The sequence below is a fragment of the Astatotilapia calliptera genome, chromosome 7 (genome assembly GCF_900246225.1).
Source record: "Astatotilapia calliptera chromosome 7, fAstCal1.2, whole genome shotgun sequence".
In the NCBI taxonomy this organism is placed as follows: Eukaryota; Metazoa; Chordata; class Actinopteri; order Cichliformes; family Cichlidae; genus Astatotilapia; species Astatotilapia calliptera.
In genome coordinates this window covers 40,533,465-40,605,553 of record NC_039308.1, presented here as the reverse complement: position 1 = coordinate 40,605,553, position 72,089 = coordinate 40,533,465, and the positions used below count along the sequence as shown (strand labels likewise).

The 72,089-nt window shown below is 39.1% G+C and overlaps 1 protein-coding gene and 1 long non-coding RNA gene across 4 annotated transcripts; one reads left to right on the top strand and one right to left on the bottom strand.

Moving 5' to 3' along the window:
- Positions 1-14,243: 14,243 nt before the first annotated feature.
- LOC113026223 (protein FAM19A5-like) lies at positions 14,244-64,682 on the bottom strand. 3 transcript variants are annotated; one of them, XM_026174750.1, is made up of 4 exons: positions 64,044-64,682; positions 41,666-41,815; positions 34,566-34,693; positions 14,244-14,303 (listed from the first exon to the last, which is right to left on the bottom strand). In XM_026174750.1, the coding sequence occupies exons 1-4, from the start codon at positions 64,132-64,134 to the stop codon at positions 14,295-14,297; spliced, it is 378 nt and encodes a 125-aa protein (XP_026030535.1). In that variant the 5' UTR covers positions 64,135-64,682; the 3' UTR covers positions 14,244-14,294. The 3 variants fall into 3 exon arrangements, with proteins under 3 accessions (XP_026030535.1, XP_026030533.1, XP_026030534.1); XM_026174748.1 differs by lacking the exon at positions 64,044-64,682 and adding an exon at positions 57,422-57,601; XM_026174749.1 differs by lacking the exons at positions 14,244-14,303; positions 64,044-64,682 and adding exons at positions 14,929-15,254; positions 57,422-57,601.
- Positions 64,683-70,131: 5,449 nt separating this feature from the next.
- Positions 70,132-70,549, top strand: LOC113027408 (uncharacterized). Its single transcript, XR_003273047.1, has 2 exons — positions 70,132-70,280; positions 70,360-70,549. It is a non-coding gene; the product is annotated as an uncharacterized LOC113027408 (long non-coding RNA).
- The last annotated feature ends 1,540 nt before the right edge of the window (positions 70,550-72,089 follow it).

Sequence of the window (72,089 nt, the reverse complement as noted above, 5' to 3'; positions counted from 1 at the left end):
GGAAGATCGTGAAGGACCTCAGCCATCCCAACAACAGACTGTTCTCTCTGTTGAGGTCAGGAAAGCGATTCCGCTCCCTGAAGACCAACACAGAGAGACTGAGGAGGAGCTTCTTCCCGCAGGCGATACGGTCTCTCAATCACACCACCACACAGTACTGACCCACACATACAGTTCTTACACACACACTGGACATTCTGGACATTGTTTTCACTTATTGTGTATATGCTGCTGTTATTGTGTATATATTTATTTATATTTCTTCATACATTCTTACATAGTTCTATATTGTGTATTTTGTTGTACAGTTATTTTATTTTCAACTTTAATTTATATATTTTATCTTATTCTCCCAGTTAAATTTACCCTTCATTCTAATTTGTGTTGTACAGTTATTTCATTTTTAACCTTAATTTATATTTTATTCCTTCCTAGTTAAATTTACCCTTTTTAATTTTCATATTTATTTCCTATCTTATTCATAGCCTTTTCCTTTTTTGTTTTCTTTAGGTCACGAGCAGTTGTCCAAGCATTTCACTACATATCGTACTGTGTATGACTGTGTACGTGACAAATAAAATTTGAATTTTGATTTGATTCTGTGAGAACAAGTCCCACTAAAGGACTGGAAGTGTCTTTTCTGTACCTCATTGCACTGAGACCATTGGTCCTTGGCTCAGTTGATGCCTTTCTACGGTCCCATCATGTCCTACTTTTCTCATTTAATAGCTTGTCCTCTGGCATATCTACCACACTCTTTTGACTGTGCTTGGAGATAAAGGAAACCTTCTTGCAACCACACATACAGATGTGGCGTCCTGGTAGAGCTAGACTGCCCGTGCACTGTTTTACAGTGAACTTAGACTGTATCTGTTGTCAACTGCACCTAGATTGAAACATCATTGAAACAACTAATAATACACTTACCAAAAAAATCACACCATTTTATATAAAATTGTTCATTAATTTCACAATCGACAGGACCCAAAATCTACATCATTGGGGACAGCTACATCCGCCTTGGAGAAGCACAGGCAAGGGAGACCATTGGGACCAACCTAGGTCTGGATGCCCAGGTCCAGTGGTTTGGCTGGGGTGGGATGGTTTGGAAAAACCTGATCCCTTTTCTTCTTCAATGCCTTGGAAGAAGAGCTTTTCCAGGTGTCCTGTTGATCCACTTTGATGACCTTGGCAACATCAAGAGCATCAGACTTGTGTCAGAAGGACTTTCATGATCTCCACTGACAGTTCCCGCAGATTCAAATGATTTTCTCTGCCATCACCCAGCGATGCCAGTAAAGAAATGCCCATTAAAAGAAGATGGACAAGGCTTGACTCTTTGTCAAAAGTGTGATGGCTACCTTCATTCTGTCTGTATGTGGTTGTATTGTACAGCATCCACAGATAAAGCGTAGAAATCCTGACCTGAATCCTGAATAATATTGCCCTGTGTGTGAAAGGCCAAATCCAGTAAGGTGACGCTGGCTTTGGCCTTCCACTAAGCTTTTGGCAGTAAAATATAAATCAGGAATTTTATTTTTTATACTGTTTTTGCTTGTTCTTAAAAAATGATTTTACATGTCAAAATATTTTTTGGATTATTAATCAATCAATCAATCAAAGCTTTATTTGCCACATGCAGGTTGCCCTGCAGTGAAATAGGACCCCCCCGACTTTACACACAATTCAATTCAATTCAATTCAATTTTATTTATATAGCGCCAAATCACAACAAAAGTCGCCTCAAGGCGCTTCATACACAACACAGACATTACATGGGGATACAAGTCAGAGATCGGTAGCGTTACAGAAGAAACACTGAAATATACACTACGATGGGAAAGTACAAGAGTAAAAAAAGAGACCTCTACTCATGCTGTGCTTCCATGGTAGGACAGCATGAGAACAGGAAACAAAAAAAAAACAACAACAAAAAAACAACAACAAAACACTTGAGTAAAATGTAAAATGTACTCGTTCACTGTAAAAGATAAAAGAGCGGATAGTCCTATATTAAAATCACAGTAAATACTGGAAATACTAATCTAAAATTTTTAATTAGCTAGTAAAAGGTTTTTAACTTTTGAACAATTTCAAGAAAATACAGACATCAAAGATCTGAAGGGGAAAAGCAATGAAGACATGAATTTTTCACTGCATCTGAACAAGGTTATCGCTCAGTCGGAAATAAATCAGACGACTGAGGCGACTCTTTACTTGTCGTAGCTCTTCAATTAATAAAAAGATGAGAAAGAGAGCCATTAAAATTTCGGCATCCATCATTTCCCGCTGTCACCAAAGGGAAAAGTGGTAGGGGCGGGAACAGCTGGTGACGCAAATCTGAAGGCTAGACCTGGCCTGCGTGGTATTTGCCGTCTTCAAAGGGCCGGGTCCTTTAAAGGATGCAGCCTATGAATTGGGACACAGCTAAGATTCCTCTGCTGATGCTGAAGGATGAGGAGCATGTTTGGCCATGTGCACCGCAAGGCACAGTAATTAAACAGGTCACCTATACTGCCTGTTGACCTCATATTACGTTTGTTGTAAATTAAGGCTTTATTTGTTTTGTTTCCAGTTTCACTTTGATCTGTGACAAATTAAAGCGATTAGCACCTCTCCTTTATTAGGCTGTGGAGCAGCGAGCTTTCTTTAAATAGGTCCAATCGCTGTTGCCTCAGAAATAAATAGCCTCACTGTGCACTCACTCTGCCATAAAATATTTTACTTGAATAAAAAAATATATTTTACTGCTTTGTGTGCTAAATTACGGAGCCCCGCAGGGGACATGGGAGAAAAAAAAATTAAGACGGACTTTTGCGAGATCTCGCATGATGATCTGTTAGATATTGCCAACACCATGTCTTTCATGCGAGCATGCAGGTGAAACGTGGGTTAACTTAGGAAGTTAATAAACCACACCTAACCCTTAATTATTATAATTCATCATAAATCATGTAATATTGAGTTTACATTTCCCAGTTGTGGTACAATACAATGAAAGGTCAGATTAAGAAAACACAAGGGGTACTGTAGCAACTGTCTTCTGTCCTAGATCAGATCATCTAGCAGGAAGTAGTATGATGAAGATGTATTATGATATGATAAACGACCCATATAGAACCAGTGAATGAAAAGTCCATTGTGTGAGCTGATCAGTTTGTAGAAATATGATGATTATTAATCTAATGATTTTGGATCTGATTCTGAAGTGTATGGGTGTGGAAACAAATAAGCAAAGTAAGGATGTAGGCAAGAAAAAGGTGTGCTAGTGTGTGCAATTAATTTATCTGTTATAAATACTAATACCTCTGTTTGGGCTTAATTATCTTTTCCCCAAAATGTCTGTGTAAGGCTCTGTTTCTGAGAAACTGTGATTAGAATATGAAAAGCAAAGATCTGGAAAAGATGGCCGTGACACAAATAAAGCCTCTCACAACACAGGTCACATTTTAATTTCATCATGGCAGTGAGGCTGCCTGAGTTTAATAGAGCTCTTTTGAACTTGCCAGATTAAACATTCAGACTCATTTATAGAGAAAGGGAGTTAAATGAAGACATTGGGCATTAAAAGGATATGTCATGTGAAACAGAGCATGTGGGAGGCAGGGAGTGGACCCAAAATGCAGCTGACAGATGAATAATTTAAAATCACAGCTTTATTGCTCGCAAAACGGTGACAAAAAGAAGCAAGATGGAAACACATAAACTAAGCAAGTCCGAGACAGGCAAACTGACAGATGGACAGAGGCTACATGCACCACGAAGGAGGATGAGAACAGAGGGAGACACAGACAATATACAGTGGTGTAAAAAAGTGGTTGCCCCATTCCTGATATCCTATAATGTTTCTGATCATCAAACAAATGTAAATATTAGACAAAGATAAGACAAGTAAACAATGCAGTTTCTAAATGAGGGTGTTTATTATTAACGGGGAAAAAATCCAAACCTACACTGCCCTGTGTAAAAAAGTGATTGCACCTCCTGTTATAACATAAATTAACTGTGGTGTATCACATCTTTGGAAAGCTGAGTTCAATTTCTGCAGCCACACCCAGACCTGATTACTGCCACACCTGTTCTCAATCAAGAAATCACTTAAGTAGGACCCACCTCACAAAGTGGAAGAGACCAAAACATCCTCAAATGGCTCCTCAGTTTCATTGGATCGTGGCATGATGTCTGGCCATAATGCCGCAATCCAAGGAAATTCGGGAACAAATGAGAAATAAAGTAATTGAGATCTCTCAGTCTGGAAAGGACTATAAAGATATTTCTAAAGCTCTGGGACTCCAGCAAACCAAGAGTGCAGTGATGAGGTCACAAAAGGCCCCAGAAGAAGATCAGAAGAACTGCAGGCCTTAGTCGCTCAGTTAAGGTCAGTGTTCACGACTCCACCATAAGAAAGAGACCATTAAACATCTTGATGAGCCTCAAGACTTTTGGGAAAATACTCTGTGGACTGATGAGACAAAAGTTTAACATTTTTGAAGGTGTGTGTCCCACAAATGGGAAATATATTTACACTGCCATACACATAGTAAGGGAAAAAAATATTTGAACCCCAGCTGATTTAGTAAATTTGCACACTAACAAAGAAATGATCAGTCTGTAATTTCATATAATTTCAGTGGTAGGTTTATTTGAACAGTGAGAGACAGAACAATAACAAAAAAAATCCAGAAAAATGCATTTCAAAAAAGTTATAAATTGATTTTCATTTTCATGAAGGAAATAAGTATTTGATCCCTTTGCAAAGTGTGCTTTAGTACTTGGTGGAAAAACCTTGTTGTCTTGGTGTGTCTTGTAGTTGGTCGCATTGGGGGATATACCCACCCACAACTCATTTTCAATGGCCTGCTGAGGGAAGAAGGTTCTCAGCCAAGATTTTCCCATCTTCCCTTTGATGCAGTACAGCTGTCCTGTTCCCTTGGCAGAAACCCCCCCCCCAAAGAATAATGCCTCCACCTCCATGTTTGACGGTGGGGACGGTGTTCTTGGAGCCATAGTTCACATTCCTCCTCCTCCAAGCACAGCAAGTTGAGTTAATGCCAGATAGCTCGATTTTGGTCTCACCTCACCACAACATTTTCACCCAGTCCTCCTCTGAATCGTTGCGATGTTCAGTGGCAAACCTCAAACGGGCCTGTACATGTGCTTTCTTGAGTGTATGACCTTCGGTCCTTCACAGCTTAGTGTGTTACCAACTGTTTTCTCGGTGACTATGTTTCCAGCTGCTTTGGGATCATTGACAAGTTCCTCTGGAGTAGTTTTGGGCTGGTTCTACAAACATTGGTCTCATTATCATTAAAACTCCACGAGGTGAGCTCTTGCATGGAACACCAGACCGAAGGAGACTGGCAGTTATTTTATGGTTCTTCCATTTGCGAATAACTGCACCAACTGTTGCCACTTTCTCACCCAGCTGCTTGGCGATGCTCTTGTAGCCCATTTCAGCCTTGTGTAGGCCCACAGTCTTGTCCCTGACATCCTTGGAAAGCTCTTTGGTCTTGGCCATGGTGCAGAGTTAGGAATCTGGATGGACCGATTGCTTCTATGGACATCTGTCTTTTATACGTGTGTGTGTACATAATACATATTAAAATTTTTAAGCAGTGCACCTTAATACCAATTATATTTTCTTTGCTTTTTTGCTTTTCAAATTTGCGTTACACTGGGATGGAAATCTGTTACCAGCTATTACAAGTTAATATTAAATGACACATAATTCAATTAATAACAAATGGCAAAATATTTTTCTCCCTCATTTTTTGTTGACTGATTATTATAAGAAAACTTGCAATAAGGATTCACTATTGACATTGTTCTGAAGTCTGCACACCTGCGAAAGTCCTCAGAAAATAAATTGAGGTTGTTTGCAGACTCAGACTTGCTAGAAATGTGCCTGTGAAGGTCACAAGTCTGCAAGGGCAGCAAAGTCTAGGCAGCAGTATTCAGCTCTTGTATGAGATAAAACCCAAGATTTACTGGCTTAATGTTTACAGTTTTCTCCAGCTGCTGCTCCACATAAATACCATCCAGTGATAACTTCCCACCAGCCCTCCCTTTACTTTATTTCACCAAACAGTTAATAAAGAGAATCATCTTTCTGATTATTTTCTGTTCTGTGTATAAAAGTGGGTTATTACTGCTGAGGAGTTGAAGTAGGGCAGAATATAGAGTTAATAAATAAAGGATAATCTAAGAGCAGTGAGGCCTCGGAGAGCTCACCCTACATTCTGCTCAGTATTTTTAGTTCATCTGAACTCTGAAAGTTGCATTCACTCCATGTATTCAGCAGTAAGGCTGCTTTTTGACAGAAACACAGCTAAGCTTGTTTCTGTCAAAAAACAAGCTTAGCTGTGTTTTGCCTGTCAGTCTGAGGGATGAAGGAGGGATCTGTGGATACAAATCTGTATACAAACTAATACGTTACTGGCTTTGTGAAGGTATTTCAAGGTTTTTCTTTGAATATTGGTGGCTTTTACACTCATTTTTAGCCCTTGTACCTGATGATTTTAATAGGAATAAAAAAAAAACCAACCCAAAAACCTTTCAGCTGAAAACTTAGTGTACAGTGTTTCCTTGAAATGAGGAAACTAGAAGTCAGAAGTGGCAGGCAAAATCATGTCCTTGAGAAAAATCCTTAGAGACGATTGTAGCCCTTATATCGTGGTTATTGTCATGTCATAACAGAAGTAGTTTGGTACAGACAAGTACTGTTGGATTTTTAATCAATCTGGAAAACACCTGATTGGGAACCGCTTCATTTTTCAGCATGACACGGACCCAAACACACTGAAAATGCAGTAGAACAATATCTGGAGAGAAAAACTTACTTCCATTGATCCATTTTCCTCTTCCCAACTCTGAGATATATTCCCTTCAGCTTCACTCTGCAGCAAAGTTCAGGTTGTTTCTTCCACTTCTACTATTTCTACAGTAACCGTAACAGTAACTGTAATTGTTGTAATTGATGTAATTGGAGTCCACATATGTGGACATCACATTTTGGGTTGTCTAGACCAAGATATGGGTGAACAGCTACCCTGAGGTACCCCTGAGCAAGGTACCGTCCCTACACACTGCTCCCTGGGCGCCCAATAGCTGCCCACTGCTTCACTGAGTGAATGGGTTAAATGGGAGAGAGGAATTTCCCCATGGGGATCAATAAAGTACACTTTCTTTCTTTTCTAAAATACTAAATTTTTTTGCTCTTCAAGGGCCTGATATCCACTTACGAGGACATTATACTGTCAGTGTTCTATCAAAATTTAAAACGAATGTCCCTTATATGTGGATCTCATTTTTCTCAGAAGTAATTTTCACATCTGAAGACAGTATGTTTGAATGCAAAGTAGAAGGCCAGTTGCAATTATAGGTTTAAAATGGTGATAATGACTCCCATTTTCAGACAGACACTCGTGGAAATATTGTGATAGTGTAACATAAAAGTGCCATGACACAGAGTAAACGAATGAATAAAGACCTGGAAAGAAGCTCCTGTCTCACCTCCAAGCACCTGGTAAGTCCCAGTAGAAATTTGATTTGAATATCAGATTTAGTATTGCATTTGATTCATGCAGCATTATACACCCACTACAATTCTAGTTGCTGATTGTGAACATTAGTGCTAGTAATGTGCAGCTCTTCATACAGAAGGAGAGAGGAGGGAGACAGAGAGACACATGAGAGATTATATCCCATTTCCAGCATGAAGAGAAAACAACATAAACCAGAGAACTGAATAACAGCTGACCTCATTCATATACATACAATCATTTAACAAGCCTTAATTAATGGACATAAGTGGATGTTTATCAGCTGTTTTATATGTTTGAAAATGGAAACAGTAATAACATAATAGCAAACTTATTGGTTGTTGTTATTCTGTATATTAAATAAATAACTACTTACATACATAGATAAAAATGCAAGAGCTTATGCTGGAAACAATTAGAAACAATACCATCATCCTGAGAATTCAAGTAAACCCTGTTAAAGGATAAATTCTATTTCAGCCAGGAGTTTCCTTTTTTTTTTTTTTAACTCTTTGGAGAAATGAGTTGGACAGTATATACTGAAAAACAGAAGCTCATCTCTGAAAAGAAAAACACATTTTTATTTTATTTTGACCCAAAGAAAACAGAGGATAGTCATAAGCTTCCCACATTCATCTTTGCACACTGGTTTGTTGTCCCACATAGGTATTATTGTCAGGGTGCTGGGTCACTGACCCAGCATTTTTGTTTATTTTGCAATCATGATTCTTTTGCTGAGTATTCGCCCTCTGTGCGTGTTAGTCGTGTTGCTGTGATTTGTCTCCTGTGCACGCCTTGTTCCCATGTCTGTTTCTTCCCTGACCCCAGTGTCAAGCCTGTCTGTCTCAGTCTCAGTGTGTTTCCTGTTTTATTTTGACGGTCTCCTGTCCTGTGTTCAATGTGTTCAGTTTTGCTTACCTCGTCTCATTATCTTCGTTCACCTCAGCTATGTTCCCATGCTGAGATGAACAGCCTTTCCCTATTCACCCTTGTGTGTGTTTGTGCCATGTATCTTTTTTACCTTGTTGGATTGTCTGTCCATCTTCCTACCATCTTTCAGGTTTTCCATGCCTCTTGTTTGGTGTTGTATGCCTTATGTGCCATGTTCTTAGTGTTTAGCTTTCTGTTCAGTTTAGTGTCTTAACCTCCTTTTTCCCGTGTGTGTGTGTGTGTGTGTGTGTGTGTGTGTGTGTGTGTGTGTGTGTGTGTGTGTTTGTCCTGCCTTTAATAAACTGCTTGCCTTTAGTTAAGCTCTGCCCTGCCTTGGGTGTCTGCTTTTGGATCCTCTCTGCAAATACTGTCTGAAGCCACAGCCCGTGACAATTATCCCTATTACCATGTAAATTTTGATAACACTGAAAGGCAAAGACAGAATTCCCTTGTTCTTTCATCTGCAATTAAAGTTTAAAATGAGAAACCTGAAGCTAACATTATTCCCACCTCATGTCAAGACCAATGTTCCCTCTAATTTTTTATTTGTCTGAGCGAACACACAAACTCCCTGAGCGATCCCGTGGACCACTGTGAGCAACATTAGACGTGTGCACTGTGGTCACGCCAGCATCGAATCCATCCAAGTTACATGGTTTATTAAAATAATCAAATTACAGCATTTACATTTCTGTTAGACTACTTTTAATTAACTGCTTTAGCCCACTTACAATGAAAATTAAAAAAAAAATCTTGTTCATGTGGCAGGATGAACATTATTCCTTGGTTCAACCCACTTTCAGCCTGGCACATTAGTATAAATAGTGGCCATTTGAGCATTCCTGGATCGCTTACCTGTGATCTCCTTTTTGGTAACCTGACTTCCCTTTGGTGTTGTAGAGATCATTCTGAAGCCTCCATCGTGGCTGGTAGGTGTTCACTCATTGTAGTGTGTACATTACCTTACTTGGTGGTAAACAGATATTGTTTTTAGGTCATAGCTGTAGAAGCCTCCTATGAGCCACTCTGCTCATGTTTCATGACGCGGTTTACTCGGTACGTAATTCAATTTTGTTACAATCTCTGCCTTTTATTCTTTTATAGTAATAACTTATTATGCTTTGCAGGAAGTGTGGGCCTTAGTTTTACGCAATGCCACGCTAACTGAAGTGCTGCTGCTTTGCTTTGCTTTTACCGTCTGTTCCCGTTGCGAAGAGTATTTACTTTATTCTCACCTCGTGCTGCCACATTCATGACCTGTGTAGTATGTTAACATTATTAGAAGTAAAAATAACTTGAACTCCAATTTTGAAAACACAACTTTTTTACTTTTTTTTTTAAATAGAGTTCTGACTTGTATTATGAGTCTGTGGTCTGGGAGAGAGTCCTGTAACCCTGTCTGCCAAATAAAGTATATAATGACCAATGTTGGGCAATTAATTATATAGTTCTTCAAAAAAGTTACTGAGTTTTGGAAACAAAGTTTTTTGCAGCTGTTTACCTAAAAATGCAGCCAAGGTGTTTTTTTTGTTTTTTTAAATAAACATTTCGAACTATTTACAGAACAATCAGCTGTTCTGCATCAAATTTGATGCCACACAAATTCTTTGTGCCACTCCAAAAAATTTCTGTCCACTATGAGATAAAGGAGAACAACATGATACCTGCAGGCCTGCAGTGTTGGGGAGTAACGGAATACATGTACCGCCGTTACGTATTTAGAATACAAAATATGAGTAACTGTATTCCGTTACAGTTACTGTTTAAAAAGGTGGTATTCAGAATACAGTTACTTTGTTGAAATAAATGGATTACACTGCGGTACTTTCCTGTTTCATTTTGTCGCGGGTCAGGACTGTTTGGGTTTTGTTTGACAGCTACGTTCTTTTGTTCCAGGCGGCAGCGTTACGGTTGCCATGGTTACAGGGCGACGCTCTCTCTCTCTGCGACTGTGTGTTTCCTGGGTGAGAGAGCGCCTTTTCGTTGTTGTTGTTGTTGTTGTTGTGCTAAGCTAACAGGCAGAATGCTACAAGCATAGCTCTAAAGAATGTAGCATCATGGGCAGTGTAGTCCGTGTTGCAGGGAGAATGGACTGCCATACACGTTATGTGTCTGTGAGCGCGAGGAGGGAGAGAGAAAAAGGGGAGTGGAAAGGTACGAGTTGTAATCGAGGAAAAACGGGAGCTGGAAGCATGTAAATATAATAATAACCACTTCAGCCAAGAGTGCCTGACGAGCCCAGTTGTAAGTAAGCTATTAAGACTCGACTGTACACCGTGTTCGTGTTTTCATCCGAAAACAATAAGTTCCGTTGGAGCAGTCTTTCAACGCCTCTCTCTGTCTCTCGCAAGAAAAGTTGACCCACACAACAAAGTAAAGCTATTTTTCGGCTACGAGCCGACAGGGACCCCGCCGTATTAGTCAGAGGTCCCTTTACTACAGTTCGGAGTCGCGGACCTTCAGTAACAGTAATAAATCACACAGCAATAGTACATTCACGTTGTTGTAAAAAGCATGATAATATATTAAGTAATCCAAAGTATTCAGAATACGTTACTGTCATTCAGTAACGTAACGGAATACGTTACAGAATACATTTTGGGGCATGTATTCTGTATTCTGTAATGGAATACATTTTAAAAGTAACCTTCCCAACACTGCAGGCCTGACAGCAGGAGATGTATCACTCCTGTAACACCTGTAACATTCAGCAGTCGCCTCATTGTTCTGACACACACAACAAAACTATTGACTACACTACACGCTAACTACACAAGATTTGCGCTAAACGTTGCAAATCTCTCACAACTCAAAACACCGCTGTCACTCCTAAAACTTCCCGTTTCTTAACAACTAAATGCCATGTTTTGATTGGTCGACATGGTGCATTTTTCGACCAATGGGAAAGGGTGGGGTGTTTTGGTTTCGTCTTTGCTCACAGGTGGAGAGCGCTTTCGAGCGTTTTCCTTATAAAACGCCGTTTTTACCGTTTCTCCCCGCAATAAATATAAAGAACGATAGTATTCAGGAAGAAAACCAAACATTGCATTTTTTTTTTAATCATAACTCTGGTTTTACGTGGCCTATCAACACAATTTAAAAGCTGGTATAAAGTCCACACACTCCGTCAATTGTTCCGTCTGTCCTGCTCACATCTCCAATGGTTGTACACATTGTCATTAACGTGGCTTCACTCCACATCAGCCACACCGCTTTGCTAGCTAAAACACTAGCACATATTTACTTTAATTTCAATTCAGGTTAGAATTCTTTTTGTGTGCGTAACACAGACTTTCTCTGCGCAGAGATCGTGCAAACAGTGCGCAATTGCACACGTGCGCAGCTTAGAGGGAACATTGGTCAAGACCCTAAAAATAGTGAATATTGAGATAGTTGCGGATTTGTTCCCTGCACTTGTTATTTTCCATATAAAAGTATTTAATTTGTCACCAGAAGAAAACATTTGGGAAGATAGGCAATTAAACTGCATTTTCTATTTAGTGAAAAAATGGTTCCATAAGGACAGAACAAGGGAACAACAACTTAATTTCCCATTGCTGAATAAGAGTGAGATAAGGCGATGACCTACAGAAACATGGAATTGTTAGAGTTGGTATACATTTAGCTGTTGAAGGGGGAAAATAAATCAATGTCACTTTTTTGTTTATTTTTTGTTTTTGCTTTTTTCTTTTTTTTACTTAGTGTATAGTTGTATAATAACTGATTTTAATTCCTATAAATTAGCTTGCCCAGGTTTGAAACATCTCTTTCACATAACACTTCATATTTGTCTTCTGCTATCTGTAAAGAGCTGGTGTCAACCAGTTTTTGTTTACTACTGTAGATTTATTGGCTTAATGCACAACTTGATTTTTAATGACAGTACGTGGAAAAATGTAGGTAATATTTCATAACTGATGTAAACAAATGATCAGTTATTACTTTAAGTATTACTTATGATATGTAAGTATTTGAAAGGTAACCCATCAGAAAGTGGTCAAAATGAAAACACCTTCTCAGTCCCAGCTTAAAAACAATATAACTGTCAGACCAAGCTTTGAATAACAACAGGTTTCAAACATGAGTCAAGCATGGCTTTCTACTAACATACAATGTATAAAACTGTTAACTTTGGAACTTGAAAATCTATTGTGTTCTTATGTGTTCTGCTCTCAAACAGAAATAGTGTGTGGTATGAAATTCCTTGCTTAACTGAAATCGTCATTGCAAATTGCATGTTGGCCAAATATAGAAAAATGTAGAAGAATATACAATGTAGTCTGGTGGAATGGCCAGGAATCCTCTATAAATCTGTAGTTTGATGGGGTTTTTTAATGAGGGATAGTGACCTGTAACCATCGGGAGCTACTACACTGCATTGTTTTATCTGAAGAGACAATATTATGTTCCTGAAATATCTGATGTTACTTATCCATCCCATCCATTCACTTCCGCTTATCCTTTTTCAGGGTCGCGGGGGGCGCTGGAGCCTATCCCAGCTGTCATAGGGCGAGAGGCGGGGTACACTCTGGACAGGTCGCCAGTCTGTCGCAAGGCTAACACACAGGGACAAACAACCATTCGCACTCACATTCATTTGCACATTCAATTAACCTATCCCCACAAGCTGCATGTCTTTGGACGGTGGGAGGAAGCCGGAGTACCCGGAGGGAACCCACGCAAACACGGGGAGAACATGCAAACTCCACACAGAAAGACCCCGGCCTGATGTTGGAATTGAACTCAGGACCTTCTTGCTGTGCGGCAACAGTGCTAACCACCGTGCCACCGTGCTGCCTAATTTAATTTATGTCCTAATTTAATTTATGTCTAAATTAATTTATGTCTAAATTAAATTAGGCTAATCACCTAATTTATGTCTAAATTAAATTAGGTGAGTTCACATTGCTGAAGTTCCATGCATTTATCAGCATCACTGCCTCAGTTGTTACCTGCACAATAAAACTGAAATCTTTGACAATTGTAATGTCTGATATAACATAAAAGTGAACCCAAAGAGGTTCAAAATCAAGTACTATAAAAACTGTCTGAGGTTCACTTAGTTCCATTGTTTTAAGTATGCGCATCAGTTTGAACAGTTACTGTATATTTTTCTACTTGTTACCACACTCAAAGTGTTCCTGCCTGGTCGATGGAAATTTCTATCTGTAAAACAACATTTCAAATGTCTACATAAAGTGCAAGTCTTGATGTTTCTATCATAAAAATGTCAGATATGATTTTTTATCCTCTCTACCAGACTGATGTCCAGCACATAGCCAGAGTGTCTCAACAGAAACAACAGCTTCATCTCTCTTCATCCAGAAACACATTTTTTTTTTAAATAACTCTTTATAACTTTTTTTTAAAACTTTTCTTAGTTAAGCCATGTAGTAGATAATTATACAATATTTTCATTTCTATGCAAAGATATAGTAGGTATAGTGGCATTCTGAATGTCTCATCCCCTCCAAAAACATGTCTTCGTGGGCTCTGTTCATCTTTGGTATGTAAAAATGAAACAGAGTTTTGTGCCACAAAAAAGATATCCATCCAATGCACTAAAATTGCTTTTCAAATCTCTTGGAAAATGAACACAGTCACTGTTTTTCCCCAAAAGAAGTTTAAGCTTCAGTTTCCAGAGTTCACCGATGCATCAAACAGGAAGTGCTGGTGCTTTGACCTGCGACTCTGAAGGCTGCGGTGTTCTGTGATTGGTCTTCAGCAACTGAAGCTGGAGAGGATGGTCCGCTAGCTGATGATGGGTAATGGATGATGGGAACCTGTCTTTCTGGTGAGTTGTAGTTGTTGTAGTTGTCAGTGTCAGGAGACCTAGAGGACAGATTTAAGCAACATTAGGAATATTTCTCTTTTAGGAGACATAAAGAGGGGCCATTGATCAAGAAAGAAATTCCAAGTCTCCAAGTCAACAGACATTCAGAAGTTCTCTGAAGAGATGAGAGAACCTGATTAAAGGATCTCAACAGCAATTCTTGCCACCACAGGGAGAGGACTTGTTAGTAAAACGATATGGCAGCTTGTCAAATTGCTTTTTAAAAAACTACGAGGAACTATGAGCATGAGGAAGACATTATCTGATCTGATGAGCCCAAGACTGAACTGTGAGGGTGGAATTCCAAGATTCCAAGATTCCAATATTATGTTATTACATTACGTTATTTCTGTAATCTATAATCCCAAATTTTGGCGTAGCTTTCATGGGTACCTTTTATCATAACTCTTCAATGTCTGGATTGAAAGAGCCTACTGAGAACCAGATCACAATCTTTTCCTTACCCTTACCTAATCATTACCAAGCAGTTATGGTGTTTAAACCTAACAAAACAGTCAATGAAAATAAAACCAAATACAGCATGAAATCAGCAACTGAATTCCTTATTGCCTGTATAAGAATCGCTGTAACTCCTAAACATTTAATGCAATTCAATACTTTTGTTAGATCATTTCATTGATACTTTTTGCCCTTTTAGTAGATTTTCTGACAGTAAGAAAAGCAGCATCACTAGAATTATGAACTGCTTATAATGCTGAACATTACCAGAATAAATCTCATACAGCAGGCATGCCCCCCCCAAATAAAGGAGAACATGAAACTTAGTGAAAATAGATATTTACTTTGGAAAAGAAGCCCTTTTGTAATTGCTTCTAGCTGAAGCCTCACAACGAAGTGACGATGAAGTAGCAGCGGCACTACTTCTGAACAGCTCTTCTCTGAATTATTCATGTCCATCCTGTTTGACTGCCGCTGGAATTCTAAAAGAGCTGGAGGAATCAGATTACACTGAGAATGATGTATAACTTTGAAATGACGTCAACATTCAAACTGCTCTTAAAATGCTCTGCTCACAGTTGATTACCATCAAGTGAAGGTGCATTTAGAGCATCTGTTGCCTGCACTCAGAGTAAGCATGGCAGATTTCTTGTAGGTGGAGGAGGCAACTGAGCTCAGAAAGTCGTCCTTGTGCACTCAGCAACTGGATTTTCTTGCATTAGGCCAAAATACACTGCTGACACAATACCCTTATTACAACCAACTCTTTCCATGAAATTCATCATTTCTGATGGCCAATGAGAAAAAAGCTGCAGTAAAAACTTTAAATGCTGTCTCTTTATCACTGTCTGAAACCAAACAGGGCTACTGGATTATCGCAAAAGTAATAATCAAATGTAAAGGGTGTTATAATTCACAATTCAAAATTGAATGTGGCAAAATGATCATTTTATCTCAGTCATTTTGTTTGCATAATGATGATGATAAACTTCAATATGCTTCTCATAAAAATATTAATTTCAAATTAAAGTTGCAAACAGCATTTATCAGGCCCTCGCTTCTCTGTGCACATCCACTCATGCTGCACTCTATCCATATTACAGGTCGGTTGGGTTGTAGGCGAGGAGTTTCATGTTGTCATGTGAGTGTTTTAAGCCCAACACTAGGTGTTGCTGGAGAATATCTACTAATTATATGCCATGCCACAGTATATCATCTGTGGAACCACCAATGAAAATTTGATGTACATGGGATGATTATCGCCTTCTGCTGATTTCCTGTACCACTACATGGTGCCATAAGTGTTACCTAATATTGGCACATAGACATCTCCAGACTTGGACTTCCGTCAAGCATGTCAAGTTTGGGACAGACTGGATAATGTGCACTTGAGATATAGAATTTTCTATATCTACCTTTGTAAGTTAATCCCTGTAAGTGTCTACTGCTGATAAGCTAAAAACAAGCAGCTGTATTATTTTATGTTTGAAAGAGAAAAGGGGAGAAAAACCCCATAATATTCAGTTTCTAAATTGCATTGTGTCACTTTCACATCCTAAGTAAATGGATTCCCTTCTCTCCAAGGAGAACTGGATTTTTCTCTGAGTGAGTAGACTGTGATTTACTCCTGTCATTTTCTCCCTGTGTGACTGAAAATAGATAAATCCCCCTGCAGGTTGCCACCACATGGCTGCCTTCAATACAACACTTAAGGAAACATAAAGGTATATATATATATATATATATATATATATATATATATATATATATATAAACACCCAGCACGCCCCTGCGGGCGGTTTATCCTTCAAGCTTGGGTCCTCTACCAGAGGCCTGGGAGCTTGAGGGTCCTGCGCAGTATCTTAGCTGTTCCCAGGACTGCGCTCTTCTGGACAGAGATCTCCGATGTTGTTCCCGGGATCTGCTGGAGCCACTCCCCTAGCTTGGGAGTCACCGCACCTAGTGCTCCGATTACCACGGGGACCACCGTTACCTTCACCCTCCACATCCTCTCGAGCTCTTCTCTGAGCCCTTGGTATTTCTCCAGCTTCTCGTGTTCCTTCTTCCTGATATTGCTGTCATTCGGAACCGCTACATCGATCACTACAGCCGTCTTCTTCTGTTTGTCTACCACCACTATGTCCGGTTGGTTAGCCACCACCATTTTGTCCGTCTGTATCTGGAAGTCCCACAGGATCTTAGCTCGGTCATTCTTCACCACCCTTGGGGGCATCTCCCATTTTGACCTCGGGACTTCCAGGTTATACTCGGCACAGATGTTCCTGTACACTATACCGGCCACTTGGTTATGGCGTTCCATGTATGCCTTGCCTGCTAGCATCTTGCACCCTGCTGTTATGTGCTGGATTGTCTCTGGGGCATCTTTACACAGCCTACACCTGGGGTCTTGCCTGGTGTGATAGACCCCGGCCTCTATGGATCTTGTACTCAGAGCTTGTTCTTGTGCTGCCATGATTAGTGCCTCTGTGCTGTCTTTCAGTCCAGCTTTGTCCAGCCACTGGTAGGATTTCTGGATATCAGCCACCTCCTCTATCTGCCGGTGGTACATATATATATATATATATATATATATATATATATATATATATATATATATATATATATATATATATATATATATATATATATATATATATATATATATATATATATATATATATATACACCATATATACATATACACAATTAACAGAAAAGAAATAAAATCCGCCATTCACTGAGAACACGGTGATCCAGGCAGTTGACATAATATAAGTAGAAGCTGAGATGGAGACCTTTACTACGCTTCTTAGATCCAATGAAACAAATACAGACAAATTTTAGAAAGCAGAGTTCTCAGAAATATAAAACTTTCTAAAAAAACCCTCTAAAAATAATCATTAAAACAATCTTGTACTGTTTAGTAGACTTGCAGGTTAGTTATACTTCATTCCTTATTGACTTACAGTGGTCATCTAACATACAACACTAAGTGCAATAATCTTTTCTGGCATCGTTGTATTTTTACTCAGTTGTATATAGCATTCGTATTCTATTTTTATCTTATTGTATATTTTTATTCTATTTTATTCTACTGTATATAGTATATTATTTTATTCTATTCTGTACAGCTGTGTACTGTATTTATTCTTATTGTATTCTAATTTTTGTGTCATAACTTTTGCACTGTCCACTTCCTGCTGTGACAAAACAAATTTCCCACGTGTGGGACTAATAAAGGTTATCTTATCTTATCTTATCTTATACATTACTTCAGCAAACTGTAACCACATATCCTTACATTCAAATGCTCCGACTATAATGTGAAATCTGTATATTGTTTCTTGTGTGTGCCCCTGCAATTTAAACTTGTTTTATTACAAGATGCAATAAAACAAGATTAAATCTACAAATCTTCATGTCTTAATAACATAACAGTGTCATCTGTAGCTTGCACCTGTAAGTGACAGAGATGACAGATATGAGCTTAACTGTGTTACACGCTAGTTTAAAATACATTACTGCTCTACAATGTCATATACCGGCTCCCGTCATTAGTGTCTGTGTGTTTTATCTGCCATTTCCATGATAAACACCACAGCTGAGAGTAAACTGGAAAGCAGGCAGCTTTTTTCCCAACATAATTGCTTTATGATGAATTGTGGCTGGTGATGACAAATAATGAGCTCTGTTTCTATTTATTTCACCTCTAAAGCAAACACAAATCACAACTTATCCCATTAATATTGAATAACTTATAGCATCTTAATTCACCCAACCAACATATGTTTAAATCCTGCTGAGATACAGTGGGGCAAAAAAGTATTTAGTCAGCCACCGATTGTGCAAGTTCCCCCACTTAAAATGATGACAGAGGTCAGTAATTTGCACCAGAGGTACACTTCAACTGTGAGAGACAGAATGTGAAAAAAAATTCCATGAATTCACATGGTAGGATTTGTAAAGAATTTATTCGTAAATCAGGGTGGAAAATAAGTATTTGGTCACCTCAAACAAGGAAAATCTCTGGCTCTCACAGACCTCTAACGTCTTCTGTAAGAAGCTTTTCTGTCCCCCACTCGTTACCTGTATGAATGGCACCTGTTTGAACTCATCATCTGTATAAAAGACACCTGTCCACAGCCTCAAACAGTCAGACTCCAAACTCCGCCATGGCCAAGACCAAAGAGCTTTCGAAGGACACCAGGAAAAGTATTGTAGACCTGCACCAGACTGGGAAGAGTGAATCTACAATAGGCAAGCAGCTTGGTGTGAAAAAATCAACTGTGGGAGCAATCATCAGAAAATGGAAGACATACAAGACCACTGATAATCTCCCTCGATCTGGGGCTCCACGCAAGATCTCATCCCGTGGGGTCAAAATGATCATGAGAACGGTGAGCAAAGATCCCAGAACCACACGGGGGGACCTGGTGAATGACCTGCAGAGAGCTGGGACCAAAGTAACAAAGGTCACCATCAGTAACACACTACAACGGCAGGGAATCAAATCCCGCAGTGCCAGACATGTTCCGCTGCTGAAGCCAGTGCATGTCCAGGCCCGTCTGAAGTTTGCCAGAGAGCACATGGATGATACAGCAGAGGATTGGGAGAATGTCATGTGGTCAGATGAAACCAAAGTAGAACTTTTTGGTATAAACTCAACTCGTCGTGTTTGGAGGAAGAAGAATACTGAGTTGCATCCCAAGAACACCATACCTACTGTGAAGCATGGGGGTGGAAACATCATGCCATGGGGCTGTTTTTCTGCCAAGGGGACAGGACGACTGATCCGTGTTAAGGACAGAATGAATGGGGCCATGTATCGTGAGATTTTGAGCCAAAACCTCCTTCCATCAGTGAGAACTTTGAAGATGAAACGAGGCTGGGTCCACATGACAATGATCCAAAACACACCGCCCGGGCAACAAAGGAGTGGCTCCGTAAGAAGCATTTGAAAGTCCTGGAGTGGCCTAGCCAGTCTCCAGACCTCAACCCCATAGAAGATCTGTGGCGGGAGTTGAAAGTCCGTGTTGCTCGGCGACAGCCCCAAAACATCACTACTCTCGAGAAGATCTGCATGGAGGAATGGGCCAAAATACCAGCTACTGTGTGTGCAAACCTGGTAAAGACCTATAGTAAACGTTTGATCTCTGTTATTGCCAACAAAGGTTATGTTACAAAGTATTGAGTTGTATTATTGACCAAATACTTATTTTCCACCCTGATTTACGAATAAATTCTTTACAAATCCTACCATGTGGATTCATGGATTTTTTTTTTTTCACATTCTGTCTCTCACAGTTGAAGTGTACCTCTGGTGCAAATTACTGACCTCTGTCATCATTTTAGGTGGGGGAACTTGCACAATCGGTGGCTGACTAAATACTTTTTTGCCCCACTGTACATCAGTCCAGCTACCCTATATGGACACAGGTATTGGGCTACAACTCTGAATCTTTGAATTCTGCTCTTTTTAGACCCATTGGCACATAAAATGCCACCCTTGCAACAAGTCAGTTTCCTTCCTCCTACATACTCTGAAATCACCTATTAGTGGTATTATTGCAAAGTGGAAGTCTGTTGGACCATCTCAGCCATGAAGTGACAGACCATTAAAATTTACAAAATAGGATCAAAGAGTGCTGAGACCCAAAGTGCATAAAAGTCACCCACATTCTGTTGACTCAATAGTTGCAGAGTTCAAAACCTTATCTGGCATTAACTAGAGATGGACCGATCCGATATTACATATCGGTATTAGTCCGATACTGACCTAAATTACTGGATCGGATATCAGAGAGAAATAAAAAATGTAATCCGATCCATTAAATATCAGGAAAGCACCTCACAAAACTTGCAACACGCTGTACCTCGCCTCATAACCTTAGCACTTCGGAGCAGTATGCATCACGTGATAGAGCGGCTGTGGCCTGCCAGACCTGTCAGTGGTCTGGTTAGTGTCGAGAAGGGAAATTATTTTACTGCTATTGTTAAATAATTGTCATTATTACCATTGCATTAATAATATAATCTGGAGTTTATATTGCATTCAGGGGTAGAACAGTGTGTGTCTTTCAGAAAGGCTAAAAGTCACAGGCTGACAGGAAACAGGCTTGCAGAGAGTTTGCAGAACTCTCTGCTTATGCACACAGTTATTATGTTTAGTAGAGGTTCCTGATTAAAACATTTATTTAGTAAAAGTCATATCCATAGTTTCAGTTCGATTATTACACATACGAGAGTGGTTTCTGTCTCTCTGTCTGGTGAGGGGTCAGGAGCTAGTCGCGAGGTGAAACAGGGTGCAATTGTGGTTAGCACACAGACGCAGACACACACACACTTTTAGTTAGATTCATTTATGGGGGAAAGTTTAATTATGTTTTGCTGATGTTGCAACAAGAGTTTGTCGCAGAACTGCTGCGAGCATCCGGCAGTGACAGGATGCACCTGTTATGAAGATGGAAGACGATGTTCTTTTAAACTGTGTTAAAAGGTCATTGTGGTTTTGATTTGATCGATGTATAAAATGTATCTGTGACGTATGAAGGGGCGTCAGTAAACAAACCCTGATGCTATAAAATATCTGTTCATGCTTTGATTAAGTCGAGGACTACTGGCTGTCTGCGTACAGAGTGTCTTCCCACGCGTGTATTCATTAAAATCATTGTTTGACCAAAGATCCTCTGGACCATGGGTGGTGTGTACTCTCCTTCCTCAACTTTGAATCTTAACATTTGGGGGCTTCGTCCGGTGGTTGAGGAGGGAGGATTGGAGGTGTAGATGGAGAAATTTGGTGGTCTCTGAGGTGGTCTGACGGGCAGACATGAATTCCAGTGGTCGAAGTGAGTGGGCATAAGCCGGCTTATCCAAAAGGTAAGGCACTACCTGTTGAATTATTTCCAAAGTGTGCCAAATTGGATATGATAAAATTTAAGTCTACTCACTGAAGTTACTGGTGGATGTTTGTTTTGATTTTGATGAAAAATTTCATGAGTTGAAGCAGTTAGAGTTCTGCTAAGAAGAAATGAAAGCAGTAAAGTCTGCTAAAGCAGTTAGAGTCTGCCAGGAAAAGTTTAAATACTGGGTTGAAGTCCCAAAGAAATTGAGTTAGAGTCTCAAGTAGTTTGGTAGGGTATTTGGTCATTTTGTGGGTTAAAGTCCCGGTTGGTCATTAGGTCAGACCTTGGTTGGTCATTTTGTGGGTTAGAGTCCCCATTGTCCATCAGGGTCGATCTGTCTCAGTTATACACTTGTTTCGGGTGTTGATTGTTGTTTCAAAGTATTATAAATTATTCTAGAACGGCAGTTCGAGTCTGCTAGGAAGCGCAGAGCCCGGAGGTTACGCTCCCTCCTTGTCGTGGACGCGCGACATTGACCTCTCGGCGAAGAGGGATAGTTCAGTGTGGTTTAACTGTGGGGTACAGGGCATCCTGGAATTAAACTAGGAGTTAGAGTCTCCTTACCGTTTGGAACGGTAGTCTGCGCTTTTTTGGACAGGAGAAGTTGGACTTCGGGCGTGTAACTTTAACTTAACACTTCGAGGTAAGCCTTGGCTGTGAAATGCCAAAAATAGAGCTTCAGGTAAAGTTTGGGTTGGTTGACGCTTTTAAATTGTGTTAGGGACTTTAGAGATGAGGCCAGAAACAGTTAAAGTCTTGATACTGGTTAATTGGTCGCAAAAAACTCAGGGAGTTTATCCGCTGGGCGGTTATTTTAAATTTGTCTAAATTGGTTAGGCGCTAAAGCTGACAGATCTGACAGTAGTTGTAAATATAAGATGTCTTTGTAATATAAAATAAGAGATCTCTGTGTGAAAGGAGTCTGAGGCAATGCTGGAGCTATTTTTAGACGGTGTGTGTGTGAGTGAAAATGCAAATGAGTAAGCAGTGAACTGTTTAAGCCACAGTTGGTTTTACAAACACTGCTGCAAACATTGTAGAGTGTGTGTTTAAAATGCCATTTATGTTTATTAGAGGACTATAAATAAAGTTTTGAGTTGCCGTAGTGGATGCATAGTAACTGACTGAGTTTGGATGTAGATATATAAATATATTGAGTGCACTGTATATACTTAAGACTAACACATGACTTTCAGTAGTAACTTTTCTCCAGCATTAGTTGCTGGTGTGTTTTATTTTTTCAATTTCTTGTGTGTGCGGTGAGAATTAATAGAGGTTTCAATTTTTGTTTGTTTGTTTTTTACTTGCTTTTTGATTATGACAAGCATGTCTAAAATACTCTTAGGAAAGTGGGTTTTGAGTTATATTCCTCAACTCTAGTCACACTTTAAGTGTGAATGCGGTGACTAGAAGGTTTTGAATGATGAATAAAGGTGTGAGAGGTATTTCTTTGGTGATGTAAAGTAGGATGTTTTAAAGTTTGAAAGTGTTTTTAATTTGAGAGATGCATGAGTGATGTTATAAGAGTTTGAGTTTCTTTTTCTTTCAGTTTAAAACACATAAGTACATACACTTGGTACACCTGTTTACTCTTTGACTTTATTAAAACAGACGGTGTATTTGAGTTTGAATTTCAGTAATTGTATGTTGATATGGTAATTTAGTTTTATGTTAGGTGAAGGAGATGTCCATCTCTGCGTCTTGCAGGATCGAAAGTGAAAGTTGAAGGTTGTGATGTGAATGCTGTGAGTACTTGATTTGAATGATTCTGTGTGAGGTGTACAAAATACTAAATAATAATAACACTATGAAAGTTGATAGTAGAGTGAGTGCAAGGTGATGTGTGAACAGAGGAAGTCTGAGAGAGAAGTGTGTGCGTAGGCAAAATGCAGAGTGTGTGCGTGAAACAAGGGAGTATTGTTTTACATGAAGGTTTAGTAGAACTAAAATAGAACGTGACGAACAAACAGATAAAAAGTAAAATGAAGAGAGAAAATAACTGACAATTACATTAATGAATAGAAAACACACATACACAAAGTGCCATATGTGAAATTATTCTAGGAAAGGAGTCAGAAGTGAGATAGTTTAATATAAGATGCAATGAAGGAAGCAGCTTACACTCCTTTAATTTCCAGAGCCAGTGTGTTCCCTCCCCTGCCCACTTGGGCCCCGTATCAGGCGAGTATGGAAGGCTGGATAGCCCATGACGGGTAAGATCCCAACTCGAAACCCTGGGACAACCTAAGGCAGGCACAGTCACGATTACTCTCGGCTTCAGTAAGAAGACGGGACCTGACGGGTAAGGCCGCTGGGCTGAGGCAGAGGGGGTAAGTGGCAAGTGGAGCCCTACCTTCTGGCTGAGGACAAGGAATGCTGCTATTTAAGGTAGGAAATCAGAATTTGGGTTAGTAAATTTGGGAGGAGAAAATTGACTGTTTAAAGGCAAAATTATGAAGGAGTCTGACACACTGCAAAAGCAACATATGCAAATTCACACACACAAACAGAAAATGCATTAACCTTATAAAGACAAAACAAGCTCATGGAGTTTAATGCATAGACACTGATTAAACCTGGCTAAGAACACAAACATATGCAATGAAGAACAGCTTGCTATTTTGTATGAATGATACAATGGTGTGAATGTTTAATAAAATACATTTGAGTTTGTAATTGAGGAATAGAATAAGCCATATGACAAAGGGAGTTATGAAAACAAAAAAGGGATTAAAGTAGTTTTAAAAAAGAGTGACTTAGGAGTGCTCTCGTACTGAGTGATCAACACTAGTGATCACTGTTGGAAGAAATAAAATGATTTAATGAGTTGGTGATGTTTAAACATATGTTTCTGTTGTTACAGCAACTCATTGAGAGATGACTCAGTATGCAAATTAGTTGGAGTGAGTGGTGACGTAGGAGCTTCCTGTATGTGTGTGACTGGGGAAGTGACTTTCAGGAGAGGAAGCATGGCAGACAAGAGAAGTGCAGATTTGGGTAGGAAATTTATAGTTTAGTGATATGTTGTTGTAAGGGTGTTATGTTTTATGCTGAATTGAAGTATGTTACAGAGCATAAGGGGGTGATTTTTGTGTGCAAATTGTGTGGTTTTAATGAGACTTTCGGTGTATTGAGGAGGTGAAATTATGTGGTGGCAAGACTTGTGTGTTTAAGGTTGTTGTGGTGATGGGTTGATTCTGTCAGTTAGGTTGTTGTCGTTATTTTTGTTTTAATAGAGGGAGTTTTAGGAAACATGGACATGTCTAAAATTGGGCCCATTATTTTGTAACAGTGCACTTAAAGAAAACCTGTCAGGTGATTTTGTTTTGTTTTTATGAGCTAACAATCAGCTCTATTTTTCATTTCTGTTTTAAGCAGGCCTGCAACAGTGAATAACGGCGCTGAAAATTCTCGGGAGGAGCAAATATAAGGGGGCTTTCCAGATTACAATTGGCTGAGGAGAGCTACCTGTGGGGACTATTCGGGTCGTAAGTCCCTGTAAAAAGGATTTTATGCGAGTCAATCCAGTCCAAAAGCATAAAGAAATATTTTCCTATGGAAAATAAAAAATGACTGAGCTCATTTTGCTGAGGGTGGAGTATCTGATCGTGCGGGAAGCTCCACTATCAGCAAATACATGGTGTGACTGTATGTGAGTGAATGTGTGACTGAATGTGAGTGAGGATGAATTAATGTGGACAAACAATTTGTTTTTACCAGAGAAAATTTCTGTTTTGTTTTATTAAGTGGGGTTAGGTTATGGGATTATAGTATATTGTTGGGAGAATGCCAAATGCTAAAGGGGAAATATTTTTTGATGTAACTCAGTTATCATTAATTGAAGAAACACATGACTGATAACTGTTCTGTTTTAAGTTTATTTTATGACATACATTGGATCATGAGTGGGGAAAACTGAGCATTTTAAGTTTTGTATAGTATCTTGACACATGAAATGTATCAAGATAAAGGGGGGTTTAGGGTTTAATAATTTAATTGTTTAATAATTTAGGATCATTTTAGGACCTTTTGGGTTTTTGATCAGTTGGATATGGTAAAACTGAAACTGTTATTTTTAAGTTAAGGTTAAAGGATTAAAAGTGAACTTGTCACGGTTTGCGAGGCAAGCCGTGTGGAGTTGTAGAAAAGGACCCAAAAGGCGGCAGCTCTGGTGCAGGTGAATATTTATTTACAACGGTGGGCATAAAACAGCACTGGTGGAAAAACAACCTAAACTGGGTAAGCTGATAACACAAACCAGAAACGAGGATGCAGGGAGGTCCGGGGAAATACACACAGAGAACACAGGGAGATTACACACAGGTGGGGAACACAGGTGACACTGATAAACATAACGAGACAGGGCAGGAGTGAACACAACATTACGCATACTGACGAGAGACTGTCAAAGTAAAACAGGAAGTACACAGAGGTTCAGACAGGAGGAGAGAAAGTACGGGGAGAACACAGACATAACAGGCTGGGGGAAACATGGAATAAATACAAAGAGAGACGAGAGCTCATAAATACACAGAGGGGCACAAGGGGGTAAGAGTCACAAAGGGAAAAAACACTTAGGGAACACCACAACAGGACACCTCAGAAAACCTGGCCTAAATAAGGAGCGAAAATACAAGGAACAAAGAAGACTGGGCCAACATGGCCCAGGACCATGACAGAACTGAATCCTGTTTAGAAGATACAATGCCGGTTTTTCAAAGCTGTGAATAAATCTTAGAGGGAAAATTAGTGAGGGTTGAAGGGGTAGAACAGCTTTGATTTTTTTGATCTTTAGAAGAAGTGGTTATAATGTAGGCGTACACATACAGATATTACATAAGGTTTATCTTTAGGATAAAGGGGGAGCTTCTACGTAGAAATGATTTTTATACATATTGCATTTTGTGCTTTTAAAGGAGTTGTGGCTCAAATTTGTCTCTGGAGGGTCACGAGCCTTTGGCTAGCGCTATGATTAGCCAATCTACTGTGAGGATAATATGAGTTCATGAAGGATTGCACGCCCTTACAGACACAGAGTTAAGAAACACACATGACAGTATTGATTCCAGGCAAAAGGCCTTAAATTCATTTAGCTTTTAACTGAACTTAAAGAAGGACCAAAGAGGAAGGAAAGCATATATTTTGGTTAAGTCTGATAAACTAGAATTAGAAGGTATTGTTACATTAAAAGGAGCAAAATGAAATAAAAAGGCTATACCAAAACAGGTTATAACATAGGAAATGTGAGGTTAAAATGAAGTTAGTGTTAACACACAGGAGTTGTTTCAAGGCAGCATTTAGCTATGATGAAATGTATACAGGAGTAATTGCTTATATGCTTAAACTTAATTGATTAAAGTGGTTGTTTTCTTTTGGAGTAGAGGAACTTGCAGCAGCGACAATTTGTGCACAGGATGTTGATGATCAGATAAGGGAAAATAGAGCGAGCAACCGGACGTGAAAGCAGGGCTTAAAGAGTTTTAAGGTGATGAGTAACGTTGAAGAATATACATAAATACAAGTCAATAAGTTAAGAAGATAATTAGGATCAGGCTTTTGATTAAAGAGTCCCAGATAGGATAAGTTAGGGAGGTGCAGGAAAAGGTGTTTTGTTTCCTTTGCAGAAGATCTCGGCGACCACAGGAGGGGCGAGGATCCTGGAGATCTCGAGGTCCGAGACCACCAGAGAGGACACAATGTAAAGTGACCTCTGGTGTTCCAGAGGTCAAGAGAGGGAGTGTCGAGAAGGGAAATTATTTTACTGCTATTGTTAAATAATTGTCATTATTACCATTGCATTAATAATATAATCTGGAGTTTATATTGCATTCAGGGGTAGAACAGTGTGTGTCTTTCAGAAAGGCTAAAAGTCACAGGCTGACAGGAAACAGGCTTGCAGAGAGTTTGCAGAACTCTCTGCTTATGCACACAGTTATTATGTTTAGTAGAGGTTCCTGATTAAAACATTTATTTAGTAAAAGTCATATCCATAGTTTCAGTTCGATTATTACACATACGAGAGTGGTTTCTGTCTCTCTGTCTGGTGAGGGGTCAGGAGCTAGTCGCGAGGTGAAACAGGGTGCAATTGTGGTTAGCACACAGACGCAGACACACACACACTTTTAGTTAGATTCATTTATGGGGGAAAGTTTAATTATGTTTTGCTGATGTTGCAACAAGAGTTTGTCGCAGAACTGCTGCGAGCATCCGGCAGTGACAGGATGCACCTGTTATGAAGATGGAAGACGATGTTCTTTTAAACTGTGTTAAAAGGTCATTGTGGTTTTGATTTGATCGATGTATAAAATGTATCTGTGACGTATGAAGGGGCGTCAGTAAACAAACCCTGATGCTATAAAATATCTGTTCATGCTTTGATTAAGTCGAGGACTACTGGCTGTCTGCGTACAGAGTGTCTTCCCACGCGTGTATTCATTAAAATCATTGTTTGACCAAAGATCCTCTGGACCATGGGTGGTGTGTACTCTCCTTCCTCAACTTTGAATCTTAACAATAGCATTTGGAGCTTCGCTAGCAACCCGGCATTTCATCTCCGACAAAGTTATCCCCGAGAGAAGTAAAGCAAGTGTGTAAGTCCATCTCTGAATGTTTGTACAGCATTCCCACGTTAAGCTTAACAACCGATTTATGGAGCTACTGCCTCTTCTCTCTTTCTCCCTCTCCAATCATGAAACTGCTTAATGATCAGCTGATCGGCTTTTCTGTCGCGAGTCCATCTCTCTTGTTTGTTTTTGGCCCACTTTGCACCAGAAAGAGGAAACCAGCGGCTGAACAACAGCAGCACGTTTAAGCTTGATAAGCTGTTGTTAGAATATATTTAATATTACTTTCTACACCAGGATCCTTTTCTACTAGGGGTGCAACGATACTCGTATGGATATTGAACCGTTCGATACAGTGCTTTCGGTTCGGTACGCATATGTATCGAACAATACAAAATTTGTAATTTATTTTATCAACTTTCCTTCTGACGATGCTGTCTGTGTTGAGCGCTCAGTGAATCTGCGTTCGACTACTCTGCCTAGGCTGCACTGTCAAGCGCAGATCCACTGAGCGCTCAACACAGACAGCATCGTCAGAAGGAAGAGCGCAGGGCAAGCTAGCGAGACAGAAGTTAAGCTCTCCTTGCAACATGGAAAATTGAACCTCCCCCACCCTCATTCAGATCTGGCGTTTGGAATTATTTTGGTTTTCATGTGACGTATGACCCTGAAGGTAGGCGCGTCATTGACTAAAGTAAAACAGTATGTTGTCATGGTCGCTGTGTGGCAGGCAGGATGAGGACCCAAAATGCAAACTCACGGACTCAGGGGATAAACTCAAAATGCAGCTTTATTGCTGACAAAAGATAATAGGAAAAACTAATCTGGGAAAAACTAACATAAAGCTCACCAGGAAACACAGGGGGAATCACACACAGCATGAGGGAGAACGCGACACAGAACTGAGGAAGACGCAGACATAAATACACAGAGGGTTAACGATGGAAGTGGGAGCACACGGGGAACACAGGTGACACTGATAATCATAACAAGACACGGCAGGAGTGAACGCAACACTAACGGGAGACGGGCAAAGTAAAACAGGAAGTACAGAGGTTCAGACAGGAGGAGAGAGAGCACGGGGAAAACACCGGGCTGGGGAAAACAGAATAAAACACAAAGAGAGACGAGGGCTCATAAATACACAGAGGGGCACACAGGGGGTAAGAGTCACGAAGGGAAAACACTTAGGGAACAACACAACAGGGCAACTCAGGAAACATGGCCTAAATAAGGAACGAAATACAAAAATACATGAAAACTAAGAATACTGGGCCCACATGGCCCAGGACCATGGCATATGTTGGATGTGCCACGCACTAGTGTGTTAGCGCAGTTAGCTCGTTAATGTGTTGGCCGTTTAGCCCCACGCACTGAGATTTGCCGTGTTGTGGCGTTAACGTCATTTCAACGAGATTAACGCTGACAGCGCTAGTGGGAACACAACGAATATGACTGCACATTTACACCGACATCATCCTAGTGCAAAGACAAGTGGAAGAAGACAAAAACAACAAGCATGCATGCTACAAACTTTACCCGAGTCATTTAGACAGCCGTTAGCACATGATTCTCCTTATGGGGACCTGATATGTTTAATATTGTGGCGAGCTCAGACAAGGTGGAGACGGAGGTGTCGTTTGGTCTTGCTTCCCGTGAGCTAGCCAGGGAGCACAGCCGTTTATTGACATCTGCAGAAGAACACTGCCGCTAGCTAACTGCTCAGCACGGCAACCGCACAGCAACAACAATACACAGGGCGCCCTCTGACCCCGGAAGGACACACCGTCGCAGCAAGAGGGCATCACCTGTCACTATGGCAACATAAACAAAACATAACTGTGCAAACAGAACCCCGAACAGCCCTGACCCGCTACATAGCCCCCAACTAAGGGGTCAGTCGTCCCCGACGACCCCATTACCCCACACAAAGTCCTGCAAATGTCCAGGTGCCTTCTTCTGGCTCACCGGCCGGTCACGACCGGCGGGGAAAAGTCACTAGGGTCAGAACATGGGGTGCCACCATCATCCCACTTCTGACACCAATGTGGCGAGCTCAGACAAGGAGGAGACGGAGGTGTCGTTTGGTATTGCTTCCCGTGAGCTAGCCAGGGAGCACAGCCGTTTATTGACATCTGTAGAAGAACACTGCCGCTAGCTAACTACTCAGCGCAGCAACCGCACAGCAACAACAACAACACACAGGGCGCCCTCTGCCCCCGGAAGGACACACCGTCGCAGCGAGAGGGCGTCACCCGTCACTATGGCAACATAAACAAAACATAACTGTACAAACAGAACCCCGAACAGCCCTGACCCGCTACATACAATATGCTGCTGAGAATATAGCCCAGAAGAAGCGTATAGTATAGCTTTTATTTTGGAAAGAGCCATTTCTCTGTAATCAGAATCAGAATCAGAATCAGAATCAGAATACTTTATTGATCCCTGGGGGAAATTATTTTTTGTTACAGTGCTCCATTTTAGACCAACATTAAGACAAGACAGACAATATGCTAACTAAGAATAGTACAATATATACATATATATACATACATACATACATAAGTCACTTATGAAAATAAACTCTCTTTTCCAAAGATGAGTGATTCCTCAATCAGATACAGGGCTTGCAAAATCGTTAGCCCGACGTCTGTTTTACAAATTTGGAAGATCCCAAGAAGTTTCTCTAGGTATGTTTGTTTTTTGTAAGCATGTTTGAGATAAATTAGATAAAAAAAAGCTTTCCGTCTTTCTCCAAAAGTCCATGATAATATAATATAATATAATATAATATAATATAATATAATAAAGATATATTAGGTAGTTTTCCCCTCACTCACATTCCTCCAGTTCAAAAAGTCTACATCTGTTGGCTTAAAAAAAAAAAAAAACTTGTTAGAAAGAAAACTTTTTCCTCTGTGATCTGAGGGTAAAATTATGGCTGTAAAGTAAAAGTTCCTCAATGGAAAAGGTTAGAAATGAGAATATTAGAGGGGCAGCTCAGGTTGAGCAGTTAGGACTCAAACTTAGAAAGGCAGGGTTGAGACGGTCTGGGCATGTGCAGAGGGCTGGATGTTGAATATGCAGCTGGTAAGGAGGAGGAAGGTTTATGGATGTGCAGGAGTGAAGGAGAACATGGAGAGGGTTGATGTGGGATGCTTGATGTAGAGATCCCATCCCATAGCAACAACTGTAATGCCAAAGAGGTCATTTCTTGAAGACGTTAAGCTGTTAATTTTCATATTTTTTCTATTCATAAGCAAGATTAGACAAAATAAGTATTAAAGATTAAGTTTCTGAAAATGTCGTAGGTTTCACGAATGGTTATTTCATTACACATCATAAAGGTAAATATGTATTGTATGTATGTAAAATTCACCAATAAGCAAATTTTACATCTAAATAATTGATATAGAAGAAGATAATTATGGAAAAGTCAAAAGTGAATTTTGGATAACAGGTGGCATTAGTTACACTAAAAAAAAAACAAAAAAAACTACAACAATAAATGAAGAAAAACTCTCACTGCTAAATTTATTGAACAGGTCATTGTCTGCATTTTAAAACTGACCTCAAAATTAGGACACATTTTAATACATTATTTACTGTAAAAGTACAACAGTAAAAGTTTCTCACACCATCTACAACTGCCTGTGCTTCATTGGATATGCAGCCTTTCTCTTTCATTAAGCATCCACAGTGCTGCACCTCAGTCGGCAGCCTTTGAGCCTCTCAGCTTTTCTCCTGTTTGGGACTGAAACCTGTCCGACTTCTGCTCACTTCATCTATGGCTCCCCTGCTGCTCTGTGCAACCAGCAACCTAGGTGTGGCTAGGCAGTCTGGCTAGGCAAAATTACCTTTTTATACCAATTTCTATATGGTCAAAATGACATTGTCATCTTTCTATCCCTATTACCCCCAAATTCACTATATAATGAATAATTCAATTTTTGAAAAAGTAATGAAACATGAGATCATGGAGTTTAATTGCAGAGAGTTACACTATTTTTAAAATGGCCTCAAAATGACCTCCGTCTTGGTTCTTGTGTTAAATATTTAAAACTGTGATGTTTCTCCTTTAAACTGGTTTAAAACATCTGGAGAGAAACAGAAATTGACATTTCTATTGTAAAAGGTTGAAAAGCAAATTTAATTTGAGGCTTATCTTAACATGGTCATGAACTCCAATAGCTAACTGGCAACATTTAACATTTTTAAAATCAGAGATATTCTGAGCATACTTTTATTTTTCTAAAATTAAGAAGGGGCTTTAATTTTTTAAAAGGTTCATAGCATTAACAGTTTCATATTCTTTAACTGTAAAACATGTTTATGCTCATCTAGATTTGCCACAAATTCTATTGAGGTGCTTTAAAGTGTGCAGATCTGAATAATTGTTTTGTTTGCTTAGCATTAAAAATGTGGTCAGGGGAGCGGAAATTAAAAAGGAGGTTGTTTCAACTTTTCTTTACTGTAGCCTTCTCATTTACTTGAATGGAGAAGGAATTTTAAGGATCTTTTATGGTTTTTCCGGGTTTTTTATTTTAGTTTTAAAGGCATAAAAGGTTTACTGGAAAAAATGACAGCATTGGTGTAAATAGTGTATCTACAACAAAGGTGTGGAAAGCAATGGGACAAGAGTAAGAAGAGAGACAGATTAAAATCAGTGTTGAATGAATTTTCTGGCAAACATTACATGTGAGTACTGAAAGCTGAAATATTTTGCCTGCAATTGTCTGAAAAGGAAAAAAAGACTGAACAGCATTTGTTGAAATTACTGTTAAAAATGGAAATAATTACAAGAGCTATAATTAGGAGCTACGGGGCATCAAAAACTAGAAGGCTTTGGTCTTAAATTATTTTGTCTCCATGGTACTGAATGATATTACCTCAGGAAAAGTTGAATGAACCCAACAATCATACAACGAAAAACTATCATGGTGCTGAGTCTTTGACCCATTGATTTGAAATTTATTGTGGACGCATCATTCTTCTTTTATTTTATTTATTTATTTTTTTACAGTAAGAGAGGATTTATGTTCAAGCTCTTTGAACTTTTTTGAGGTTTGTTCCTCCTTGTGCCTCTGAGATTGTTATCTATATTTCTGGTTCATGGATTATGTTTGTCTCCCTTTGGTTCCAGTCTGTATTTTTATAAGGTTATGTAGCCTTTTGTTATCATCATCTTTCCCTTTCTGTCTCGTCAGTCAATCATGTCTTCATGTTTATTTATTGCCTGTCACTGTATCACGTTCATATGTTTTATTACTGGTCTCAGTCTTTGTTACTTCCTGTTTTATTTTGATAGCCCCTCATCTCGAGTGGATTGCGTTTAGTTTTGGGTCCCCTTGTCTCGTTAATCAGATTCCATTCAGCTATGTTCCCTGGTGTTTCCCTGATGTGTATATATTGTTTGTAATGTAGTGCCTTGTGGTTGTGTCTTCCCTTGCAGTTTGTGCTCTCTGCTGTGAAGTTTGGATTTTCCTTGTTTTGGACTTTTTAGTTTAATGAAACTACCTTTAATTTACCCTTTGTGTTTCTGAATCATGCATTTGAGTGCTGCTACTTAACCAGCCTTGTTAAAAACTCGATAAACAGAAACTTAATTTGTTGAACCAGGTTAATTTCATTCTGTTACAAAAACATGGGTAAAAGTAGCTGAAGATTGTAATGAATTAAACAAAAAAAACCTGAACAACACAAATTTAGATCTTCATTAGACCAATGAACATTCAGATGGGAAGAATGAAGTTATATTAATTCAAAAATGTTCCCTGTTTTAACTCATTATTGTTGGGTTGTTTTTTTTTTTCCAGTTTCTGCTCAAGGATTGTTAATATAATTCTCAAAATTACTTTTGACAAGACTCACGGTGAACCTGACATTATATTTTTCATGGACAACAAAGCTGAACTGTGTATGAAATATGGGAATTTGTTTTTCATAAGGTATTTAAAAGAGAAAAAAATTATAAAATGATTACTCCAAATTACATCTGTTGGAAGGCTGTTGACAACTGGGGGGAAAAATAGCTCCTCCTTCACAGTAAACTTGCACCAATAAAGACTGCACACCTGAGGTAGGGTGTACAGCTTTCTTCATTCTTACAATTAAGTTCCCATGTTTGGAGCTTACTTAAACTCTGTGATTCACAGTTTTGTAAAAATAGGATGACTCCTTGAACAATACAACAGGTTTTGCTTCTATACTTTCTGTTACTACATGCAGCTAAAGTGGTGAAATCAATTTCCAGTATGTTTTGCAAATATGTTCAAATCACCATTTTTTCAGTGGTAAGTGTGTTTGTATTTGTCAGCTAAGCTTGTTTTCTCACCGTGGTGGTTTTCACTCTGCCTCCTGGTTGAGTACAGGTCCAGCCTGACTGATTGACCAGGAGATTACAGCCTTCATCCTCTAAGCATGGAGTCATCTCACACCACTGTCGACTCGTGATGATACGAACTGAGGAGGACGACAAGAGGAAGAAGAGGTAAGTATGCTTGAGCTTCAATTTTAAGTTTTTACGTTATTTGTGTTTTTTCATCAGCATCTTATGGCTGAACAACCCCCCCATCTCCTTTATCATAAATGATGATTTTATTCTTGTTGATGTTTCTCCTTTTACCCCTACTGTTAATAATGAAGAAATAAGTGCAGATACACAACTGTATTTGAAAATTCTACATAATCTGTAATCTATATTCTGCAATGGCACTCCGAGTTTGCAGTGTTTGCATAGAGTGTAAATAATTGTTGAACATACCAAGCTACTCATGCACAGTCTTTACAGAACATTGACAATTTTATTAAGATACACATACAAAATATAACAAGAAATACCAAGGGCTTTATGGTAAACATTGGTGAAATAACCCTTTAAAACAATGTTGCAGCAGATGTAGAGTAACAAGGGTTCTGTGATAGTTAACCTCTGTCCAGCATTTTCAGTCAGATGTGTGTGACTCTGGATCATGTCGAAAGAAGACCATCAAACATCTGTTATTAACAGCTGTATGTGTTTTCAATTAAACACTATAAGTGGACAACACAAAATAATTTAATGTTTCTCATTATGCAAAGGAAATGTGAGGAAAAGGTGTCAAGGGTAAAAATAAATAAAGATGAACATTAGTCAGACATTTACATGCACTCATCATGTGCATAAATATCATGGTAATTTGGGCCTTACCAGATGATCAGAATGAAAGGCAAAAGCAGTCACTCTACACTCTACAGCTAATGACATGTGAAAAAGTTTTCAAAAAACTGGAGTCCAGTTTAAAACTTTGCTCATAATTCAACAGCTCGTAAAACCATCTTTAGCAGCAATAACTCAAAGTAACCATTTTCTTTACAATGTCATCATTGAGTGATAGAGGGATTTTGGTCCACTCCTCTTTACAAAATTGTTTCAGTTCATTGAGGTTTGCGTCATCTGTTTAAATGCAACAATATTTCAGTTGGGTTGAGGTCTGCACATCGCCTGGGCCATTTGAACACTTTGGTTCTTTTTTTTTTGTAGACATTCTTTTCTAGATTTTATTGTGAGGGTTATTTTTTTCTCTCTTGGGCATACAACAACAACAACAACAACAACAACAACAACAACAACAACAACAACAACAACAACAATAAAAATCTCCTTCAAAAACATAACAAAGAACATAAGAGGTTTAACCTAAAAATCCCCCCAATCACAATCTTATTAAATATCCTAAAGGTCTTAAAGGATGTGCTGCTAATACTATTACAGTAGATCTTTAAGAGGTCTTGCAGAGTGCATATCTGGACAAGTGAAAGCAGCTGTGGGAGCATGAGGGTTACTTACCAGGCAAGTGGGTTTAATGTTGTGGCCAATAAATGCAACATAAAGGTAATCTAATGCAGTGTGCATAAAGGTAATCTAATGCAGTGTGCATAATTAATGTAGCATGACATAGCATGAACAAAGCTTATGACATGCCATATAATATATTCTAATATATTATGTAAAATAGAATGACCTGAGTTATCAGCACTATGTGGAAAACACACACACACACACACACACACACACACACACACACACACACACACACACACACACACACACACACACACACACCACTTCACTTGCAGGGATATTCCTGCTGTTTGAAGTGATTCTTTACTGACCCAGTCTTTCAGTTCTTGCTCTCATTCCTGGCACTAAATTACACACACTCTGAGCCATGTCTGGGGAAACACAAAGAAAATGAAAGACTGTAGAGGCCTGTAATACATAACCTGGTAATCAGTTCGCCCATTGGAGCAGTGGTGTGATTGTGATAGCCTGTGAGTCCCCAATTATCAAACCAATTTCCTACTGAACAACAGTAGCATTGCTCAGCCATTCTTACATCCCCTCACACCTCTATCCAGATGGAGAGATCCTTCAGGAGGAGGAAACAGTTCAGCTTCAGCAGCTCATTTTTATTGAAAATCTTATTACCGGTATTAGAATTTAGGTTTAGGAAAAATTACAAAGATTAGTATGGTTGTAATTTAAAATATAAATCTCTATAAAGATTTCTGGCCTTTGTTGGAAATGGAGTATATTTTCTTGTTCCTGGTATCATTAATAGGAATAAATGAAAAATCATTTGTTGTCATATTGAATGTATACTAGCAATATCATCTGTAGTGTGTAGGATGACTTCGCCTTCTTCTTGATTTCTAAAGTTAAGGATAAATTGGTGGAAGTTGGGAGTTCGCCTTGTAATTGGAAGGTTGCTGGTTCAAGCCTCGGCTTGGACAGTCTCGGTCGTTGTGTCCTTGGGCAAGACACTTCACCCGTTGCCTACTGGTGGTGGTTAGAGGGCCCGGTGGCGCCAGTGTCCGGCAGCCTCGCCTCTGTCAGTGCGCCCCAGGGTGGCTGTGGCTACAATGTAGCTTGCCATCACCAGTGTGTGAATGTGTGGATGACTGGTTGTGTAAAGCACTTTGGGGTCCTTTGGGACTAGTAAAGCGCTATACAAATACAGGCCATTTACCAGATGACTGGGAAAGTACCCCTGAAGTGCTGAGGGAAACACGGTATTTGATGTATCCTCTGGAAAAAGGAACAAAGACAAGCAGACTTGGTATGGTATGACCAAACAAAGGAAAGGATCTGAAGGAAGAGGAAAAAGCAAAGAAAAAGTCGATTAGCCAAAGAGATGAAAAAAGTAGACAAGAGTACTGGGAGTTTAGGCGTATGGGAAACAGAGAGGTAGCAAAGACAAAGGAAAAGGCTTATATTGAGTTGTATGTGATGTTGAGGAGTAAAGGACTTGTATCAAGCTGGAAAAGATGTGCAGAAGATTAGGGTGATTAACGATGTGGCTATTGAGATGAGCAGTGAGAAGACTGTGTTAAAAAGATGGAAGGAGTACCTTGAGGAGCTGATGAATGAAGAAAATCAGAAGAGGATGGATGGAGGACAGTTTCATGGTCCATAGCTCCATGAATTTGGAAAAACTAAGTGTGAGCTCAGTCGTGCTCCTGACTTAATGCAGCATCTTTGGATTTTGACTCTTACTCTTGAAAAAACCTTTTTTGGTCTCAGGATCATGGGCAGAGACCAAGCTGTCAGCACTAGCATCTGTCTTTGACATGAAATTTGGGTCAGTTCAACATCAAAGTTGACCTCCTCACAAGTTTAACGTCCAAGATGAAATTGTACGTGAAGATTTCCACAACTAGACTTACAGAAAGTGATCAACACAAAATTTGAACATAATAGGAATGCTTCACTTAGAGGTTTGCTTTTTGTAAGTTCAGTAATTTGATAATAATCAGACACTGTATTAGAGCCTAGTTATTTAAATCTAAAACATGAATTGCTTTCTAAATATCTGCTTACTATTATTATGTCTGCATTGTTTTAAAAAAAGGGGGTTTCAAAACTTTAGATTTTTAGATCAAAAAAATGATTGAATTTCTTACTAAATTTTTGTTTAAATTAGTAGTTTTTATTTCCTCATGTATACCACATTCCCCTGAAAGTCTCTTAATGTCTAACCAATAACAACACAGGATGGATGAATGCATTTCAAGGTGAATTACGTTGCAGAGTGTAGAAAACAGGAAAGAGACTTTGAATCAATAGTGTGAAATGGAGAATCAGTGGATTAATAGCATGTATCGGTAAGTACCCGAACACCTGTGAGCGCTGCATCACTACTCTGACAAATTAATGACTGCAATGCAGATCCATCCACCACCGCCAAGCACAGTTCATTTATCCAGAAAGCGAGGAGGCCATTTTGTAATGACTTCATTCATCAAAGAGGGTGACCTGAAGGAGGGTTGCTCCTTTGTCTCTAGAGAATGAGACAATCCTACAGGAAAGAACACGTTAGGACTGAAGTGCAAATGAGGCAAACAAAAAATCCGTGCTAAACTTTAAAGTGGACACATCGACAGTACACTGAGAAAGGGTTTTTTTGTTTTGTTTTTTAATTTGCTAGAAATTAAAAAATCTGTGCTAAACTTTTACGTGGACACAGACACCAGTTTTAATAGGATACTGTGGTGGTGAAAGGTATGTCATCACCTGAGTCTCTGCTCTGGAGCAGGTTTTCTTGAAGTATTCCACTATTCACTACAGGGATGCTATTAGCAGGTGATGGGCAGTGTCTGGTGTTAAAAAATATAGTGCTCAGAGGTTGTTTTGTGTGAACACTGTAAAGAATCTTTGTTTGTGGTCTCAAAGATGTCATGCTTTTTCATTTTTAACTTGTAGTTCTATTCCTGTTAACCAGTAAATAATGAGATAAATATCTAAATTTTAAATAAAGTTGATTTTTAAATAAAGTTTTTTTCCCTCAAGAACTGCAGATATTTTTTTTAACCTAAGATTACAAGAGAAAATACAAACTTGCGCTTTCGCCTGCAGTGTGAACGTAGCCAGAGAGACATGACTGACTGGGGAGACAGAGGGAACATGGAGGCAAGAAATGAAATGTGGAGCAAAGGGAGGACACAGAGACCGTAACTAGAAGCTAAAAAACACAATAAATTTAATATGAACAGAAAACCATCTACCAAACTCAAAACCATGAATAACAATAATCAAGGAATACAAATTAAAACGGATACAAAACGCCGTGACAAAAGAGGAGACAGCTACTGATGAAATGCAAAGAAACTTTGGGCTTTATCCATCTAGGCAGTGACTTTCTGAACTCCACATTCAAGAAGACAATTGGAAGAGTGAAAGCTTCACTTATGTTTTCTCATAAAATAGAAGTACTGGACTGATCTGTTGTCTTAGAACAGGGGTGTCGAACTAAAGGCCTCGAGGGCCGGTGTCCTGCAGGTTTTAGATTTCACCCTTGGTCAACACACCTGAATCAAATGATTAGTTCATTAGCAGGCCTCTGGAGAACGTCAAGACATGCTGAGGAGGTAAATTAGCCATTTGAATCAGCTGTGTTGGATCAAAGACACAAAACCTGCAGGACATCGGCCCTCGAGGCCTGGAGTTCGATACCTGTGTCTTTTTTTTTGTATATTCCTAGAAAAACAATTATTCACGGAGACCTATTCCAACAAATTTGAAATTAAATGATACCCTGTATCTGAAGTTCTTAAGCTAGTAAATACTGTCAAACAAGTCCTTTTTATGTTGACAAACTACCAGTTGTAGTCAATCGCGATGACTAAAGAGAATTTAATAGGCATCGTCAAATTAAAAATCCTTGTGGAATCTTCAACACCACTTATTAAAAGACTTAACTGAATGCATATATACAGATTTTAAACGTGTATGTATACTTTTGACCCTGTATAGATTAGAGAAAATCCAAAATAAACCCAAACATGAGCAATACAAATTTAAAGTAAATAAAGATGCGTGCTGTAAGATCATTCCATCCTGGAAAAGTTTTAAGTTCAAAGAAATAAAAGTCTCAAATAACTATAATGAGTTTACATAAACTTCTGACCACAACTGCACTTTTATTATCTAGTATTCTATTAGACAGATGCAGCCAGCCATAGCAAACAGATTTACCATAGCATGCTCTAAAAATAAATTATACAAATACAATAAAAAACAAAACAAACAAAAAACAGGAAATGACAAAAGCAAATGCTCAAACAAACATAAACAAATGTAAACATAATAAAAAATATAGAAAAGTCAAATCAAAGATTATAGATAAGCAAATAAAAGTAAGATCACCAATACTGTCAGAGCTTTGCTATAAAAGCACGCTCATCTTGTCATCCAGCTAACCCTTCATATGTTATAGCTGTAAATTTAGTACAGAAATTTGTATCCAAACACAGAAACATGTTATTCCCATGAGTTAAGTTATATCCTAGAAAGCGGATTCTGTTCATCTGGATGTGGCGTGCTCAGTGGGAGACATATTTCATCACTCATCCAAGTGCCTTCAGCAAGCAGTACTTTTGTATAGCGCACTGTTATGTAATGTTACTTCTACACAAGAAACCAGTTTTTTTTAAGTTCATTTGTAACAGCTAAAAAGTTGTCAAATTGTTTTACTGTTTGCTATTCAGCCTCAAAGCTTTTTTTTTTTGGATTCATTTGTATTATGACCAAAACAAATGCCACTGCTAATATGAGGTCGGTTTCACGATCATTGACATATGTGTAACCATTGATCAATAGCAATGAGTCTCTGTGGCTTTCAAACTCCAAAGCTTGATTGAGCAAAGAGTTATGGAAGCCATTTATGTGAAAAGGTAACATCCATCTTGGACCAGAGGCCGAGGCCTTATGGTTCAGCAAGGAGAGCATGTTCAGAGTCTGCTGGCAGACGAAGAAAAGGCTGTCTTCCTGCCGGAGCTCTGTTCCCACAATCTGAAAAATGCATATGTTACCCAGTTCCAGTGACACGGAGTTAGTCGATTGGAGTAGGTAAAAACCTCTCTCCCCTGTCTGAACAAAAATGTCTACACAGATGGACACATTTGTGTACACAAATTACACTTAATGGTACATCTTTTACTTACTTACAATGCTATGATTGGACCCATTCCTCAACTCTCTGTGAATGGTTCTCATTGCCATTGATCACTGGGCATATAAATTTGCATATTCATACTCACAAAACTGACCTCACAGCGCATTGTTAGTCATGGAGCAAGTTTTGGTCATCATGTAACTGTGCTGATTATAGGGTTGGGGAAACCTGCAGTCAGCTGAGACTGAAGAAGACACTAAAAACGCTGAGTCCAGATGAACATAACCAACTTTTTGGGATTTCCTTAGTTCATTTGTGGTAGCCAAAAAGGTGTTAAATGAAACCTGGCATTTTCTACCTCTTTTTACAGTTTGATATTCAAAATGTAAACTTTTTTTCCTGAGTCACTGATTGTCTTATTTAACATAATATATTTTTATATATTATTCATCGTATTCACCAGTCAGCAGCAGTCGTCTGAGGACAGTGAGGATCTTACCATCCACACAGGCTGGTCTGGCTCTCGTCGTACCAGCAATCTGTTCCTTCTTGCAGGCGCAGCGAGCTGTCTGCCGTGCGATGGTCCTCCTGGGCTGGCTGCTGTCACGGTCCAGAGTCACAATCTCACAGGTCCCTGCTACCAGCTGGCCTGAGGGAAGCGAGCAGGAAAATCCCATAAACTTCATCGGTCAATTTAACTTTGATGACAATGTTTTACATTCTGTTTATTTTAACGATAATTGTACATCTTTAACACTTTATTTTCACTGAATACACTCAGCTTCCAGCTTAAAGTTTCAAAGCTAAGAGCATGACAGTGACTTCAGGGTACTTAAATGATCTGCACAGTCACAAGCTCAGTCACAAGCTCTAAGTCCAAGAAAGCATCTTTGGGATATGATGGAATAGAAGATTTGGCTGTACAGTTGATGAATGTGAACCTTGCTGCATCTATGCCGCAAAGAATTAAGATAGTTCTGAAGGTAAAAGGAGTCCCATCTGGTACGAGCAAGTGTACCTAAAGAAAGTTACCGGTGGCTGTATAATAATCAGGCCCCATCTTATCTTAATGACCTTGTAGTACCATATCACCCTATTAGAGCACTTCACTCTCGCTCTGCAGGCCTACTTGTTGTTCCTAGAGTATTTAAAAGTAGAATGGGAGGCAGAGCCTTCAGTTTTCAGGCCCCTCTTCTGTGGAACCAGCTTCCAGTTTGGATTCGGGAGACAGACACTATCTCTACTTTTAAGATTAGGCTTAAAACTTTCCTTTTTGCTAAAGCATATAGTTAGGGCTGGATCAGGTGACCCTGAATCCTCCCTTAGTTATGCTGCAATAGACGTAGGCTGCCGGGGGATTCCCATGATGCACTGAGTTTTTCCTTTCCAGTCACCTTTCTCACTCACTATGTATTAACAGACCTCTCTGCATTGAATCATATCTGTTATTAACCTCTGTCTCTCTTCCACAGCATGTCTTTATCCTGTCTTCCTTCTCTTACCCCAACCGGTCGCAGCAGATGGCCGCCCCTCCCTGAGCCTGGTTCTGCCAGAGGTTTCTTCCTGTTAAAAGGGAGTTTTTCTTTTCCACTGTCGCCAAAGTGCTTGCTCATAGGGGGTCATATGATTGTTGGGTTTTTCTCTGTATCTATGAAGCGCCTTGAGCCGACTTTTGTTGTGATTTGGCGCTATATAAATAAAATTGAATTGAATTGAATAATCATATCATGTCATGATTTTCATGTGAGAAATGAGCTTTCAAGCTCCTACTTTAACATGAAGGCTTTGAAAAACATTTGTAGGGACCCATACAATTTGCCCATACAACCCCTCACCCCTTCACCTATGCAGATGTATAATTAATCCTCAGAAACAAAATTAAAGTGCCTTTATTACAATAACACATTCTGTCAATTTGTTATTTAAATAAATATTTCTCATGAAAAGGAAAAAATAGAGAGCAGTGGAATCGAATCACAGTAGAAGATTAAAGCCTTGGGATTTGAAGAGGTTGGGTGTATGTGGTTTCTGTGGTGACTGCAGCAGTCCCCCCTGCATGCTGATGAACTGTCATCAATAGGGCTATGGATGGACCATCGCCTTTCCAGAGAGGTCCTGACTCACAACAGCCAGGAGCTCAGAAAAGAGAAAACAAGAGGCTCCGTTCAGAGAGGGGTCAGCAGGGTCACAATATGAAAAACAGCAACGACAATAGAATAGCAGCAGTGCCCACAGCAACAGCCACAAAAACAAGGGGAAAAGTTCATTAAAGATGAGGCATTTTCAAAAGGTTCAGCAGCATTACTCCCTGGGCAGCTGGTCATTTTTGTCAACAGGCATGTCTGGAAAACACCTTTGTGGACACAAATTTTTCCAAAAGAACAAAAGAGAAAAACAGAGAAGGAGATGTTTGTTCTGCCCTATGAGGTTTTTAACAGCTGGGCATAGAATGGGAGGTCAGATATCCACGGCACCTTTGAGGGACCTCCTGAAACGTAATAATTAATTCTTGTATACTATCTGTAATATGTTCTTCTTCATTTATACCTGTTCTTTATGGTTCTTTTGTGATCTATTTATTTAATTTATACACTCATTATATTCGTCATGGGCAGAATGGTGGCACAGTAGTTAGCACTGTTGCTTCACAGAATGTTCTTGAGTTTGATTCTAACATCTGGCGAGGGCCTTTGTGTGAATCACAGAAAAAGTTTCTGGCACAACTTCACCTACTTCCAAGGTGCATGGAGAGGATGAAACAATTCACAATGCAGGAACTCCCGCAACGCTTAAGGGAAGAGGAACAACTTTATTATGTGACCAACGCTTTTCGGCTTGTGGCCTTCATCAGGGTCATAGTAAAACATTGTAGAAGTTTGCTTAAATAAAAGACAGGGAACAGAAAAAAAATTCAAAATAACTAATCACATCTTCATAGATAGATAAGATAATGTATAACAGGTTGGTATTTGGTTAAGTCACACCCAAGTAAACATACTGGACTAGATCATTAATGATGAAGATAATCATCAATAATAAGGGACATAATCCCCAGCTGTCTCAAAATAACACGTGTGAAATACATAAAAAGAATATTATGAATATACAAACAAAAAAAAAAACATAAAATGGTTACAAATGACAGCATTTCATAAAAAAATAAGGAGGTTGGTGCAGCAGTTAAGAAACAAGAGGAAGTCATAACATGAAAACACATTTGTGGAAAGGTCCTCATTTATGTCTCTACAATGTAAAATCTCTCAAATGTAGACTTAAAACAAGATGTCTAGAATGCTACACCTTCTTTTGCTGATAAAATAAATATAAATAAATAAATAAACATTACCCATGCGAGAAAATTGTAACCGGGAAAAAATAATAATAAAAACATTAAAAATATAAAAAGGTTTAAGCTCACAAAAACTCATTGATAGAAAAATCCTCATTCACACCTCTAGGGTGCAGACTTTTAAAACGGAATATCCAAAATGCTTCTCTTTTTTTCCGGATAAAATTAGTATTACCACCTCTTTGGTTTAGTTTAATTGCTTCAATGCCAAGAAAAAATAAAGGTGAACTTGGATGTTTATCATTGAAGCGTCTTGCAACAGGGTTGGTTAGATCATTCCTATTGATCGAACTTCTGTGTTCATTAATTCGATCTTTTAGAGGGCAGGATGTTTCTCTTATATATATTTTAATGCATGGGCACTGTATCATGTAGATTACATTTTTAGTTCAGCATGTGATAAAGCCCTTTATTGCAATGGTTTTGTTACTTATAGGGTCTTTGAATGATTTTACATTTTTGGTGTATTGACAATTAATGCATGACCCACACTTGAAATTACCTTGTACGTTATGGCTTATTAGGATTTTATCTGAAGTATTAGGGTCCTGGCAAGCTCTATCTTTAATATTCCTTCCTCTCCTATAGGTTATCATTGGTGGTTCCTTATACAGGGAGTGCAGAATTATTAGGCAAATGAGTATTTTGTCCACATCATCCTCTTCATGCATGTTGTCTTACTCCAAGCTGTATAGGCTCGAAAGCCTACTACCAATTAAGCATATTAGGTGATGTGCATCTCTGTAATGAGAAGGGGTGTGGTCTAATGACATCAACACCCTATATCAGGTGTGCATAATTATTAGGCAACGTCTTTTCCTTTGGCAAAATGGGTCAAAAGAAGGACTTGACAGGCTCAGAAAAGTCAAAAATAGTGAGATATCTTGCAGAGGGACGCAGCAGTCTCAAAATTGCAAAGCTTCTGAAGCGTGATCATCCAACAATCAAGCGTTTCATTCAAAATAGTCAACAGGGTCGCAAGAAGCGTGTGGAAAAACCAAGGCGCCAAATAACTGCCCATGAACTGAGAAAAGTCAAGCGTGCAGCTGCCAAGATGCCACTTGCCACCAGTTTGGCCATATTTCAGAGCTGCAACATCACTGGAGTGCCCAAAAGCACAAGCTGTGCAATACTCAGAGACATGGCCAAGGTAAGAAAGGCTGAAAGACGACCACCACTGAACAAGACACACAAGCTGAAACGTCAAGACTGGGCCAAGAAATATCTCAAGACTGATTTTTCTAAGGTTTTATGGACTGATGAAATGAGAGTGAGTCTTGATGGGCCAGATGGATGGGCCCGTGGCTGGATTGGTAAAGGGCAGAGAGCTCCAGTCCGACTCAGATGCCAGCAAGGTGGAGGTGGTGTACTGGTTTGGGCTGGTATCATCAAAGATGAGCTTGTGGGGCCTTTTCGGGTTGAGGATGGAGTCAAGCTCAACTCCCAGTCCTACTGCCAGTTTCTGGAAGACACCTTCTTCAAGCAGTGGTACAGGAAGAAGTCTGCATCCTTCAAGAAAAACATGATTTTCATGCAGGACAATGCTCCATCACACGCGTCCAAGTACTCCACAGCGTGGCTGGCAAGAAAGGGTATAAAAGAAGAAAAACTAATGACATGGCCACCTTGTTCATCTGATCTGAACCCCATTGAGAACCTGTGGTCCATCATCAAATGTGAGATTTACAAGGAGGGAAAACAGTACACCTCTCTGAACAGTGTCTGGGAGGCTGTGGTTGCTGCTGCACGCGATGTTGATGGTGAACAGATCAAAACACTGACAGAATCCATGGATGGCAGGCTTTTGAGTGTCCTTGCAAAGAAAGGTGGCTATATTGGTCGCTGATTTGTTTTTGTTTTGTTTTTGAATGTCAGAAATGTATATTTGTGAATGTGGAGATGTTATATTGGTTTCACTGGTAAAAATAAATAATTGAAATGGGTATATATTTGTTTTTTGTTAAGTTGCCTAATAATTCTGCACAGTAATAGTCACCTGCACACACAGATATTCCCCTAAAATAGCTAAAACTAAAAACAAACTAAAAACTACTTCCAAAAACATTCAGCTTTGATATTAATGAGTTTTTTGGGTTCATTGAGAACATGGTTGTTGTTGTTCAATAATAAAATTATTCCTCAAAAATACAACTTGCCTAATAATTCTGCACTCCCTGTAGGTACCTAATAGGTTTGGGTCATTTTGAAGTATATGCCAGTGTTTTAAAATGATTTCTTTAATGGTTCTGGTTTTTGGTGTAAAAGTTGTGCAAAAGACAAGTTTAGGTTTAAGTTTTGGAGATTTCTTACTTGCTAAATAGAAATCCCTGCTTATTGAATTCACCTTCTCTTCTGCAGATCTTAACCACTCCTCTTTGTATTTTCTTTCTTTAAATTTGTTCAATATTGTTCTTTGCTCTCATTATATTCATCTGGAATTTCACAGATACGTTTGAGTCTAATCAATTGGCTTGAAGTAATGTATTCCGATCAGTGGGTTTAGAATAGAGACAGGTGGATAGAGATTTGTCTTTTTTTGTTACTTTTATGTCCACAAAGTTAATTTCTTCAGTACTGTAATTGAGGATGAAATGTAAGCCTGCAAAATGTCCATTAAGGAATTCTACGAACTGTAGTAATATAGAGACTGGTCCTTTCTGAGTGGTGAAGTTTGCATGTTCTCCCTGTGTTTGCCTGGGTTCTCTCTGGGTACTCTGGCTTCTTCCCAACTAACCCCACTAACAGGCAGTTAGTGGGGTTTGGTTAATTGGTCATTCTAAATTGCCCATAGGTTTGAATGTGAGTAAAATGGTTGTTTGTCTGTCTCTCTGTGTTAGCCCTGCATCAGGTTGGCGACCTATCGGGGATAGGCTCAAACCCTCTCCAAGGACCCTGATAAGGATAAGTGGAAGAGAATAGATGGATGGATTACAATCATCACATATACCCATTTTATCAAAAAGAAACACAAACATATTTAAGAAATCACAAGTACTAATTGTTTATTTAGTTACATGAAGTGCTTTCAAATGTCTGTTTCTGTTTCTGTTGTCTTTGATCATTCATATAGTTGTTATCAGTGTTGAGTAAGTTACTTTAAATTAGTAACTTAGTTACATTACTAGTTACTTCTATCAAAAGTAACTCAGTTACTTCAAGTTACTCGTTAATTTCAACGTAACTAGTTACTAGGGAAAGTAACTTTGGTTTTAGTCAGAATTCTCTTGTTAATGTGTTGCTTCCATAACTTTGCCAGTCTTCTAGCTTGCTTACTTGCCACAAGTGCACTGTGCCACCTACCAATAGAAAAACAAAGTGCATATTTCCACGAGAGAAATCCCACGCCTGGACCGTCATTGACTGCTGCCATGATTCTAGCCTACGTCACAGCGTCATGTGCGCTTTTTACATCCAACACAAAAACTGCAGTCGTGGTGCTTTCGATTGTAGTCAGAACTCGGAAATTCTGCCTTCCGAATAGGAAGATGTAGGCAACACCAGACTGCAGATGAGCTGCATACAGGGCTGGACTGGGACTATAATCGTTCCAGGCATTTTGACTAGAGACCGGCCCGCCATTATGGGAAAAATCATAAAGCCTTTGAATGAAAATAAACACTGTTGTGACAGTGATGTTCCCTGTTTTGATGGTATATATGTAACAATCTATCAATCGTTTGTTGTAAGATTCAGATAATTATTTTTTAAAAGTAAGACATTTTAAATGAGAATAAGAAAGAAAAGTATTTTTTGTGCCCTCCTTTCCCTGTTAATGCCCTACTTGGCCCCCTGGCAAAAGCTTTGCTAGACCCGCCCCTGCACAATTACCAGCTGTCAGCTACGTAAAAAAAGATCCTGGTGTTATTTGTCTCTCAGAAACAGTTCATAACTTCCCTTCAACTCATTCATGTCACCTAAAAGGTAAACCTGTTTATAATATAAACCAGATAAACCACTCAGACCAGCGGCCGCCTCGGGTCTCTCCTCCTGCCTCTCCTTTCCCTCATCCACCTGCCATTCTCCACCACTTGCTAATGTTACTGAATCTGTGGAAGCTCCGCGATAGCCACCACACGAAGTAACGAATAACGAGCCTATCTAAATCCCAGTAACGACTAACGCGTTCCTGATTTTTGCATAATAACCAGTTACCGTGCTCGTTACCACAATAATAACGTAGTTACTGTAACGCGTTACTTAATAACGCGTTAGTCCCAACACTGGTTGTTATGGAGATAATATTCAGTTGCACATGTCATTTTGTATATTTAAATTTACATGATCTGTCCTTTAGATCTGATTAACTTGATGGCAGCCAATTATCAAGCATTAAATATGCAAAAAACAAAAAGGGCTTTTTTTGTGTGTGTACCTAATAATTTCCTCTGAATGGTGACTGAGAATCTTAGATCCATCACATCTCAGCCACCTGGAATTAGTGTTCCTTCTGATCAGATGTTCAGTTGTTATAAACATGTTGGTTGTTTTGTACCATCCAGTTTCTATCATCTGCTGAAGAGTGTCCATTTTACAGCTTTCACAGTTCAGTTGTTATAAATGACTATTCCTTTGCCCCACCAAATCCCTGGATCACCTAAAAATGACCCCACATGCCCCTGCAAGCCTTCTAACAAGGCTTCTTTACACTGGCCTTCTATAAATTTTAGGGATCAGTTTAAGATTTTGGTGATCACTTTTCTGTAAGCGGTCTATGCAGTTTTAATACTATTTTTCATTGAGTTTAAATAATTCGAGAACAGCTTCACAGCCTCTCTCAGAGGCCACTCTGTCCTTCAGCTGCTTTTGTATTCATTCTGTCATTCTGTGGTTGGGGCTGTTTGAAATACTGGCTGCTGGGGTGAAAAGCCTGTCAGACTGAAACATGGCAGAGTGTCAGAAGTGCTTGGGAGCTCAGAGGTTCTGAAGCAGCATGCAGTGTTTGCTGTCAGCAACGCCTCGATGAAACATGAATAAAGGCGCAGTGCTGTTGTTTCTATCAGCTCGGAGTCATTGCTGCTGTCCGTCACAGAAGTAATCACTCAGGAGGATTAATGTCTTTGTGACAAGGCATACTTTCTCCTCTTCAAAACACACAGGATCCTTTAAGTGCAGGAAAATGGCATTATCGAAACAATAGATGAAAACATCAAATGAGCAACAAAAAGTGTCAGTATGCAAACAAATTACCCCCCTAGTGTAGAGAAGGCTTGCTGTATTACTTCAACTTTGTTAGATAAAAAAAACTACAACATGCTTTCTCCTAAAGTCTTTTAATGGCAGGAGCTCACCCCTCAGTTTACATATAAGTCACAAGTCCACTTGTTTCTGTTTTTTTTTTGTTTGGTTTTTTTATTCCAAATGTATGGTTCATTACCAGAGTGCAAACTCAGAGTGTCACACTCAAGAGTGAGTCACCACATACAATAATAATGACATTAAGAGTGAAGCTGAGGGCTTGCACTTAAAACACAACAGTATATACTAATAAAACAGGAAATTCGAGAAAAAAAAACCCCACACCGTGTGTCTCTAATACAAGCCTGTCTTTAAATGGAGTTGTGACTTTCTGTACATGAGGTTCATACGGGGCTGGTTATTATTTGAGGACAGACACTACTCAAAAGATGCAATGCTAAAACTGAGCTCTGTGCTGATGAAACACATACAAAGAAAACAGTTTCATAAAAGTGAGTCTAACAGTAACATGATCTTTCCTAACACTAACACTGCACACAACTTTGTGCTGAGACTACACTTTTGATGAAGTTCAGGTGTGCACACAGGTGTACACACAAGTGTTCACACAGGTGTGCACACAGGTGCTCACACACACACACTAAATTGGGCTGCTGTTGCCTCTAAAAATATCTTGCATTATTAGTACTCTGTGCTGCTCAGTAACATTGTCATTGTTATTTATGCTGGTCGTTGCCGTGGTTTCTCTGCTGTTTTTTCCCCTCAACAGGTGTTGAGAAAAAAAAAGTTTCTCTGTGTTTTTCCTCTTCTCCTCTATTTTTCTCTCACTGTCTTTCTCTTAACTTTCTCCCCCAACTTCACTTTCTTTCATTTATTTCCTTTTCTGTTTCCTGGGTTGTAATAATCCAAAACAAAAACTCCTAATAAAGTTCTAATAAAATATGACCATCAAGTGGACCATTATAGTCAATGCCACTATGCTCCACTTGTGAAAGTAAATCTGTTTGGCGTTTTTTGGCCTTCAGACAACAATTCTGATTGCTACACTGGTGGACAGGCCAGGGGGGGGGGGAATGAAGTTCATAATTACATATGACAGCCTGCATTAATAGCACTCCAGCTATCTCTCTGGTGTGACCTCCCGCTTCTGTTAACCTCAAGGCAGCATGGAAACTGATCACTGCCTGAGAGTTACCATGATAGTAGTTATGACACTTCTCCCTCTTTCTCCTCTCTGTATAAAATCAGGTCTGTAAGATTTGTCAAATCACTGATTTACTTTCCGGTTCCAAAAGGCCAAAGTTAATCTTGGGGAGATGACATTTCTCCATCGCTTTGTTTGCTCTCATACCAACAAATGACACTAATACAGTTAGAAAGTAAGAAAAACTGCTGTCTGTCCAGACTTTCTTTCTGACCTCAGGAATTTTTTCCATCAACCTAATTCATTATGTTTTCTTGGTCTCAGGGATTTCTCTGGTTTTTGAATTTGATATTTTAATTTTGATATTATTCCAGTCATGTTAAACTTCAGGTCTGATTTTTAAAAAATCCTGCTCATTTAATTATCATTGCAATCATTAGTTTTAGTTGAATTTTGATTGTGAATTGTGATTTTGAATTTAAGTTCCTGTTTGTTAATTTCTCCACTGGAAAAACTCTGTTCAAGTTTTACTTTAAAAGTGGACAAGAAAAATAACCTTTTTGTCAAGACATTTCACTGTAAGAGGCACAGTTGTAGCTGAACTTAACAGGACTAAAGCTGACATTCAGCATCATCCTTTGTTTTACAGCAGTACACTTTCTGTGCAGACTACCTGCCAGTGGGTCCTTCCTCTGATCTCTGCTGTTTCTCTCTGCAGTGAAACACTTGTATGATTTTTACTCCACTGTTTGGCCAAACGAATCGCTTTAAACTCGGCTGTAGCAGAAAAGCTCAGATTACAGGAAAATAATAACAGTTACAGGACATTGTTTTTTCCACTTGTATTGCTGTTTCCTTACCAGTGGGAGCTGACACACAATCTATTCATGGAGATGACAAAAGATAAACTGACACCCAGTGGATATGACCTTTTATTATCTATTGTCTTTTTTTCAATTTCCCTGCAAATTGAATTGTTTACCGTAAGAGGGAAGAAAGAAGAATAATGATGAGGGTGAAACTGATTTTGACGTGATAAAGCAGCTGTCTGCTGGCCCTCTGATGACAGTTAATGAGTCTATTATTGTGCACCAGGAAACAAATTCAGAATCCAGCAACGGGTGAGATGGAAGTCTCTAAAGCAGCTTGTTCTCAGACGGCAAACTAGCAAACTATCAAAGAAGTCAGAGGTTGTGTTTAACATGACGTAGAGCAACTTTTGGAGAGGAAGTATTAAAACAAATCTACAGAGACACCAAACTGTTAACTATTTGTTTGTTTTTTACTTCTTTTTCCTGCCTCCTGTCTTTCTTTGTCTTTTCTTTCCCCTTTCTTCAGTGCGTGGTTAGCATTACTGTGGAAATTTACAATTACTTTCATTGTGGGTATTTTGTATGTTTTTTTTTATTTCCTGGATTTATGATTGCTTTCACTGCCCATATTAGTTTCACCAGTGTTCTATCACTCAATGACCTCTCTGTGTATTTATTGTGGCCTTTACTGTAGATTGTATGTTTGATGCTTGATATTTGCCACTGTGGCATCAAATATCCATTAAGCTAATCCATCCACACAAGCTAATAAAGATTTCTAGCAAAATGCATTCATAAACTGTGCAGAACAATGCACAGACACAGAAATCTGCTTATGTGTTCAAGGTAACAGAAGGAATGTCTGTTATTATTGTTATTATTTCCAATTTTAATTAATGACACATTTAATTGATACCTTTGTTGCATCTATTAGGTAGACCATGTAAGTATATTATTAAAGTGCAATGTTAAATATCAGGGAAAACTTTGATTTATAAATATGAAATGTAAAAAGATAAAATGAAATGCATAACTGAAATAATTACATAATTGAAATACAAAAAATATTACTACAATATTATTATATAATATTATTATTATATAATATTCAGCAATATATTATTATTAAAAATTATTATTTGCTTTTTTTAAATATAGAAGCCCATGGAAAGTGACAGCGTCTGCTGTAACAACAATCACAGAAAGCATGTTAGCATATGCTGCACACATGTGACATACAACCAGCCAGCTGCAGAGAAGCTACATGACCTGCGAGAACATGACAGAGTGTTGCATGTGCAAAAGAGTGATGTACCACATAGCGTTGGCATCGTGAACATTGGTATTTCAGAAATAAACCCCTCGTTTTGATTGAGTGATGAGACTTTAACCACCCACCCTTCAAAAGAAGCTGCCATCGTCAGTCACATTCAGTGTTGCTTCCAAATAGGATTTTTTTTTAAGGTTTTGAATTGTATATTACCCTTTCTTAAACCCTGGAGTCCGACTCCTCTATTTTGCACAGGAACATATAGTTTAACTTTTTTAAAACGAATGTTTTCAGTTGAGCTCGTGTTTCTGCTGAAGACACTTTTATTTTGGAAATCAAAGCTTGTCAGTGTTTTGTGCACACACGGCAACAGATCCTATCTTGTCTAGCTGAGCCAAGGGGGTTTTGGCTTTTTTTTGTCACACTTCCATGCTTACCGCTGAATCACTCGCTGATGTGCCTCCTCCAGACCCATTTATTCAAATCCAATTACACTCTCTGGAGCTTTTCGCTTTCTTAATTTTTGTTGTGTGTTTTTTTTCCACAGCTGATGATTCCCTCTTTCATTCAGTTGCTGTGTTCATAATTCCCATGAATATATGCTCAACTTAATGGAGCATTGAAAATTAATTTGGGCTCTGAAGGTTCCTTAGTTAAGCTTTCAACACCGCAGGCACAACAGCGTGTCTGCTGCATAACAGGTTTGTTTCCAGGATCTAAACGAGCTTTATGAGCAGGCAGATAAAAGGAAGGAAACACAAAGTAAACAGACAGCATAAGGAAATTAAACTTGATCTGCGGTTTGTCTTCATTAAAGTGTTTCACACTGTGATGATCAATGAAAAAGAGACAACCAAAACAACGTTCTACAACTGATCTTTTATACTGTGCTTTTTTTACCTTGTGTTTTGATGTCATGTAAACTGGCAGACCGTTTTACAAAAACGACTCTGCAGAATCATTGCAAACGTGCAGCTGCTCACTTGACTCTGTTTGAGCTATGACTGATGAATTTCAATGAGCAGCTGCTGGACTTTATGATTTTCCTCTCTTTGCAGCAGCACTGATTATCTGAAACATCTGCATATGATGAAGAAACTCGGAAGCAGCTGCTGAATAAAAACAAAAAAGCAAGTTTCTGCTTCACGGAGAGCAGAGGGGATTTTATTGTTTTCCTGTCATACATCAGAGACTGAGGAGAACTTTAAATGTGCCAGTGTTATGTTGCATCTGGCTGCCTCAGAAATGCATATTCTACCTGAAATAAAAACAGTAACATCTATGAAACATGACTAATTCCAGGTATCACCCACAGTGTGAAAGAAGTCTGGTATCAGATCAGAAATGTCAAAAATCACTTTCACAAAGAGCCAGAGTGGAATTGTCACATCAAGGACAGTTTCTTTTCGAGGCTTGTACTATGAATCGAGCTCAACATACCGAGGCCAGCTTTCTGTTACGTGAACAGCAGCGATCACATGACTCTGGCTCAACTTGGGTTTCCTTTGTGCATTCACATTAAAGAGGTGGTGTTGTAGTATCTGACCAACCACAATTATTGATAAGTGTACTGGCAACAAAGTGGCTGATTTTTCAACACAAAATAAAACTAGATGAAACGCACAATAACTGAAAACAACACAACAGTGTGTGAGAGAAGAAAAGCACTGTAGTATTAAATGTGTGTGCTTTAAGCACATGGATCAGTAAAACTGGAAATGAGATGCTATAGTAAAATGGCCTGTATTTAGTATAGTATAGTAATACACATTAGCCTATTTTAAGTCATAAAGGAAAACTAGCAAAAATGCTGACTTCTGTGAGTTACTACTCACAGCTTTGTCATTTATATACAAAGAATTATAATGGATTATAAACAAGTAGTTCATTCTCTTCCACCTTTCCTTTTCATGGTCGTGGAGAGGAGTGGAGTTGGGGGGGGGGGGGGCTATCCCAGCTGTCTTAGGGCGAGAGGCAGGGTACACCCTGGACAGGTCACCAGTCTGTCGCAGGGCAGTAGAACCATAAGACTGTTTTAAATGAATAAAGTTGCATATAGAAATATATATTCAATACATCACACAGAATGGGAAATAGACTTTTGACTCTATTAAAAAATGTAAACCTTCCAACTCTCACGGTTCTTCCAGGAATGGAGGTACAACTTTCTAGAGAACTGATCAGCTGATTTCTAATCTGAAACAAGTTTGCTGCAAGTTAAGGTTACCATGGCAATGGACCCCTGTAAAAAAAAATACTGAAAACTTAGAGATGGACGATCCGATATTACGTATCGGTATCGGTCTGATACTGACCTAAATTACTGGATCGGAGAAATAAAAAATGTAATCCGATCCATTAAATATCAAAAAAGCACCTCACAAAACTTGTGACACGGCATAACTCTGCTCATAACCGTAGCACGTCGGAGCAGTATGCCTCACGTGATAGAGCGGCTTTCATCTGAGGAAGTTATCCCAGAGAGAAGTAAAGCAAGTGTGTAAGTTCATCTCTGAATGTTTGTAAAGCATTCCCACGTTAAGCTTAACAACCGATATATGGAGCGACTGCCTCTCTCTCCCTCCCCTTCCTGCTGCTACTTCAATCGGGAAACTGCTTAATGATCAGCTGATCAGCTTTTCTGTTGCGAGTCCGTCTCTCTTCTTTGTTTTTGGCCCACTTTGCACCAGAAAGAGGAAACCAGCTGCTGAACAACAGCAGCACGTTTAAGCTTGATAAGCTGTTGTTAGAATTTAATGCCGATAGGGCATTAACAGGGAAAAGGGGGCACAAAGACATACTTTTCTTTCTTATTCTCATTTAAAATGTCTAGCTTTTAATAAATAATTATCTGAATCTTACACCCAAAGTTTTAATCTGATGTAAAATGTATAGAAGTCCATTACTCTATATAGTAACTGTTAAGTCTAATATACCCTACACACAAGGCTGGACTGGGACAAAAAATCGGCCCGGGCATTTTGACTAGAGACCGGCCCACCAGGATAAAGATTTAAAATGTGACGTCATTCAGGGGTAAAACCGCAAAAGATTCTGGGAACTTGTGGCAAGAGGTACTAGCGCACGCAGGCTTTCAATTGAACTCAGTTACACAGCAATAAAAAGAAACCCAAAAAAATGGCAAGAAGCTGTTGTATTATTAACTGCAATAGCCGGTCGCATGACAGCCACGGGAAGCCGACGGGCAAAGAGATCGTTTTTTTTTATCAGATTACGTCGTTGAAGAGAAATTTTTTAAGCCATGTTTCCGAAGTAAGAGCCGACGGATGGTCTGGATATACCAAATTCTGAGACGTTTAATAATAATAATAAATGTCTCAGAACACTCCAGCTCACATGTTCGTCTGCTCCAAGCATTCCCACAAAGGTCAGAGTTTTGTAGTAGTTAATACGTCATTTTCATAACATAATTAGTGACATAGGTTACAAGCAAGTCTGGCACTGAACAGAAATTGTTGCTCTATGCTCCTTTGTTTATTGTGCATAAATAGTGAATTGTCCTGACACAATATTGCGTTTCGCTTCTGTTATTACCATGGTACATTGACAAAAACATATACTTTTATTCACAGGGTAAAACAGTTGTTTTGTATCACTAATTGCCCAGTACGATTACAGCATACAATATTATTGTCACTGCTACATTTCTGTAATGCTACCAGAAATTATTTCCACTACTAATTAATTACCGTTGAGCTCAAAGGTCCTATTAATAAACGGTTAACGAATGTGTATTTATGACGACGATTTGTGAGACTGGTAAACTTAACCTTTGTTCGTACAATGGTCTTTCGTTCTACACGGTGCATTTCAAGGTCCTGTACGCATCCGTCGGTAAACTGTACCTGGGCTTGTTGCAGTGACCTGAAGTTACTAAACTTCATGAGTGTATGTGTTGTGATGATTTCTGATATGAGGTTCAGTTCTACAGTGGTGATCGCAGGGTGTGCACAGGTCAAGTGCCACTATGACCCTCCAGAAAATAACGAGGACAGGGGATGATCGTTCAGCTCTTTAATGGCAGATTTAGCGTGGGTGTGGGTATGTGTGTGTGTGTGGTTCTACAAACAGAATGGAAAATAGAATACAAATTACAATCAAATTATAGACAACAATAATCACCATATAACATATTACAGCCACATACTTGTCTTATAGGCCCTAATACTAAGCTGGCGGCTTTTACTTATAGTCTGAACCATATTTGACAACAAAGAAAATAAACATCTTCCCATCACTTAACTCTTGTGCCCCACTCACTTATGATGCCAACTAAAGAAGGCAATACACATAACAAATCACCAACTTAAACTGAACTCAGTTTGGCCTAGGCGAACTTAGCTTAGCTTAGCCTGCTTAGCTTAGCGATAACTTAGCTGATAGAAAATGTACAAACAGAGGACGTCCAGAGCAAGAAAACATACAGGCTATCCTTCTTACACAAGAAATATCCTGTAACTCACCAATCTTATGGACGCACACTCTCATTGAACCCACATAAACTGCTCTCGAGCATAACTTGTGATTCACACTGCCTTCATGAACACCATTTTCCATCCCAGTCAAACATTACTCACAAAACGGCCGCGCCCTCTAGTGGCGAGGCAGAAAACTGCATCACAGTCCTGCCTTCAGAACAGTATGCACTCACTCCAAGAACCGTATAATTATAAATATGAGCGTGGTGAAAGTTGGGCAGCACGCTGACGTCTTTTGTCCACTCTGTGTGCTCGTAAGGGTCTGACCCTTTCACTCATTTGATTTTTCCTCGTATCTTTTCTTTGTCTTTTCGTCGAGTCTGTCTTTGTACGGACCGGCATTGTTTTCCTTTTGTTTTGTACATTCCTTTTTTGTGCGCCAAAGAAAAAACAAGAAGGTATTGGAACCGGAGAATGAACGTTTTGCGGTGCTGCAAACGCTTGCATTTGATGCGGTACTTGGATTGTTTTGCCACGAGTTCCCGGCATGCAATGCGCGAAAATCACGTGATTGCTAAACAAGGGGGAGGGTGCATCCGGCCTCCTCTGCTGTAATTGGTCCAGCCCAGAGTCAATCATGACCAATTGGCCAATCCAACACCTTTCATACCTTTTATACCCTTCCTAAAAAAAAAAAAAAAAATCCATCGGCCCATAAAAACAAAAAATTGCCATCGGGCATACCGGGCATTTGCCCGGTATGCCCGATGGCCAGTCCAGCTATGCAAGTTAGTACTTTTTCCTTTGGGAAAGTACCATCGGTAAATTCTGCAATTCTGTTGAAGAAAGATGTTGAATCTATTTAATTATTCTTGAAAAATAATTTATTTCTCTGCATTTTTTTTCACCCTGCATCAAATTAAAGTTGATTACATAGATTAAGCATCATGAGGTGGAGGGTGGGGGGTGGCTCCCTATTTTTTATTTTTTTTTTGCTGGGAGTTTGCAACCCTATTAGTTAGGTTGCTTAATATTTCTCTAAGTACTCTTTAAAATACCAGAATAGGGAGGATGGAGTGGGTTTAAGTTTATTAGATTGATCAGTGTTGCTCAACTATGAAATACTTTGGGTGCAGTGTGTTTTTTACATACAGGTATAACAGAATAGCTTTAGTGTTGTTGTTTATTTAAACTTGAGTATGAACTTATACAAAATGCAGCACGATATTAAAAAAACAGTTTTATTGATTAAAAAACACACTATATCGGATTCATATCGGTATCGGCAGATATCCAAATTTATGATATCGGTATCAGTATCGGACATAAAAAAGTGGTATCGTGCCATCTCTACTGAAAACCCAGGGTTAGGCTTGAACTTAACTTCATAAGGAAAAGTCCTGCTTCATAGTACAGTCCTCAGGTCTGCCTAAATCCCTGAATCACACACAACTAAAAGAAAATCTTTAATCAAAACAAGCTAACTACCATGCAGCTAGTGCAAAATCATGAAAAGGACATTTTTCAGGCCTTTGCATTTTATTACATAAAATACATCCGGGTGTAAAAGCAATACAACAAATTGTTAAAATTTTACCCTCAACCTTTGAAATCTTATGTGGTTTTTACATACCACACAGACTAGACTTCTGGTGTGAAATTGGTTCCAAGAAAACATAAAAACCTTGGTAAACTTTTCCCCTTCTCAAAAATAAAGTCTCTTTGCATTTCTTTCCCCTCTTCAAGTTTTTGTCTTTACTGGTGTGTGAATTCAAAACAAAACCCAAATCTCTTACAGTCACAGGCCTCTCGTTACACTCAATAAAACAGTGCTCAGTTTCCCACCTCTCTTGGGAAATTTGCCGTTTAACAGTCATCCCACAAACCATAAGGTCTCCTCAGCACACACTCAGATGTACACTACAGTGTTAATTTCCTCAGTCACACCATAAAGACTGTGTGCTCAGCTATAACTGCTCAGCACACCAAACTGCACACAAATCATAACTGAGCTCTTCTTTATTAAGCTGGCTGTAACCTCTCAGTCTGTGTGCAAGAGAGCCTCAAGGTCCCAGCAGGCTACCGCATAACAAGAGAGAGGTGGGATTAGTGAATGTACAACACCTGTGCTGATCAGCCCTCCCTCAGACCGCTCCCTGAGCAAAAACCACAACCTGCCACTATAATCTGCCTTTATGATTAACTTTGTTTTTTGTTTTGTTTTGTTTTTGCTGTTTTTTGTAGCTTAGGGTTGGAGGCGAGTCTGTTTTAATCTGGCATGTCCGTGGGGTGGGCATCATTTTGCAGACAACAGTTAGCAACAATAGTTATCTCAACACACTTTGTGGTAGAAAAACAATATTAAACAGAGACAAGACTAAATTAACAATCTCCTATGAAGGCACTTGGTGATGGTGGTAAGAAAGAACTGCCTTGTAAGAGGAAGAGGACACCAGAGGATTGCATAGGGTAAACACAATAACAAACAGGACATAACACAAATTACAAGCAAGAGTAGATCAAATTTAATGTTGTGCAATAGTAGCACAAAAGGGGGAAGTGGTCAAGCCCAGTGCATTATGGGAAATCACCCAGTCTCTTGAGCCTACAATAATAACAACTTAAGCTGTGAACCTAATCCCAGCACTATCACCGCCAATGACAAAATATTCCAAAACAGTTCTCTGGAAGAGAAAGTCATAAAGGTAGAAAGAGTGTCTGCCTGGTTTCACAGGATAAGGGGCTTGAGCTCAAAGTGGGCATGAAATGCTTGTACTGTCCATAATTTAAAACATAAATGTATTACAGTTTTCACACTGTATGGTCTAAAAAGTGGGCTCAGTTTTGTTGTGTCCTGGCAATAGCAATTACAAAAACCAAGGAAAGACTGTTAGCTTTTACTCCATGCCTCAAAAGTGGCAAGTGGTTCTTCAACACTGGCTAGCTGGAAAAGTGACCTGATGGATGTTAAGACCTACAGTAGCTAAAGATGAGGCCCTGAGAAAAGTCATTAGACCTACCAAGACACTAACTAATGCTACCCTCACTGTACTTTTATTATCGTTGGAATCTTTTTCAGTTCACTCCACAAGTAAACAAAAAATAAGTTCACTTCAATAACTGCAGATTTTATGTGCAGTATTAACCAAAGATGAGAGAACTGAATATGTTCTCACTGTATTCTTGGCTGATGCAAATTGTTATAATATCAGTTCCAGTTTTTGATATTACAGCTGATGATGTCGTTGAGTGTTAATGCAGCTTAACAAAACACTGATTATAATACATCCAGATGTTTCTCTCTGTTTTTCTGCAGGTGAACATGATGCAGCATGACTGTTAGTATGTTAAAATATAAACTTTCTCCTGCAGATTTTCCTCTGCAGAAGCTGCTGATGAAGACTTTTGCAATCATATTTATGGAAAGCCTACAACAACATGGAGGCTGCACTAGGCTGTAGCAAAGACACTGTGCTGGCACAAACTGTATTAAAGATGCATTTTTTAGGCTACATCGACAAAATGTTTGCTCATCAGCTGACCTGTTCACTAGATCTGGCTCCTTGCAACTTTGTCCACTTTTCCAAAATTAAAATTGCTCAACTTACTGGACACGATCCAGCTTACACCATAGAGGCAAAAGACATTGTTTAATTTTTACTGGCCCTTTCTGATCACAACTTATTAACTCATTTTCACTTTTCATTGGAAACGTTTGAGCTTATTAATGTTACTGCTCTCTTGGTATCCCAAAGGAGGGGCATGTTCAACACTGCAGAACCCCCTGATGAGGTGCTTTTTGCAAACTAGTACTGACAACCACAGAAAAATCAGTGCTGCTAGAGATGGAAGCAGAACAGGTTGATTTTTTTTTTTTTTTGTTCTCTTTAAAGTAAACGCTGTGGTGCTTTTCCACTTGGATCACTGAGCAATTTTATATCAGTGTTTTTAGTGAATGCAAAGTACGAGTGGGACTCCAACACTAAGCTGGAGCATTGTGTGTGTGGTGCTTCAGGGACAAGGCTTCGTAAAAATGCTCTGCACTTCCTTCTTTTCTTTACTATCCACCACAGAACAAACCTGAACACTGAAATTTTCACAGTGTTGGCGACTGCAGTGCTGCTTGTTTTGGCAAGAATCACTCAGCTAAAGATGTAAATAATGCAATGTTTCAAGAATGACAATTATATTTATTATGTTTTACTGGTGACTGGAGTTTGTAAGCAGTACAATTTATTTGTTAGTGCAAACAAAATTAAGACCATTGTCTGTCCTTTCTCTCCCTCTCTATCTATCTATCTATCTATCTATCTATCTATCTATCTATCTATCTATCTATCTATCTATCTATCTATCTATCTATCTATCTTCTTACTATAATGATCATTATGTATGTTTGCATATATGTACACTATTTCTTCCTCAATGTGCAGGCCAATCGCCACAAAACTGTTCGTGAATATTGTCACACATACAGCAATTATTCAAATCTATAAAAAAAAATTTAAATAAAAGATTTATTATAATATTATATTTGTATAAATCATCCCCCTGCAAATGCAACGTTTTATTCTCTGTTTGTATTTTTTTCCACAGGTCACGTTCAACAGACATCGCCTGCACTTAATGTCACGATCACCAACATCTGTATCCGTGACAGAATTTTGTTCTTGTCGCCACTACATATGGAATAAAGACAGAGCGCTGTAATTTCGAGTAATAATAACTAAAGTAACTTAACCTTTTAACTCTTCAGAACTCTTCAATGTCTCTTTTTACACGAGACGTATGTTGAGTTCGGCTTTTGAACCAGCTGCTTAAAGTCCTCCTTTACTACTATGTAACTGCATTACTAATTTCCATGCACTATTTTGTTCTTCCTGTCATATTCAGCCTAACGAGAGAGTTTGATGGAGTAATTTATATACTTTTAGGTCACATACCATCAGCTGCTTGTATCATCTCTTCACATGCCGTCATAGCCTGGTTGTACTGTTTCCACCTTTGGCAGGAACAGTTTTCTCGCATATTTTACAAAGCTTTGTGCTTTGTTAGCAATTGCTGATGAAACTCCTGTTTTCCTGACTTTGTCTCCTGTCACGTGTATTATGCAAGTAAACACTTGGCATTGTTATAACATTGTAATATGACACTTTTATGTCACGTAAATACTTCATATTATCACAAATAATATCACGAATAATCTGATATGATATATGACATATACTGATATAGTGACTGCTAATAAGAGATAGATTCTTCCGACTATCTAGACTACAATATCTGAAGATCCGTTTAAAGTGAAAGATCTCAGAGGCTATAGGAGAATAGAAAAGGAACATTATCAAAGATGAAGAATTTGATAAGTAAAGAAAATAAGGGATCCACCAGCAATGACCCTGTTATAAGAAAGTTGCAGGGGTCTCAGAGGATGAGTAGCAGTATCTAAACCACTTCTTAGGTGGGGAAACAAGATCAAATGCTTAAAGTAAACTAAAAAAAATAGATGATGGTAATATGATGGTTAGAGGTTAAATGCAGTCACAGAGCAGATGAATCCAAGACGAAGTTAACAGGAGAAAGAATGACAGCACACAGTGAAACACGGTACAAGGTTACTGAGTCCTCCAGAGGAGCAAATTAACTCTACCCTCATTGTGTGAGTACCACCCCCCTCAGAAAAGATCAATAACTTCATTCTTTTCATTGCAAATAATAAAAAGCATCAGAAAAACATTTGTTTTCCCGATTGTTGTCTTTTAGAGTTGCAAAGAGACTTTTCTAGTTCCTGCTTGAATCTAATCAAATTTTGGTCAAGTTTTAATTTCTAATCATAATTGTAATAAAAGTGTAATGCCCCTGCATTGAGAGAGTGGAGCTTAGCACAAGCCTAAACCCTGTGTACCGGCGGGGTCACATTATGTCATATATTTTCTTAACACAACAGAGATCAGCATACAAATATCAAAACTACTTTTTAACAAGGATTAAAAATAGTCCAGAACATTAGTAAAATAAACACTTTGTATTATTGTGTCTGTTACTGATAAAACCTGCACATCAGTCTAGAAATGAAACACTGCAATAGTAGAGCGACCAGACCAACAAAATAAATGTCACAATTGCTAAGAATGAAGTTTAATAACTTGCCATGACATTCATTAGATTTCCTTGCACGGTCTGTGTACAGAACCGTACAGTCGCTCTGTGTGTGGCACGATGGATAGACAGGTAGAGTGTTTCATCTCTGAGATTGTTTCTGATTGCTTCGGTTTCCTACAGCGAAAAACATCGAAGCTCTGCTGGAGCTCAGACTGCTTCCTGAGCGCCTTATCCCGCCCGGACGTCCCGACCAGGGTCCGTTTCTACTGATGTTGATTCATTTGTTTTACATCTCTGGCCTTAATTTACCATATCATCATCATACCGTAACCATATCACTGCTGCACAAGCGCTGCACAGACGACTAAAACCGCGGGACTGCATGCACAAATGCACTTCCCTGTTAGTGTCTCCGGGTACTGAAACCACAGAGACAGAAACCTTTCAGTACATTTTTTCCCATATTGTATCTGACCTGTTGAAGCACTCTGGCTCCTAAGTTTGACCACAAACATACACAAGCACATATGTATGTAACTATGTAACCAGAAAACAGAAACACTACCTTCCCTCAGGATTTGGCTGTGGAGGAGCAATAGGAGCAGGAAGCAGACCGCGGCGGCAGTCAGAGCCCAGGCCGGCCGAAGGAACTGCATGAGGTGAAGAATGTGTGGGCAAAAAACTCCAAACTGTCCTCAGGCTAGTGCCTCCTCACGACGCCACATCCATCCACATTCGACCAAGAGGAGGACAGAGAGAGGAGACACCTCTCATCTTCGAGATGTGTATTCACAAACGGGCCTGAAGTGACAGATCTTCAGTGGAGGAGATCTGGGATCTGAGATCCACTACACGAGAAATCACAGGGTCCTCACAGAGCTCCCCGGCGGTTTCTGCGGGCAGCAGCAGCTTTTGATGTGGGAAGTCCTCCGCTGCAGAATCACAATCCAATAAGCTTCAAACTAGAAGTTTTCCAGCTTTAACCTGCAACTTACGGCTCGGTGTCCTTTGGATCCATTCACTAACTCGTCCACGTAAAATCCGCCAAAGATTAAACAACAGACACCGGGTCCAAACCGAAGCGCCTCGGGGGGCATACTTTACGCTTCTCCGCGGGGTTTGTGATCCTGGTCGGTGCCTCGGTGCTTGCCTGGCGATAAGTGATGAACACGGAGAAGGATGAAGAGCAGGTAATGTGTGCAGGTCTGTGTACACCCCCCCCCCCCCCAACCACACACACACACACACACACACACACACACACACACACACGCTCTCGCTCTCGCTCTCTCTCTCTCTCTCTCAGTCACATACGAGCTGACGTCACACCAGTTACCAGTTACAAAGACCACTATGGAGGAAAATAAAGCGTGCACAGTATTTAAGACAACCAGACTGAGTGAGGCTACTTCATGATGGACAGGAACGGAATCAGAGCGTCCCTGACCTCCGGGGAGGACTCTGACGTTTGTGTGGGGTGGGATTAAATTGAATTTATCGGTCAATAAATTCAGATTCATGAATAAAAAGTCTCATCACTTGTAAAAGATTATTTTAAATTACTGCTATTATTCCATTATTGGTATTTGGTATCTCAGTTTCCACAGGACGCAAACACAACCTGGAAACTGAAAGCGTCTTCTTAAGGCTTCAACTTGTTTTAATAATGTATTTTTTTTTGATAATAAACAGAACATTTTTTTATTCATCATTTATTTTATTTTTTTTGTACGGAAGCGTAGAGCTGCCACCCAGGCAAAAGAAAAATACAAGTGTATCACGTTATAAGGTGAAAGGTTTATTGTTCTAACAAGATACTTTTCCTGTTTGTACAATATACTATCATGTTTGTACAATATACTTTTCACGTTTGAACAACATAATATCACGTTATTACAATATACATAATTATCACGTTCGTACAATATAGGATCACGTTCGTACAATATAAATATTATATTGTACGAACGTGATAATTATGTATATTGTAATAACGTGATATTATGTTGTTCAAACGTGAAAAGTATATTGTACAAACATGATAGTATATTGTACAAACAGGAAAAGTATCTTGTTAGAACAATAAACCTTTCACCTTATAACGTGATACACTTGTATTTTTCTTTTGCCTGGGTGGCAGCTCTACGCTTCCGTAACTCCCCGCCGATCTGCTCCAGTAAAGAGGAATCATGCTCCTAACTCTGAATCACTGTCCATACCACTGCTGCTAATTATTAATCACCTCACAAATATTAGCATCCATCAGCAATCAGTATACAAGAAAAATACTTTTAAACAGATTTAAAAGGTAATCAGTTAAATATAAATACAAAAGTAGCATATATAGGGTTAAGTACACTGTAAAAAAATCGTGATATAAAAGTATTTTACTGTGTATTTTACAGTTTTGTACTGGTCTTCTAGAATATCATTAAATTCACATAAATAGACTGTGATTTTACATTTCAAATGTAAATTAACGTAAAATCACTGTTTTAGCCTGTTTTAGCCTGCTGTGTTAGGATGGACAGCTACAAATAACAAGTATAGCCTAAAAGAAGACAAAAAATAGCTTAAAAAGATACATAAAATCTTTTTTATAATTGAATTTTTCAACTAACTCGATGCATCGTTGCACCCCTGATCATGTTGTGTCATATGAACTAATAATGTCGCTACTATAATGTCGCTACTGATCAATTACATTTTAAAACTTGCTAAAAAGGTCCAAGGAAGTTCCTTTTTCTCTTTTTAAGGAGAGGTCAGTACCACATCATGGTTTTATTAAGTGATTAGTTTCAGTTAAATGACAGGAAACAGAAAAAAACAAACAGCAAATTATTAAAACAAACATCTGTAATGAACACATATACATATACCTATATAGACAACACAAGAACGCTACACTGCAAACCTATTACAGTAAATAATTAGTGAAAGCTATAATGGGAAACAGTGCAGACAACCAAATTTCATTGATTTAGCTGAGCTCATGAATCACAAAAGTGTCTTCATAACTGGGGAGAAAAGAAGAAAAACAAACAAATATGAATGTTTGTGAATGAATGATTCTATTCCACTGAGTAAAGCCTGAAGTTATCTCGGGGGAGATATTTTATCAAATAATTTTTCTTATATTAAGCAGCAATATTTTTTTTTTCCAAACTTCCAAACTGATAAATATCACGCAGCAACGTTTCTCCTTTGTGTTCAGTATTTAGAGATGAATGAGGACTAATAAAACTGTTGGTTGATGATGGAAACATTTGAAGACAGTAACAGCAGTGCATCAGTTTTTCAACCTCTCTGAATGAATCCATCCAGCTGATTGATTGCTCAGCTTCAGAGGCTCCAGGTTGCTTTCAAAGACTCTTATCAAAGCTCTCAGCGTCCTGTCAGACAAACTCCATCAGAGCTGCCCTACTGCTCTGATGGAGATCCGTCTTCATCAGGTCACGCTCTCTGGATTTCTGCCAGCAGTGATTATTGCTGATGTTTTCCTGCCATCGATTAGCTTTCCACAGAACTGTCAGTCAGAGGTGTTGTATGAGATGAATCTACAGAGAGAGAGACATCAACAAGAATGCTGCCAGGACCTATCTGCTGTGTGTAACAGCACAGGAAATGAAAAGTGTCTGACAGAAAAGGAACTGAGGAGATGAGGTCAATCAAATCAACCAGAGGTCTAAATTCAACCTGTGCGCAAAGGTTCTGTCTACTCACCAGAGAACCTAGATGCTGCAGAATTAAGTTTTCATTTGTATGAAGGAAACAAATCTGGCATGGATTTTTCCAAAAAGACCATTTTTTCACTGTCATCTCAGATTCATATTCAGAAAATAAGTCATTACTGCAGCTGTGTAGAGAACTGACTGATCCTGAAAGTATGTATCAATGCAACACATTATCACACATGGACAAGACACAGAACTACACTGTAATCCCAAAAGTTATTTGCATTCAAATGGTTTAGCTATAATCACTGATGGTAATTAATTTTCTTTGTAAAACTAAAATCATATAACTGTGTCAGACAGAACTCATTGGTGGAAGCTTTTTGCACTTAACCTATATTGTTTTGCATGTGATGCACTAAAATGAATACATTTAACATGGTCCTTTCTATTTTAAGTTTATTCTAATAAATAGTTTAAGTTCAATTTTTTATAAGAGAATAAGTTTTAAACTCAACACTCAAATAATAAAAGTAAATTTGATGTTTACTGATCATGTTTAGTTGAAAGCACTTTCACTATTTTTAAGTTTTTGTTGCCCCTCCCATATTTTTCCCGGCACTGGAACCGAAGAGACGTCTGGACTTGTTGTCAGGAAAAATTAAGACAAGTCGTTTTTGGTGGTTTTGCCTGGGATTGAACATGTTTGTTTCAGTCTACAGTCGATAGGGAGTACTTTTCCTCAAACCTCCACGCACACTGGTGAGTTAAATCTTTTTATTTCAACTTTAAGCAAAAATAGTTGCATGTTACATTACGCAAATGTGCACGCTAATTCAATCTACAGTGAACCCTCGTTTACCGCGGGGGTTACGTCCCAAAAACAACCCGCAATAAGTGAAATCCGCAAAGTAGTGAAAAGTATTTATTATAAATGTTTTAAGGCTGTAACCCTCACAGCCTTAACCCCTGCTCATGCGTAATGGTTCTAGCATCTTCCTCGTCCATCCAAACCGCGCGGTTCCATTGTGTGATGTGAGCACATCCAAACCGTGTTCAGGGTTAGCCCGGGTCCGGACTCCGGCCCCGGTCAGAGGAGGAGGACCAGAGCACGGCCGGGCACCTCCAGCCGTTCACACGGACAAATAAACCTGTCATTATTCTCTGCACAGCCGAGCTCTGACACTCAGCCCCTCGCTGAGGCTCGAAGGGCTGAACACCGCTCCTCTGCACCTGTACGGCCTCTCGTAAAGTTTACTTTATTAACATGTGCGCCGCTGCAGCGCCATTCTCTTTACGGGTTGCTGCCTTATCAACATTGAAGAATGGGTCAAATGCAGAGGACAAACTTCATTATACAGTTGTATAATGACAATAAGCCTTACAGATTCCCCAAATTTTCCTGTTTTTTTTTTATTTTATTTGAACAATTAACTTGTACTTAAATAATAAACAACATTTATAGAAATACAATACTTTGACCTTTTATACTTGTGTTACTCTCCACCAACAGGTTAACTCACAGTTCCCCCCCCCCCCCCCCCTCTGTAGAATGCTGCTGATGGTGACCTTGAAATCCCAATAGGAATCATCTTCAATGGTGAAAACGGAAGTCCAGAGCAAGAACTGAACCCCTGCCAGCTGGGGATCCTTCTAGAGGGCAATGTGGTAATGGATTCCATCTGCAGTCTTCCTTTGGCAATGTGTCTCCTGTTTGGACTGACTTATGCACTCCACTTGGAGTACCCAAAGTGCATGAAGAATACATTCCTGTTTATCCAGCAGATTATGCTGAATCTGGGACGAAACGATCCTCCTCCAAAACTCCAAAGGCTAAAAAATGAGCTTTCAATGTGTGCATAGATACATTGAATGTTCACTCTTCATTGAGCAGCTTTTTCTCATGTTCAGGAAGTCATTATTGTGTTTGTAATTGTCTTTTTTTGTTTTTAGTGGATGGCAAAACCAGGACTTAAAGGAGTAGTTCACTGATTTTACATACTGAGATATGTTCTTACCTTAGCTTTGAAGAGTTGATGCATACCTGTCTTGTCTTTGTGCGAGAGAAAGGCTCTCCCATATATTCCAACTACCTCCACTTTTTGCTCCTTTTAGAAGCTACCGAGCTCCTCCACGTTTTCCCTATTTATGTAAAATTACATGAAAGGTTACACTATCTAAGTTTAGATTCACTAAATTTAATGTATAGATTTTTTAAGGCGATAAAAAGGGGCACTATATTACAAGCGCGCAGTAACCCTAGTGCACTCTGGAGCATAGACTGAGTTACTGGGGGGATGAAGAAGTGCTCCTACAGTGTTATTACACCTTGTAATATAGTACCCCTTCTTATCGGCTTAGAAAATCCACACGTTAAATTTAGTTAAACTAAACTTGGAGAGTGTCACTTTTCATGTAATTTTACATAAATAGGGAAAACATGGGGGAGCTCGGTAGCTTCTAAAAGGAGCAAAAAGTGGAGGTATTTGGAATATATGGGAGAGGCTTTGCTCCATTTGCATGACCGAGGGCACGCACAAAGACAAGACTGGTACACATCAACTCGTCAAAGCTAAGGTAAGAACATATCTTATTATGTAAAATCAGTGAACTATTCCTTTAATTTCATTGTCTCGCTGGGGCCATTCCTTATTCCATAGTTTTTATTTTTCCAAGTTAAAATATTTGTGAAAATAAGTTTTACTGTTACAACTTGTTACCCAGAGTGTCGCACCAAAGTTCTTTACTTGTGATACACAGTTTTATCTGTTTAAAAGGATTGTTTTAAAGAAAATGTTTTATTGGAAGTCCAATTGTGCAAACAAAAAACTTACTGTTCAAAAAAAACTACCTCAGAGACCACAAATAAATTCTTGTCAAAAAGTGGCTAGGAACAACTGAAATATTGTGTTTGTTTCTGTCATGACCCTGTGCCTTCTCGGCTGACTCTGTATGGCTACAAGTGTTTTTGTTGCGCTGCATCTCTCTCTCTCCCCTGCACTGCGCTCTACCGGGGCGGAGTCATGACGGCTCCAGCCCCTGGCTCGGACACCTGCAAGCAATCATCTCACTCACTTCTTAAGGCGGCTGCTGAGAGTGCTTCCTCGCTGGATTATTGTGTAACACTCGTCAGTGTCATCACCTATCTGAGCCTTTTTCTGAGTTTCTGTCGTGCCACTACTTACCTGCCTTTCCTCTCTGTGCCAGGATTCTCGCCAGCCTGAGGACCGCCGTTGGTGAGCTAAAGCCGGAGTCCGAGCTACCTGAGATTCAGTGGATTTTGTACATAGCCCTCTTCTTCCCGTGCCTGTGCTTCCCGGAGACCCTCTTCCTGTGCCCCCTCACCTGTATATATTCGCACCTGGTGTCTGTGTGTGTAAATAAAACGTGAACTTTAGTGACGGTCTGACTCCGAGTCCCTCCTGAGCCTGACAGTTTCTGAAAGAAATGTCTTCTTAGAAGCGCCATGTGTAAAAATTGGAATACTGTTCAAAGGAAAACAAAAGTCTTGTTTTGTTATAAATAAAGTAGAAAACAAAAACAAAAAACACTTTAGTGGTCTTTGGTTTTGAGTGTGTTTGCCTTGATATATTAAGTTTTAGTAATAATAATACATTTAATTAAAAGACGCTTTTAATTAAACACTACGCAAAAAAGTGAGTTTTGTAATATTAGCACCACTTAAACAATTTAGTTTTTTCTATTAATATTAAGTTAACTGTACTTAAACAAATTATTTTTGAAATATTGAATACTTAAACACTTTAGGTAGCGATGACTCAATATAGTAAATTGTGACAATTTTACTTTTAAGTTTACTTGACTAAATCAGTTAATTTTTTGTTTTGGGTTGATTACTCAAATCATTTGAAGGGAATTGGTTTCCTCAAACGATTTAAGTGTATTGAACTTATCCGGGTTTACAGTGTAGGGCCAGAACCCAGCCACAGAAATGTACTAAAATTAAAACTAATCAACCCACCACCCTCACAAAAAGGATTAAAAAGGGTATAGTTCAGGTACATGGATAAAGGATACACACTCACAAAGTAATTAAGAAATCATACTACATGTACTATAGGACAGTAAATAGCAGAATTAATATCATGTGTCTTTACAATGACCATCCAAGGTGAACCAAATGTTCTGCAAATGATTCAAGTAAAAAGTCTTAGTAAACAAGTCAGTATGTACTAAGGCAGCACCTGAGGAGGTGGCAGTGCTATATAAATGATAAACAAAGCGTGCTAACCCCATAGCGGTAAAATTTAAACTATTAACAGGCAAATGTGGGGTTACCTGTTAATAGTTAATGTTAGTGGGGATGACACTCATCAGTGTCAAGGTGCAGCCAGGCAAGCAGGACGCACTCAAAAGTTCAGTGGATTTATATACAAGGTAATGTGCAACAACAATCCAAACAATTTCCACAGTGTTGATTATCCCAATCCCCATCTCTTCACTTTTTCACTAGTTTTGGAGTCCTGCAATTGAGTCCTGCACCAAACAAATTGTGACAATACCTTTGCCAGGGACACTGTGCCGCCTAACTACCGAGGACAGTGACGTCATCAGCGAGAGACCGGTGACCAGCATCGCGGAGCATGACGTCCGAGCGGCACTGAGGAGAGTGAACACAAGGAAAGCGGCGGGGCCAGACGGCATCACCGGCCGTCTGCTGCGCTGCTGTGCTGACCAGCTAGCAGGTGTGTTCACTTACATCTTCAACGAGTCCCTGGCGAAGTCTGTGGTCCCCACATGCTTCAAAAGATCCACCTTCATCCCTGTGCCCAAGAACAGCAAACCCTCATCCCTGAACGATTACCGGCCAGTTGCACTGACCTCGGTAGTAATGAAGGTGTTTGAGAGGCTGCTGAAGAACATCATCTCCTCCGCCATCCCAGACACCACAGATCCGCTGCAGTTCGCCTACAGAT

What these genes read in the sequence shown, in the direction of transcription:
- LOC113026223 (XM_026174748.1), bottom strand. Translation starts at nt 57,515, where the DNA reads ATGGAAAATGGTGTTCATGAAGGCAGTGTGAATCACAAGTTATGCTCG. An exon ending in AGTGTGCGTCCATAAGATTG is followed by an intron (nt 41,816 to 57,421) that starts GTGAGTTACAGG and finishes CGCTTCCCTCAG; the next exon opens with GCCAGCTGGTAGCAGGGACC. An exon ending in CAGACCAGCCTGTGTGGATG is followed by an intron (nt 34,694 to 41,665) that starts GTAAGATCCTCA and finishes CGTCCTCCTCAG; the next exon opens with TTCGTATCATCACGAGTCGA.